The sequence below is a fragment of the Cheilinus undulatus genome, linkage group 6 (genome assembly GCF_018320785.1).
Source record: "Cheilinus undulatus linkage group 6, ASM1832078v1, whole genome shotgun sequence".
Taxonomy (NCBI): domain Eukaryota; kingdom Metazoa; phylum Chordata; class Actinopteri; order Labriformes; family Labridae; genus Cheilinus; species Cheilinus undulatus.
Genome location: NC_054870.1, coordinates 33,613,694 through 33,674,641, shown reverse-complemented (window position 1 = coordinate 33,674,641; position 60,948 = coordinate 33,613,694). Strand labels below are relative to the sequence as shown.

The window sequence follows — 60,948 nt, the reverse complement described above, 5'->3', positions numbered from 1 at the left end:
GGTAGGTCAAAGAGGATTTGGTCCTTTCTGCAATTACTAAAGTAGTACATATTTGGTTTCCAACAATCACATTGATTTCTGCGGAATCTCATCTCAAGGGTCACTGGTAGAAACCAATGTGAGATTCTCAAGGATGCGCTTTAGACAAAACCTAGATAAAATGTTTACATAATGGAGTTAAAGTCCTGCTGTAGAGTACCTGAGCCACACTGCACACAAAAACAATTTCGCTTGTGCTGTGTCTTTCTTTAAAAAGTCCTGAATGGCTTTGAAAACCTCTTGTGCTGATCCTGACAAAGATTTCAGTCCTATGTGCTCCGGTAGGTCTTGATGATGTCTTTGATTGTCCTCCTGCAGATGGGGCAGCAGGCGTTGGCCATCTTCTTTAGCTTGAGTCCACAGGCGTAGCAGAGACACATGTGTCCACAGGCATAGAGGACGGTGTCCACAACATTCTCGTAGCAAATGGTGCATTCGTCACTCCAAGAGCCCGAGCTGGACGGGAAGGTTGGGGAGTTTGGCTGGCTTGAGAATGGAGAGCTTGGGGTTGTACCTGAAATAAAAGTAAAACATATTAAAGATATTAGTTGTTTGTAGTTGTGGATGCCTCTTGTACACTATGAGGTAAGCATTTCTACACCTCAATTCCAAAAATGTTCATTGATTGACAAATATTACAACGTGATCTTTTAGAAGACTTCAGAAAACCATTGTGTGTTAACACAGTGTGAAGCTGCATCTAAAACATATCCAAACATCCAGAGGTGCCACCAACTTCTCTGGGCCTGAGCTCCTTTAATGGATCGTTTCTGTTGAGTGGTCTGGTTCAGTTTGGTATGGCACAGTACCAAACCGCAACAAACTGAAGTTTTGTTTATATGGAACTTAAAATCAGTTGTTTCTTCATATTTCAGTGATTCATTGACTTATTTTTAATGTTAACAGAAATAACTTAAATATCTTACCAAGTGTAAATTTAACTCAGAGCCTGTGAGAATTATAAAACTCAGAAAAAGTGTTAAATTTAACACTATAGGAGTGACACTGATGATTCTGCAGTAAAACAGTACAGGTACTAGACTGGCCCCCTTGCAGTCCAGACCTGTCTCCCAGTGAAAATGTGTAGCCCATTAGGAAGTGTAAAATACAACAACAGAAACTCTGCAGTGCTGAGACCTCCGGCGCTTGCAGAGTGGTATGAGAAGAAAAGGTGATGTAACACAGTGGCAAACATGCAACCGTTCCAACCTTTTTGGGGTGTGTTGCAGGCATCATATTCAAAACGTTCATGTATATTTAAACTTTCAAAAGTACAAAAGTTTATGAGTTTAAAAATTAAATATCTTCCCTTTCAGATTTAAATCCTGAAAACTCTGTTTTTTTTATTCCTTTTTAACAAAGCGCCCTAACTTTTTTGGAGTTGAGTTTTCTAATTTAGTAGTACAACTGTATTAAAAGGAAGGGTTTTCTCTTCTATTTCCTTCTCTTCTATTCTGTTCACGAGCTTCTCTCTCATACAGCCTGCAGCTTTACACAGCAGTGATGTCAGGACCACTGCTTCACATCACCAAGGTAAATATTTGCTTGATGTGCAAACATGCGTATGGAGAGTTGACGTCTCGCTCAGTGTTCAGTCAGTGTTTGTGTGCTCCTGGCTGGTTCAAGTCTGCACTTTAATCAAGTTCTTACACAAACAAATTTGAACAACAACAGAGATGAAAAAAAAAAGAGAAAATATGGAGAGGAAATACATGGCATACGTCAGTGCTTGAATGGAGGCAATGACCTTTCATTACAAGAGAAAACACAAACTCATTTAGGCTTCATAGCTCTTCAGTCACAGAACAATCAGATCAATTAAGTTTTCCTAATTCTCTGAAAAGAAGGACAACACCCCAGAGTTAAAAAAAAGATGGCAAATTGAGATCTTTTGAGATGACAAAGGAGTACATGAGATCGCTTGGACCAACCTGTAGAGGAAGAAAAGACAGCGCTGTAGTTGCTGTTTAGGCTTGAATTGAGGTTGATGTTCATGTTAAGGTTGGAGTCTGAGTTTCCACCACAAAACATTGTGGGGGTGTTGGGTGTGCAGGAGGGGGAGCTGGGGACTGATGGGCCTCGAAGGTCTAGGTGTAAAGATGAGCCTGGAGGTACAGAAGAGAAAACAAAGATTTAGTTAGTTAGGTTACAGCTGCAGTCTAAGTTGACCCACTCCACTTACTATAAGTTGGTAACTCAGGGTACTGGAGTTTCAGAGTCAGAAGTTTAAAGTTTCAGAGTAAGAATTTGGACATCAGAGGTCATTCAGGATGATGTATCTGGCTGGCATCGCTACATATCTATGAGAGCAGGGATGACATCACCAAAGACTGTATAAAATATACATGTATTGGTGATGTCATCCAGTGGTTTCTGATGCAAAGTTTCAAAGCCCATGGATGGAGACTGCCATATTGTGACAATTATTTCTTGCCTGGACTTACTGTCTTAAAAGCTTGTAAATGACAACCCTGTACTACACAGTCAAGCTCCAAACATCCTATTTTTTATATGTGCTTCACCACCTATCACTTGAATTTTAAAAAAAGTTATGGGACTATAAATACAAACTCAAAAGATTTTTATATGTGACACACAGTAAACCAAATGACTGAGACTTTCTTTTAGCACACTTACTCTCTTATCTCTTAGGGACCAAAGTCAGCAAAATATTCACATATAAAAAAAAAAAAATAGTCCTTGCGCTTTTTGTATTTGAGCCATTATTCAAAGCAGTTCCTGTCTGCTGAGAGAAAGAAGGCCACATTATAGGCTCTCTGTCTCTTTTTCTCTCCATTACCTATTCAAGCTGGCTCTTCCAGGATCTAAGTGTAATGACACAGTTTGATGCAGCATGGCACCACAACTAAACAGCCCGCTATTGGTTGTCAGAGCATGTCACAAAACATTGTGGGAGACAATATGGTGGCTAATGCTATGTTAGCGGCAGAAATGATTGGAAAAATGGATGAAAAAAGTTGATAAGAAGACGTTAAATATCAGAGTTACCAGTGTGGATTTAATTTTTAGATGCCCCGGAAAGTCAAGCCAAGTTCCAGACTTGCTTATAAGGCTACCGTATGGACTACGAAGGCATGGATAGCATCAACAGAATGGCACAACAGGCTGTTTAAGGGGAAATGAAGTAAGCGGCCCTGATTGAAAAGTTATTTTACTCTGAATAACCTGTGTCTCTTCATGTCGTACACTGGTCTCAGAGGGTTAAGCTTCTGAGCTAAGAGCTACAACAATATCATCAGAACTGTTGGGTAATAATAAATTCAGCCCGAGTGCAGTTTTTACCAATGAAGACATAAGCTAATCTGACAAAATATGTGCTCAACCAGGCTGTAAACATATGAACTTCTGTGGTAGAAATTGGGCATTTCAGTATGGGAGTTGATGGGACTTCAAAGGACTTTGCAGTCTGCCTCAAGTGGACACTTGAGGAACTACAGTTTCTGCTCGTTCACTGTCTTCATTTTCAAAAACATGAGGTTGCAATTGGTCTGAAACCATTTGTCTCTTTCCAAAACCAACTTTCCTGGACTACAATATTGGACAATACAGAGTACTCTTCCATACTAGAGTGAAAAAACTATTGAAAAACAAGTTCTGTTGATAGATGATGAATTGGGATAATGGACTGTTGCATTATGTGGTACAACTCCCATGGATACCTGGTACCAGAATCTAGGCTGTATAAACTTGAAAGAAAGTTAAAAACAAACTATTCTGCTCAAAGGCTTCAAACGAAAAGCATTACCAGGGGATCCAGTATTTCCATCTTTCACATTGTACATCTTTGAGAAGTTAGCCAGAGCTGATAATTAGTGAGAGGATGTCTTGTTGCATCTCTCTCACTGTCTCAGTCTGTCACTCTCTCTCTATCACATTAAATCTTTTCTATCACCAAGCAGATGACTTGTGCATCCACAGCGTCTGTGTGTGGGTGAGTGTGAGTTGGTAAGTTGGTGGAGACTCATCAGAGATGCCAAACCCCTGCTGCCTGTCCTCCTTTCTGAGCCCATGATCCCTCTGGGAAGGGTACAAAATGCTTCCACGGACTATCTGTTGTCGGTCCCGTGTGATCTGTCCCCATCCACGCCCCGTAACCATCAGCTCTGGCATCGGTTTTCATTTTGGCAGCTCATTGAGAATGCTGACCCCGATTCCACGGACAAATCCTGGTCTAGTCTGCCTGGCAGGCACATGACATTGTTGTTTACACATTGTCCTTCAACTGACCACGGCAAAAATACACTACACCATCAGACTGGCAGCTTACTTGGCCCAAACAAACTACCCCATGTGTCACTACGCTAATAATGGTGGTTTACATCCTAGCCCAAAATTTGATCCTAAGAGCAGAAGATTGAAACTGTTGAAAAACCTTCAGTACTGTTGTCTAAACAGAATGAATCCAATCATCAAAGTGCTGCATTGGGACCAAGTCAAGATAGTAATGCTAAAAACCCACCAGAGATGGAGAGTATACAAGAACAGAGGGCTTGTGCTAGCCTATACAAAAACTTTCCCATAATTAGTTTGCTTTTAGGTTGGCACCGGGATCAATTTGTTTGTCAACTCTGCTGAGACATGCATTTTCAGCGCCATCTATTCATTTATTCTTCGTATTATCATATTTTAGAGAGGATACAGAGCCATGAATGCACAGAGTAGCATTTATTCAACCTTCCATTGCCTACTTAACGTGAGCTATGTGACAGCCCGGCTGTTAGCAAATGTCTTGGTCAACTCTAATAAGGAAGAATGGATAACCTTCATGTCTATTCATGTACCCTTTCATCAAGGGGACCTTTCATCTCTGCTCCTATTATGAATTTACTGCTGGCTGCTCCACCAGGAATGAGGATGTGAATGTCTGTAGACATACAGGCAGTGCAGGAGGCTTATTTGTGGTTCAGCATGTGTACAGTGGCTTTCAACACTGGTTAATCAGATATAGAGATCCCTGCCACGCTGCATCAGGTTATTTATTTTTCTGGTGTGTCTCAAAGAAGTTGGCATGTTTTTTAAAAGGGAGGGGAAGAGCTCAAAAACAACACAAATCATAAAAGCCAAATCCCTCCCCAATACCTTTGAAGCCAGGTTATCACTGTAATGTGTGTTAGCTCAATCTGAATCACTACTGGTAAAAGCGATCCCATCTTACCATCACAAGCTTAGCCTTGCGTGGGTAGTCCATGTTCGATAACAGGAGGCTTTTCAATGTTTATATATGGAGGATGACTTTATCATAAGGTGCAAAAGCATCTACAAGCTTTAAAAAGCAAACTTGTTGGCAAATGGCTTATTTTACCTTCAAACTGTTGTTACATTTATTAGGAGTCAATTATTAATTCTCCTTTAAACGTGGTCTTCTTTTAACTCTGGAAAGAGAAAGTGGCTGTTCACTTGCCTATATCAAGGTTTCTAGGTGACTTACCAGGCGCCTTTCATTGGCCGGGCGTAACGGGCGAGATGGAGTGTAGACCTGGATGAGGGATTCCAGGTAAACAGAGCACTTTCAGGACACAACAAGCGGACTCTGGTCGGCTTGAAAATAAGGGGGTCTCGGTCCGCTTCAAAATGAACCCTGGTGCGGTTCGTTTGAGGTGTGAAAGCAAAACGGACAAACTTGTGAACCAAATGTGGGAAGTGGCATAAAGTGTTATGATTTACAGATTTATATGTGATTTAATATACTCAAATACATGTCGGTACCACGCTTGGCATCTGTGTAGCCATAGCAACACGTCGTAGTCGGAGCTGATGTATTCGTCTCATGTAAAGAACGACATGCATGAAAGCTCACCGCCTCGGTGACTGCTCATAATGCCCTAAAGCAAAAGTAGAAACCCCAAGACAGCAAAAATTCTGTGTTTTTTTTCATTGTCTTTGTGGAGAAAAGACAGTCAGAAAGAGATGAATTTCCAGTTTCGTCTTCCTCTATGCCTTTTTTTCTTCTTGGTCGCCGTTTGTGACGACAGCACCCCTAACGGAGAGAGGTTGTAGGTGTTCAGACGATTTTGTCTGTTTGACCAAGAGCAGAGTGAATGCAAACCAAAGGAAAGTGCAACAGTGTTGCAATTTCTGTTCCAAAACGGGCAGAGTCCCCCAGACTATCAGGAGTGAAAACTACCTTATTAACTGCATTAAAGGCAATGATGAATGAACTGAATAAGAGATGAACCGTGTAGTTTCATGTGCTGTCGGGCTGGTTGAAGACCAGACGTATTGCTGCGTTCTGAATCATCTGCAGAGGTTTGAATGTGCATGCAGGGTGGCCTTACATTAACGAGTTGTAGTAATCAGTTTGTGATGTTACAAGAGTCTGTACCAAGAGCTGTGTTGCATGCTTTGTCAGGTAGGGTCTGATCTTCTTGATGTTATGAAGGGTAAATTGCTGCATGAACTTTGTCTCAGAGTATCTCAGAGTGCCAGAGACCGGGGACCCCTACTGTCCCTTGAGGTGGGCTCACTCACTAAAAAGTCTTCCTTAACACTGACATAACATAGTTTAAAATTAAATATTAAAGATATCCAAGCTGGAAACGGAATACCAACAATCTCCTTGTACAGACTGTTGCACTGAGTGGACATACAACATTTAAAAACCCACGGGTTATGTCTGTGTGTCTTTGAAGAGCAACCAACTACTTCATTATAGCTGTCATATGTAAATTAACATTTAAGGACTTTTTATTGATTACTTTCATTTCACCATAACTTTCCACTAATGACTATGGCTTTATTTTAAATGATTTTTTTAACTAAAATCATTCAATTTCATAATAATGGGTGAAATATATCATTTTTTTGGAAAGGTATCGCCCCTCTAGGTTTCTCACAACCCCCACAGGGTCATTTAAGGAACTTTTTTAAATAATCTTTAACTATGTGTGATTTGTTTAAAAAAGGAGCTTTTCATATTCAGTGAAAGCTCCCTGGCTATTCAAACCTTGAACCTAAATGTATGTATTTTGGGAGACTGCACTCCTATGATCTATTTCAAAACATCATGTATCTGATATTATTAACAAAAAAATGATCTCAGGTGCAAAACTGTCTCTTGCAGCATCTGTCTGCTCCGCAGATCCAAACGGTCAGTATGTGGACATCACTAATTGTGACTGTATTCCCTTTCCCACTGAGTTAAAAGATATAGCTATGCGTAATAATTCTGAAGGGAGCTGCAGTGTCAGCCAATAAGTCTTCACTTAACATACATGCACCATTTATGTGCATGCACCCAGCTGAGTCCATACAGACAGAGCAGGTGTGAACCCACGATAGGACACCTGCATTGAGGAAATTCAGGACTACTATAGGCTGCTTTTGGCTCTGAGTATCTAAAACGAAATAATACAATCTTTGTCTGGTAACGTGGATAAAATGACCATGTGAGAGCAACAGACTCCCATCTGTTCCACTTCACAGCCTCTACAACACCCAGCCATGACAAACTGTCACTTGCCTCACTGGCTAGATGTTTCCATGGCAACTTGTAGCGTGTGGCTGCAGCAAGTGGGTGAGTGGGGACGTCACAAACGCACTCCCCACAGCTGGAGTGGGTAATGACTCGGAGAACGTTCATACCCCAAAGAATCAGTCGTGATGGGAGGGGGGGTTCAATAAGAAAACACGTGGGGAAAGAGGAAAGGATGAAGAACAGAAAATGATTGGAGGGAGCAGTGTTAGGAGAGCAGGCTGTGGGTGGAAACCCAGCATCTCTAACCTCTGTGCAATTACATTTTAATAATGCATACGGAGGGAATCATAGGGAGCTATCACAGCGCCCCCCTCCTCCTGATACATAACGCTGGCTGCTGGGAGCCCACGCAGGACAGAAATAACCTCCTCAGCCTCAGTCTGACTGAACACATGAAAGAGAGAAAAAGAGGAATGGGTATCCATAAATGAATTAGGAGAAAGAATGACAAGAATCGACAACAAACCAGATAACATCAGATTATAACTTGGAAACGTTCTTCAACATAATCGTTATCAATCCAGTCATAAGACCGCTCTTTTGTGAAATATGTTTTCAAAGAATTAAGATGAGTTTCTTCACGCAGTACTGGCAGCACTCTCCAATGCGTCATAACACAATCTAATATATTTTCCAGGAAATGCTACATCTCTATGTTATGAAATATAGAAATTTAAAAACCTTTAAGTGTAGGGCTCTGAAAACAGAACCAGCTATGCTAAATATTTCAAACCAAGGATTGCACAAAATGTGCAGTAGAATATTTATGTCTTTAGCAGAGATGTCTGCTGCCAAATGTCCTGGAAAATAAACTCTTAGCAATATTTTCCACTTCAGCTGTGTCTTTCAAATTCTTAGAAAAAGGTGAAAATGCTACAACACACTGACTGGATGCACAATGAATACTGTATGTTCTTAAAACAACAACTAAGGCTTCTCTGCAACACAGATCTTTGGAAGAAACAGAAGTTTCTTTTATCAAACAGGGACATTTCTCTACTAAACACCAAGAGCATATTTTCAGCCTGTGATCATCACCATACAATTTGCATGCTTGTTAGCATGTTTAGTTTCACTTTCTCTGTCAAATTCTGACAAGAATACTCCCTCAAAGAGGAAAATTACACCAAAACTTCCCCTGCTTGGCATCAAACCTCCTTTTTCCTCAACTCCTGAACCTGTTTGCCATTAAATGTTCTAATTCTGTTCATTCTGACTCAGACTGAGAGCCAGAATCGCAACACCAGGCGTGATTAACTTCAGGGTACCTTCAGGTGAAGCTGCAATATCGTCATGTGAAATCTGCAGGAAAAAAGGGAACAGAAAGAAATTCTGTTCGACTGAAGATACAAAGTTAACATTCATATGCAAACTGTGGGGGCAGAATGTAAATTCCCAAGCGATATATGAGTTGATAAAAAGTCAGAGCGGCCCAGACAGAAAGTATTTCATGACTCGGCTGAGTGGGAATTCAGTCTCCAAAGGTCTTTCAAGGATCACAGGCTGCATTAACTTCTGAATGGAAAGTTCCAGAGCACTTCCTGTTAAGATCCGTCGAGCATGTTTCAGTTTCTTAAACCACGGTTTAATAACATTTTTAAATTTTTGCAGAAATGTTAACGAGAAACTGGTGATATGTGCAGGCTACATTTTCTTTGCTGTTGATGCAGTAACTGCAGTTGATCTCAAACAAAACCAGAGGTGTGACTCAGCAGTTAGACCTCCCAGTGAATTCCCCCCAAACAGGACTTTAGCTGAAAACTTAGCTCTGAAATTTGGATGTTTGGATCAGACTTCAGTTCAGGAACACTTTGATGATATCAGAATTCAAAACTATAGTGCGATACTGGCAATAATCAAATTATACTGATACAGGTTTCAAAACCAAGACACAAAAGCAGACGTCATCAGCACTCACTATTAGGCAGTTTCTTGTTTTTTTGTTGCAAGCAAACTCCTGCGCTCTAGCTTATGAATGTACTAATGACTTGCTTACCCTCCATGTTCCTCTAATTCATTCTGAGCTCGGTATGTCTGTCTTAAGCTGCTTTGCACCGTCTGCTTGGAACTCACTACAAAGCTATTTAAAAATCACTGAACTTGTTTCTCTGGGTCATTTCAGATCTTTAATCTTTAATTTCTTATCCTGTGATTGAACCTGTTTTAATTAGCCTTGGGGTCTTTTTAAGTTATTTCTCTAAGTTCAGGTTGTTAAAACATCTTTGCTATACTTTATAGATTTTTTTCTCTGTCATGCATTTTATTCATTCAGGGTGCGGGGCTCTGTCTCCTATGACGTTTTCAAAATTAGATTGGCAAACAAGAAGTAAAATCATGGTAAAACACTTAATAGTTTAGGAATGCACAGTCTGGCATGAGTATTGGTAAATATCGGTATCAGCAGATATCAAAATTTCTGCCAATACTTGCATCCGATATTTTGCCTGTATATTTCAGCATACATCGACTGTAAATTTTGGAGTGGAGTTTTAGGCTGAACATACAAATCTATGTCCGTTGAGGTCTTTTTCTTTAATTATCCTCATTCTTTAAACTTTAAAGTGTTTTTTTAATGACTGAGGTTGTTTCTTTGGTCATCCTTTAACCTCAAAGAATGTCCAAAAGGATGGAAATTCTTGTCCAAAAAGAATATTTAAATATCTTTTTTTTTTTCATCTCTATGTTCTACTAAGTTTGATATAGATACATGACACAGACACAGTGAGATTAATCGAGGAAAGTTGAGACGCGATAACAAGGAAATAAAGAAAATCATCACTTTGCAAGCTGTCTCTGTGCGAGAATAAGTGTGTACTTATACATTAATGAAACATCTGGGGGTATTGTGTAGCTTAAATGAGCATGTGAGGAGGGGTGAGGGCGGGTCAGTGCTGTATCACAGTATCGACTGTGCTCCATTTCTCTACCACACAAGCTATTTTGAAGTGTCAGGAGCAATAGCAGTGTGCTTTTCATTCAAATAAGACCACTGGTGATGTTTTATGCTAGATCTCGTGGCATGATATTTCATCACATCCCTAATTAAATGTGAAATAAGTGGTCTGTGTATGTCTGAAAAAAATAAAGTCAAAGGTAGAAAAGGTCTATATCCTCTTTGAAATGAAAAAGTTTGTTCTGTTTTAAGCCATGTGGAATGGAAATCTCCCAAAGTATGAAAAATGTTGGCCTTAATTTGGCTCTCAAATAAAAAAAAGCAAAGACAGAAGAGTGAACTGACCTAAGATCCTGAGTTGTGTGATGGTGCCATGCAGACCGTAGAACATCCACAGAGGCCTGGAGTTATCAACACACAGCTGCATCCCTGCACCGATACCGTTATGGCTCATCATAACCTCCCCTTCTGCATTCACCACAAAGCCCAAAATGTCTCCACCATGAAGCTGATATCCCACCCTACACACGGCCCAGAATTCCTTGCGGTCAACCAGGGACTCTGGGTTGGATGGGAGGTCGCTCTGCCTCAGGGTGGCCGGGTCACAAGATGTCACGCCATAAGAGAGGCACCCGGGCCGCGCAGCACCCGCTTTCACCTTCACAAACACTGTCTCTGAACAGCGTATCGGGCGGCTGGTGAACACCAGGGTCCTCTCATCGCCGCGGTGGTCGAGCCGCGCCACCGTGTGCTTATCCAGTGCCGTAACATGGATGCCGTGCACCGAGTGGAAGTGCAAGTCAGTATCCAAATGGCTGGGCAGCAGCGAGCACTGCTGAGAGTTTTGAGAGTTTTGGGGCACATGGCAGGAGTTGGAGCTTAAAGGTTGAAGCCGTTCCTCTTCCTCATCATCTTCCTCCAGATGTGCATCCTGCTGCTGCAGGCTGAGGTCACACAGGCTGATGGAAAGACGAGGGTCATCTGTGTTTTGCTGAATGGAAGCCCTGTGGGCGGCAGCAAAAGAATGAGGACGCAGGCAGTCTAGTGGGACCATCTCACTGTCTGTGGAGAAGAAAACAAAGGAATATTATATAATCACCTGAATGTGGAGCTAGCATTTCAATATGAGTCAAGCTGCACTGTCCTACTGCCTGCTTTTGCTTGGTTTTTATTTAGATCAAGGCTGTCTTGCTACCAGATTTTTTTCTTTTTTACTACTACTAAAAAGCTAAGGGTATTGAGGCCTTGTTAAAACAATGGCAGCATAATACAAATCTTATATGTCCAATATTAGAAAATTTGTTGTTAGTTATTACAAAAAATATATAAAACCAAATATAGTTCCTCCTTTTTCAGGCTAAAATTGCAGTAAATGCAAGGAATCATTAACAAACAAACCGATCATGACATTTAGCACAACTATTCACTTATAATGTGTGAGTTTCATTATCTTTCATCATCAAGAGACATAAAACTGCTTTCAGTTTGGACCCCTGTGTCAAGAAACACACAATCTGTGGTTTATAAACAACCTCTTCATTAGCACTTACTAATTTGCTCTCATGTCTTTTATTTATATTAAAGGATGTGGCTGTTCTTGGATCCTCCCCTTCCACAAGCCTATATGGAAAGCATTAAGCTGGAACAGCACATGACCCTGCTCTTCCTGAGCCTATAAGGAAAGCCTAAGGCAGGGGGAGAAGCAGCAATAAACCCAGAGCAGAGTAGGCACCAATAATAACAGAATGGCATTGATTAAGTCAAGTAAAGCATGAAGGAGGAGCTGGGGTGGAGAAGAGTTGCAAAAAGCAGCTTGCAGAGTTTGAATACAGCAGCATGAGTGCGATTAGCCAATAGCATACTTAGAGCGAATCAGCTGATTTCAAATTCATGGCAGCGCTTGACTCTGTGGCCTGCCTTAACTCACGCTATACACTTGATTTTTGCAAGTTCTGGAGGAAACAGGAAGTTTTAGATGCTCTGAGCTGATGCTTATTGGTCACATGCTGTGATATCACTTTCTGTGAAGTTGACTGATCTCAACTGATTGGCTGAGGAAAATCAGTGTGGTTCTGCTGTAACACAGAGATTTAGGGGAGGCCATGAAGTTGGTCTACCAAGGTGACCATAAAGGGTTGAACCTATGATGCTATCTATTATCAAAACAAGGATTGTATTACTGTAAAACATATTGAAAAGTATCATAATATCAACCATTTTGACGAGCATATTTTTGATAATTTATTAAGTTTAGTTACAATTATTGTTAGCTAATCTAGATCATACACTACTTGGTATTTTGCTATTTCTCCGCACAACACTGGTTTATTTTATATTTACTGTCTGTGCACGTCTCATTCATCATCCCCGTCACTGTAAACCAATGGTAGCTTCCGGCTCCTCTGCTTTATAACTCATTCATCTAATGCACACTCTGTACTGAGGCTTGTAGTCCCACAATATGAACGAATACATCAATGTGTACATGTTTAGAAACCTATCCAAGCTTTAAGTGGGGGAACTGTAGCTGCAGGCCAGTAGAGCAGGAGAAACATAACAGCTTTATGCAACAGTGAAGAGATGCACACGAAGCTGCAAAACAGCAAGCTTAGCTGTGTTTGAGCCTCCCACTCTGTCTTGAGCTCTGTGATAATGATCCACATTTACTTTCTTCTCTTTCTTTATGCTGATTTTTTTACTGTGAAATTGTCTTAGAACGCCACAAGGAGCCAACATGTGAAAATGCGGACTTTATTATAAGCTATTTAGTACAAAGAAAGTTTAAAGGCTTCTCTTTGATGAAGCCAGTTTCTCTTCAGTCTTTGTTAACTTGTATAAAAGTCTCATATAGCAGTAATGAGCTGCCACGAGTCCTTGGTGTTTGCATAACACACTGTCTCAGCAGCAGTGATTTAATGTATTGTATCCTATCTGTGTGCTCTGCTAACATTTTCAGTTATATGCCAGATGCTAAATGGAGCTAATTTCCCAATCAATGAAAGGAAAAGCGTTCTGAAAACTTTATCACGTGTCTCTCCTTGATGTGTAAATAGCCCATCCTATGCTGAGTCTGCTCACTGTAAAAAAGAAGCCTCACGGTAACACCATCGCAAAAAGGTAAACATAGAGCGCGTGTCTTTCCATGCACATGGTCGGTGCAAACAGATCTACATCGTGGCACGCGTAGGGACACACTGCCAAATTTAACATGAGCTAAAATTAGACTGATTGGACATTTGAGCAGAGCAGGAACGAGTGACATGATGGCAGAGTTGTGTGGCTCTTAGCCTCAATCTGCTCTGGGTTTCCCCCCGTGGAAAGTTGATGGTGCAGAGGAGAGTATGACAGAGGAGGAGGGGATGAATTATGAAGGAGGGGTGGACACTTGAGAGAAAGGGCATACCTCACCAGCTCCCCCTTTATCACAGAGACAGCACATCTCCGGTCAGCCACTGATAAACTGCTTGAACTTAATTACTTCCTCAGTCAAGAGTGTCCACAACCAAGTATGAGGCCCTTATTATTAGCCGCCTTATCATCTTCAAGGCAGAGTTAGCCGACTTTGGGATACGAGAGATAATTTCTATTCTTGTGTTTAAGGCTTCCTGCCGTTCTCACTTTCTGTTTTTGAGAGTGGTGCGGCAGTCAAAACAAGTCGTGAGGAGAATGGTAACTTTACGGGACAGTTTCCTCTTAAAAAGATGAAAGAAGAGCAAAAAATAAAAAATCAGAGATAAAGACAGTCGCTATTTTAATATGTAGAGCCTCTCTCTGGGTTTGGTCTCTAAGGATTCTGGGTTAGAATAGCACACATTTAACAACAGAAAAATATGAAAGGAATCCTGTAAAATGGGGAGATTACACAGCTTGAAACACACAATGGCCTATGTTTATCTCCGCTGTTCAATGATGAACATGTGTTTACGTGTGTACAGTGACATTCACTGCATGGTTTCGTGTAGGGAGAAAAGAACGGCTGTTGTAACAACGCACATAGCAGGAGCATGGCTGAAATAGTCTCAGTAAACCTGTCTTCACTCAGTGTTGTACAACAGTGATCCCCAACAGGGGTGCCATGTACATAAGGTTCTTATTGTGAACCAAACTAGAATTCAAAGAATGGAAATCTATAATTAAATTAAACTGAAACATCCTCTTTTTACTTTGAAACACCTGTTATGTGTGAGGCTGTCAGCAAGTATGCACAGAATAAAACAGAGATTGTGACTAATAGTAAAAAATGGCTAAACGTACTAAATGAACAGTGAAATATGTAACAGATTAATAAATAGACTTATCTCAGAGATTAATTTAACTTTCATGCGTCCACCTGCTGACAAGCTTTATGGAGAAACTGATTTCCTTTTCCAGCGGGACTTGGCACCTGCCCACAGTGGAGCTAAAACTACCAGAAACTGGTTTACTGACCGTGGTGTTACTGTGTTTGATTGGCCAGCCAACTGGCCTGACCTGAACCATGTGGAGAGTTTTAGGGGATGCACTGATGCACTGGTATGGCTTAAAGTTAGCAAGATGTAACATTATACTGGTGTGAGTGGCTATATTCAATTCAATTCAACTTTATTTGTATAGCATATTTCATACAAATGTAGACTCATTGTGCTTTATAAAAGATAAAAAAAAAACAGTAAAAAAGTGATTTGGGTGGGGATAGTGTGTTTCAGTGTGTTAAAAGAAATGGCCCACTGGTATAGATAGCTAAAAGAGGAACAGATAAATGGTTGCATGTTACCTAGAAGAACCATTGTGCTGGTTAACCTTAATAGCTAGAAAATTCTCACTTTTTGGCACTGAGATGTTTATCTAACCTACATTTGAAATCCGAAAAAAAAGGGAAATTGCCATAAAATTTCACACATATATATGTTTTTTGTATCCCATTTGATGCATCAGGCATTTCTGGTAATTGATAATCCACTGGAGGGCATTTTTTAAAAATTTATCAGATTGAAATTCATGTATTACATATGATACAATTGGCTTGAAAAGGTTAAAGTTGCTTGAAGTAGCCTAATGGTGAATTTGGGGAAATAAGTTAAACTGGGTCAATATTTTAATTTCTTAAAAGTAGTCCCTTATTGAACAGCTTGAAATTCACACCCTGATATATGGAAATGTATCAGGGTTGGAAATTGGCAACCACCACTGACAAAATGTGAAGCTTTTTGAGCAGTGTCAAGTGAATTTGCGCATCCCACCACCCACTGGGGCAGGTAAATAAAAGTAACTCAACAGAGATTTTGTTAGAGTAAACATCTTGAGCTGAATTTTGGCGTTCTGCTTATTCCTAGTATACTTACTTTATAAGCAGAGCCAAGTAGACCTACATATCATCCACAGAGCCAGGTCTGAAGATAACATTACTGTGATAACGTTATAATTTGTGTTCATTTCGGTGAGCCCTGTAAAGCAAATTGTACACCTTTTCTCTTGCTTGCTTAGTCCCATACATGCCTTAGTTCTAAAAACGTCCTGCTGTCTTGAACCTGGTTTACTACCTTTATTTGAATCACACTTGTATAGGCAAGGGTTTTTAAAGGGCTTTGATGTGCATAAGTAAACAGATGGATAAAATATAAGCTTGTAACAACAAATTGATTATCTTGCCTTTTAGTTGAGGTTTAGTCGCAGTTACAGTAGAACTACATCTGAGGGCATGACTGCAGTAGAAACTCTTACCAACCTCAAACTAGCTTCAAAAAGTCAACTTTTACTCTATTTATGGACAGAACAGAGGGCATGCCAGTATAGTTGAAACATTTCCATCTATTAAACAGCTTTTATACAAACTAGATGGTGAAAAAAGTGAGATTTTTGAATCCACCAGCCACTATGGCAGGTGGCAAAAAAAGTTAATTCCCAACCCAGCTGTGTATCACACTTATTTAACACATCTACAGTTCAGTTATATGAAAGAAACTGAGGTTCTACTTTCACTAGCCTATATGTTCTTTTGCATTCGTTGTTCTTTATATTCAAATGAACACATCTGATTTCAGTACTGCTGACAGGAGCTTAGGCTGGAGGCTGTGTGGGCAGGTCTGCATAAAAACGTTGGAAACACTGACCCAATTTATCCCAACAGCACACATTAGACAGCAAACAAGCCTTTATCTTTTTGTATTTGGGGTGTAAACACTTTTGTTATTACAGTTGATGCAGAGCCAGATCTTTCCTTTAAACTTACTTGCACACAGGCAGGTGCAGTCTTGTTCCGTCTTCTGTTGTGTAATTAAACATGGTACCTTTAAAAATACACGGCATGGAGCCCAACAGAAAACTCGATAAAGATCTGGCGATGCTCAGTGGGAGCTACAAAAGCACACTGTGATTATTATGCATTTAAATCTTTGAAATCTAAGTCGCTGAAGCTTTTGATTAGCAGTCAAACTCTGAGTGACTTTTCCAGCCATGAAAGATGTGATTAAGCGTATGGCTGACATTAAGTGGTCTTTGGACAGCTTCAGCTATTCAATCTCAGGAGAAAAGCCTTCTCTTTAATACAGAAACAAATACCAGGCTGACACTCATCTGAGAGGTCAATGAGAGACCTCTTAGCCTTGGCTTCTTATTAGACACTGTAGATGCAAAATTAAGCCAGATCGGCTTAACTCTTTATGCAGGAATTTCTGGAGTAAGAACACACCCAAACAAACACTTCTGGAAAATCCCCTCACCTGTTTCAGGTTTACCTATTCAAACAAGTTTAGCAACAACTCCAGGGACAGAGAGTCTGAAAGGGAAATCCAGAAAGACCAGTTCTTTTAAAGGTAAACTTGATATTGGCAAAGGAGGATGTCCAAGCTATAACTGAAAAAAAAACTGTCTGGCTGTTTCCCTGTGAGCATTTGCTGTGATGACAGCTAACAGTTAAAAAGCGGTTGAGGATGTAACACTGCCAAAACAAATAGTGCTCCACCTCATCTTTAAATGTGTTTCAGAGAGGCCTGCATGTGTTTCAGTTCACTGTGAAGATTTTGATCTAAGTCATGCATTAAATTGAGGATTTTTATGTATTCTTTGCCTTTTTTAGTCACAGCCAGACAATGGCACAGCGCTGAATAGATGAGGGAGGGTTCACTTTATTCCTTGGCCCGGTGGAATAGGATTAGGAGGCTTTTGGGGGTTTTTAGCAGGGCTACAACCTCTATACAAGGTCGGCGGCACCTATTGTGTGTGTAATGTGTGTGTATGGGGATTTGCCCTGAGCGTGCATGCCTAAGGGGGGCCTATTGAGGGCTGTGTCTAGAATGAGTGAGTGAAGTCATCTGTCATGAGAAAGGAGAGTGGAAAGGAGGGAGGGCAGGAGGTTTGTGTGTCCTAAAAACAGTGAGGAAGTCCCCATAAAAATGAGCTTTTATAAAAAGAAGAGGTACTTTTGTAGAGGTTGTAGCACACGTGTGAAGCAGAAGGGGTTAACAAGCTTAGAGAGCACGTAGATATTGATATGGCCTTGCAGTTTTGAGTATCTGAGATGCCATGTGCAACAGGAGCTCGGCACATATGTGGCGTTTTTTAGAGATCAGGACAAGTCTCTGGTCTTGTGCCAGATGTTTCAGAGTGTTGGATCGTGATCATGGAAAGGAAAAAGCACATGCACAGGTGACAAATGGCAGCTTTGAAAACCAGCTCTTCAGCTCTCTAGGATGTCAAATGGACTCACCCACGGCCATTAAAAGCCACTTCTGTGCTAAGAAAAGAGTGCCTACAGGCTCATAGACAGCATTGTAAGAGGAAGAGGTGTCTTTTTTATTCAAAAGATGACCCTTTTTGAAGTCTGTCTTCTCATTTTTTAATTAATTCTGAGCTTCAAATTAAGGTGCTGCACTTGAGGCACAGAGCACATCTTGTGGGAGCAGGTGGTTTTATTCTGCAGGAGGGTGAACAAAGACAAAACAAGTCAAGTCTGAGATGTTGATAATTTTTCATTTGTCATTACTTTTATAACAAAGTAACTGGAAGGGTCCAAAAGGACCCATCCTTGCCAATCAGATTTTTTAAACTACCAGTACAACTGTAGGAAAACTAGGTAATTGCCTACAGCAGCACAATGTAGACAGGCAAAACGCAACATGAAAACACACATGCGCATTATGGTTGCAGTCAGTTGCCATGCTTGAGTAGGGTTTTTTTTGCCCACATACAGGTGGCATGTCTCCCAGTCTACATTTATTGTAATTTACCAGCGTTTTAGACTTGAAGCAGCTCATCGTCAGTCCATGCAAATGTTTGTGTGCTTGCCATCTTTTATGCTTACACTGTAGTACTCACACTCCGAGGAAGGACGGGTCTCAATGCATACACGTGTTTTTGTTGATAGCAAATTCACACCATTAACTTCTGGTCTGGCATGTATACTACAGCATGTTTGGTGTTTCCTGGGGTCTCGTGTTCATGCTGTTTTCAAAACATGTCTGCATGTGGAGCTATTTGAAAATGAAAACAGAAAACAAAGCAGAACGTTTTCATGTAAACAGGGCCTCAGTCACCACTTAAGCTTAAAGAAAAGCCAGCAAAAAATTGACAAGAATATAATAAATAAGGGCCTACTCAAGGTGAGCTGTTTTACAGGACTGGAAAGTAAATGAAAAAGAAGGACAAGGACAAAAAGTTGTCACGGTTGTTAGTGGGGCTCAATGATTCGTTTAACCGACCGTCTAAAGAGGAGAAAATCCTTAGAAAACTCACAAAATTCCTCACAGGGTCATTGTGCTAGCGAGTGTGATGTTAGCCTGATACACTCTCTACAGCGCTGCTAACATTACAAGCTAGCCCCGCCAGCCTCTGTTCCTCTTTGCGGATTAATATCGTGCTTTCATGTGTGGCCTCTTTTCACTTTGGGTGGAAGTTATACTGAGTTCAACCCTCGACTGCCTACACACCACTTTATTTCACTTCATTACTTTAAAAAACTGTCATACTGTGCTGTACAACACGCTAACCGCTAAGCCACCGCTAAGCTTCTCGTGTTTACATCCATGTAGCACTAGACAGGAAGGCAGCAGCGATTAACTGAAGCTACAGGGGCCTCTAGTGGCTAGAGGTTCATTACAGGTTAAAAGAGCATTACAGACCATTATAAAAAAAATGCTAGGTAATTAGTTTAATCGACTTGTAAATCCTGTGCCGGCTAATTTGATAACCGCATGCATCCCTAGATATACATAGCATAAATGGACAGTCATGGTCAGAAATGTTGGATTAGTTTAGAATTGTTGGCTGTCATTATTTAAAAAGTAACAGATTGCGAACCTTTGGCGCTGAGGGGGGTTCTTTTAAACCCTCAAAACCATCCCAGATACAGCTTGGTCGACCTGCATTCAACAGTCCTTTTAAACCACTTAAGTTCAGAATCCTCAGAGCGTAAAGACTGACCCCTGAAGACAAGATGGCTCTGGTATTTCAATATGATCTCAATTATAAATTCATCTCAGTGTTTTGGACAAAGCGATGTCAAGAGAGCCTCTTTGAAAACAGCCCAGATGGACACATTTCCACACTAAATAGAGAAATTTCAGTACAAATATTCCTCATCTTTGCTGGGACTCGACTCTGGTCATCTGAAAGTGATTAGTTTCCTCTCTGAAGGATTCCCCCCGCGCAGGGCCAGCTCCCAGGATCCAAACCTGACAGGCTCCATTACGATTCCTATTTTGATTTCTCCACAAATCTGTTCGATTCCATCTGCACCGATTAAATCCCAGCTGAGGCACAATAGCCTGGCCAACAGCATTTATTTTGGTTCAACAAATCAAATAAATTCCAGCCGCTGAGATCACTTGAAACAGAGCTCTTATGAATACATAGACTGTAATCCTGATGTGTACATGTTGGCCGATGTTAGGTCCAGGGACACTACTCCAACTTTTCAGTTTATACAAAGTCCTTCACTCCATTGTTACAAACTGCCTGACTATACAGAGGAACTTTGCTCTACTTGTAACTGAGTTAAAAGAGGGAAATCAAGATATATTTCTAATAAGACCAACTCTATCACTGCAGTGGCTAGATTACAGTTAAATAATGACGTTATAACAAGAAGGAATGAGCAGAGTGAGTGGCACTTAAATCATCAATCTATTTTTAAAACACAGTCATTGACCAGTGTTCTTCACATTTTCTCTAACTTAGCTCAATTGCCAAACAAAAATGTCCGGGCAAAGACAGTACCTAATTTATTCAGTGAATCTTTTATTTATGACTTTGTCTTCAAACTCATTTCCTGGCGTCTTGCTCTGTTCTTGACTCACACCAGCCTAAGATGCACTGTTACCATGGTTTCCTCCATCTGATGTTTTTGTCTTGTTGATTACGGCCGGTCTTCTGCAGATTTGAGAGAGGGCTTATAATAATAGGAAAGGTGAGCTGCTATCATCAGCAACTGTGGATGCTTCACCCAAAGAATGAACTTTTTTTTTTTAAAGAGCTTTTGCAGCTCCTGTTTCCACCATATGTTTTCATCCTCAGATAGTTTAAATATTTCTTCAGCTTATAGCTTTGCTTAGCTGAATGGCTCTGCAACAGTGCCTTTATAATGGTGTTGAAGCTATGGGGTTTTCTGCATGCCAGTGTCACACCAGTATTCATTTGACTCATGCACTGTAATAAATAGGGATGTGCACAGTAAGCCTGCTGAACAAATACATTTCATTATCCTTGCTAGTCTGCTCCAAAAATACAAACCAATTAAACCAATTATTGTTATAATTGTTGACTCAGGCTCTAAACGCTGCAATGTCATATGTTGTGACTAAGCTGCAACACAACCACCTGGCAGAAACTGCAGCTGTAGCTCCAGTTCATGGTTTACTTCCATAATAACTACTTGGATGTAAACTAGCACAGAGAACAGATGATATATTTTAGCATGGATTGGTTTGATATTACTCTGCTCTAGAAAATGGAGATAAAGGTCTAGGTTGGCTGAGGCATATAACCTATTTATACCTGCATGGAGGACCAAAGGTTGGTGGTGTTTCACTGCGAATGTTAGCTATGATCTGCAAACCAGTTTGGTATTATTCATCCAAAAATGTGGAGATCCTATGTTTAGCCTTGTTCAATCAATAATGCTTGATTTTGACTGTTTTGAGTGTGCTTAAATTAAAACTAGTCCACAAGTATGATTATGCATTTCAGTTGGAATGGAGATGGAAACCCACTTCTGTTAGGACCTGCTTCTGCATTTTCCAAAGGCCAAAACTCTTTGGCCAAACATTTGAGTTTGTCAACATTGATATCCAGTCTCATTGGTTCTGTGACAAACCGTCATTTTATCATTTAATCACAGGTGCAAAAACATGCAACACAAAGCATCCGGGGACCTGACTATTACCCCAACGGGGACTGTAATGACATTATATTCAGGTACATGTTCTATAACATGCCCCCTAACCCTAACCCTGACCCCTACTCTGTGATTTAACATGGTCTTCTGCTTCACAGCTGAGTTGCTGTTGTTCCTAAATGCTTCCACTAACAGTTGATATGAGTGTGCATATCCAGTAGGAGTGAAATTTCATGAACTGTCAGGCATCTATTACAGTACCACATTTGAAGTAACAGAGCTCTTTAGAATGACCCATTTTGTATCACAAATGTTCGCATTGGGAGACTGTGGCAACGGGTCTGATTAAAACACCTAAATTCAATAATTAACAGGTGTGACTAAATACTTTTGTCCATGTAGTGTATATGTGCAATTTAAACAGCATGCAGGAGTTTCCTTCTTGTCTTGTGAAACTGATGTTTAAATCCTTTTTTGCATTTAAATGTTGCATTGTTTTGAATCACAGTTATCTGATTATAGCTTTAACATTGGTGATTGTGGTTTCTTTATTTTGTCTTTTTTTAAGAATATGAAGGTGATGTAGATGCATCATGGGAGATTCAGCACTCTCAGGCAGCACAGTGATGTTGATGAGGATTATCCTGTTTCTGGGGAACATGGTGAGAGCTGGAGTATCAAACATGGTGAAAAGTGTTCTGACATAGAAATGGACAATGTTGCCACAGCAACGGACCATAATCATCTTTAGCCTTAAAATTTTTAACCAAAAAAGGTATCAATGTCAACCCTAACCTGCCCCTTCAAACTGCAGGCTTCAGTGATTTCCAAAAGAGGGGAAGTTGGTGCAGAGTCTGTCGTCTTTGAGTCTTAAAGCAACTTTAATCAGTTTTAAATGTTCAGTTTCTTAATCAGCATCACGTGCCATGTGATTAATCGACATCATCAGCAGGGACATTATGTGTAAGGAAATAAAGAAAAAAAAGGTAGACATGCTGAAGTATGATCCATTTTAGTCTGATTCTGCCAAAATATTTCTGCTCAAGGAAATGACTAAATGTTTAGAGTATGGAGACATTTAGCATCTCTGTTTGTGTTTCCCCATCACTGTCTGCTGTTTGCCTTTGGCTGAGAGCTGACTTTTGACTAATGACTTTGCATATTTGTTATTACCATGCTGAATTCCCAGTTTATTGTTTTTGGACGATTTGGCCGTAAGCTGCAGACTAGAAATCGGACGCATTAGTACAACATCCATTTGCAGTACTTTGGGGTAATCAGAGCCTTCAGGCCTATCACACGTCTTCATCAATCAAAAGCAACTAAAGGCTTTCCTTCTGCTCCCTTTTGAAGCCGGCTGAAACAAGTGTGACAATGTCTACACGGTGTCTGAAACACGTCATTATTAAAGATGCAGTACAGAAATATATCCAAAGTCTTACTTTGATTTGATGGCTTTTACCCCATCATCCTCTCAGTTGTTTCATTGTTACTCAGTTAACCCTATGCTGAAGAACTGGCCACTCATGACAGGTTGTACCTATCTGACCCCTCTCTATATAAAACCATTTCATCCACAAATCAAACTCCACATAATCCTTGTTGACAAATGAAACAATGAGTGAGATTTGAAGCAAGCGAGCGTGAGCGCTGGGCACACTGAGTGAACACAGACAAAAATAGACACAAAGAAAGGAAAGTACAGCACAATCAGGTTCAGACAGCCCGACATGTTTGTGCAGCTCAGTGCTTTTCAGCGTTTCCTCGCTATCTTTTTATCTTTTGACAGAACAGGTATGACTCAAAGGTACGGCGATCTTTAACTGCTTACAGATGGATTCAGTGCTTGTTTGAATCATTTAAGTTAAAAATTTTCCAGTGAAAATCATTAAAAAAAACCCAAACGTTCTCTAATGAAGTAATGAATCTACAAACAGAATAGCAGCTCTGTCAGGAGAGTGGTGAGAAGGTTTCTGGTCAGGCAGGGTCTTTCTGTGTGGAGTTTAATGTTCAGTTTCTCTCCAGGTACTCCAGCTTTCCACAGTCCAAAAACATGCTAGTTAGAAGAACTTGTGACTCTGAAATGTCTTTAGGGTTGAATGTGAGAATATCGATTGCTTGTCTCTGCCTTGTGATTGGCTGGTGACCAGTCCAGGGTGTACCTCACCTCTCACTCAGTGACAGCTGAGATCGGCTTCGGCCCCTGGTGACCCCAAACAAGACAGGCAGTATAGATAATAGATGAAATTCATGGATTGATGTTTAACAATTCAAATCATTTTATATAACTAGACAGCTAATCTACTGTTCATGTTTTAGAGGCATTAAAATGACGGACCCTGCCATCTCATAATCCTAATTTCAGTAAGCGCTATCAAGAAACATTAGTAAAGAATTTGAAGTAAGAAAATAAATTATGGGGAAAATGTACTAAAATGAAGGAAACTGCTTTTTAATTTTACCAATTGAGTTATTTGTAAAAATAATTTGCAAATAATTTGTTTTTTGCTGGAGTTCAGTAATTCAACAGTGCACAATAAAATACATTCTAAGGAGCATCACACTGAATGTTATTTTCTTTATCATGTTTTCAGTCTTTTTTATTTACCAAGTTTTGGAAGTTTTTTTAAAAACTGATTCTAGTAAATAGAGAATAACAGATTTATGAGCAATAAGCAAGAAATAAGGAACAAAATGGCTCCTTCTACCATTGTGATATTTTTTTTCTTTTTAGAAAATTACTACTATGATAGTTGTTTGTAAATATTTATATACATTAAAATGGAGCTTAATCAAAGAATGAGTAGACTTGGAAGTCTTAAACATACAAATAAGGGTTAGGTTAATGCTAACTTACAACTTTTTTTTTTTTTTACATAAAATGCTTGTAAAAGATTTTTTTTTGTCTTTTCCCACAATATTAAAAACCAAATAAATCCAACTTTTGAAAATTGCACTTTGAATATTACAGTGTGCAAAAGGGTGCTATAGATGTACATTAGGCTTAAAGATATATAGTTATACTTTGGCTAACCTTCTAAAATCTTTGTTATCCACCACATAAAAACAGCTGCAGGTCTTTGGTGATGCATTCACTGATACACCTTGTGTTTTGTTGCCTCTGGGTTGTGGGGAAGCAGGATTGTGAACACTTCCTTAAGGGTCTTTTGGCCTGGATGGAGAGCGCCACTGCAGTCTATTGTGCATCTGTGTCATGAGATGCAAACTTTAAAATGATAATGTTAAGTGTAATGTTTCAAATGTCTTCTGTGTTATTTAAGCCAGTCAGGTTAAACAGTACTTAACATTAATTACAGCAGAGGATGATGGGAAATTGCACATTATTTTTGCTGATATTTGGGCATAAAACAAAATAAAAGATGGACTTAAATGAAGGTGAATGTTATTGCTAACATGCAAATGGTTCTATTTTTATAACTAATCCATCAAATATTCTGTATTTGTTTTTGATAGCTTATTGTTTATATTATTCAAGGTCAAATATCCTCATATTTCCAGGTTCAAGCTTTTAAATTGTGCCATTTTTCTGCTTCTTCATTTAAAAATATACACTTGAGGGTTTTGGAAACAGAAAATATTTCATGTTAAGATCATGATAAAACAAAAGACAGTTAATCTGATTATGTAATTAGACAAAAGATCTATTAAACATACAGTAGTTGTTTTGTATATTGTACGTGTAAGGTGTGATGTTTGCCTAAGGTGTAGCAACAGGTGTGACAGGGTTTGCCGGTGCCACAGTGGCAGCTGGCACAGCGAAAAATCCAATAGACTTTTTTTTACAGTCTTATTTAACATTTTGCTCTAAACTTTGGCTGTTATTGTACAACTGTAACTTAATCTTGAATCATTTTAAATGATCTTCCTTAAAAACAATATCGGCAGCCATGCAACGCATGCCAACCATTCTGCAAAAAGCCACAGTGACCCCAGCATCATTAGCTGCTTCCTAACTAATGCATCACTTACTAGTTCACAAAGATTAAACATAACTCCCTGCTTACAAGAAACCTTAAATGAACGGCCGGCAACTGGACAAAAAATTGAGACATTAAGTAACTTTATGAAGAGCATGTCTGATTAACATTATTTCCTTCTATTTCAACCTGCGAACACAGACTGTAACCATCAACGGGTGATTCAGGATCACACTGTTTAAAAAGATTAGACTGTTAATCCCTAAATTAAACATGGAGCTTTATCCTAGATTAAGTGTTCTTGAAGTGCCTTGAACACTGTCTTTTGTGATAGTAATGGGATGATGACAGCTTGTATGTTGTATTTTGTCTATTATTTAGTCTTTTGTTTTATGGTGTTGTAAATAGATAAAAGATAGGGACAAGATGGACTTTGTAAAACCCCATTTCCTAAAATGTTGTATTTTGAATAAAGAAACATTAAAATTTTCTAATTTTTCCAGCATGTGACTCCCTCCTCATCCTTACTTTGGATATAGTCCAACCTGTCAGCCATGAACCTCAGCTAGAGTGAGCAGGGCTTTCAACAAGCATCAGCTGTCTGCCAAACATCCCTTAATCTTAAGCTCGCTACTTTTTTCTAGCATTGACAACAGAGTTTGATTATGCAGTCATAACCTGCTTTTGCTGTACATTAAGGAAAAGCTCAGCTGTCTGTGCCTTTCTGTCAACCATGTCCCCTGAGAGTGTGAATGTGAGTACAAAGGAGCGCTCATGCCTCCAGGCCCCCTAGCCGGCTACTTTTCCCCACTGGCTGACTACTCCATATGTATGTGGAAAGACCTGGTGTGAGATGTTTCATCAGGTGTTTTCTTTTAGCATTTCAAGACTTTGGCAGAGTCTGAAAATGCCTCACTACATACATACTCGAAAATTCTGCATGGAGAGTAAAACTGCATACTAAGCTGTTAGTATGCAGTTCCACCATGCTTAAAAGCCCATTTACGCGAATTTATCCTCTATATATTTCAAGTCCGTACTTTGTTTCTAGGCTGGCAACAAGCTACTGTGACTGTTAGTCTATGAACAGAATCAACAACAGCAAATATAAGGCCCTTCCACGGACAGGCACTGGAAATTTAACCTTGCAAAGCATATGGATTTGCCAGATTCCATGTCTGTCATCAAACAAATCCATCTTGCAAAGCTCCAATCTGAAACGATTGAGCCAGATATGAAAACAGACCTGACCAATCAGCATTTGAGGAGAGCAAAGTGGGTGGGGTTCAGCTGTATTTGAAGGAAGAAGCTACAAGCAAATAGCTAGTAAGTAGCTACAAGTTAGGATGTAGCGACAAGCCAAGCAGCTACAAGCAATTAGCTTAGATGAAGCTATAGTACAGGAGCAGATTTATCAGAACAGTTTTTTGCTTCCAACTCCAATTGGAAAGCTCTAATTTAGAGATGTTTATTATCCTCAAAGGATGAAGAAATGTGAATGAAGACCTCTGTGGCTTTGGGCTGAAACTAAGGAGGAGTAAAGTGGTCAAATGTAGGACCAGTGTTATGCTACTACTGACTTTGAGCAAAACAGTTGAGGAATGTGATGTCAGTTTATGACAACAGACATTCATATTCATATTCTTTACCATTTACCACCATTCATTTTGATAGAATGGTTTCACCCAGAGCCATACTACCTAGAAGCTGCCATTAGCCTTCTGGTTGCTGGCATCAAATCTGATGCTGACAGTTTTCCAAAAGAATGAAATTTCTCAGTTTAACATCTTAAAGTTTGCTCAGTGTTGTGTTTTTATTGACATTTCACATAGTCCCAACTTTTTAGGAACTGGAGTCATGATATCTGTAAAAATGGGAATTCTTCCAAAGCTTACTGAGATTTTTGCCATCCATAGAGCCATGCTGTTCAGTGTCTAAAAACTTATAAGTGCAAGTGCATTATAAAACTTCAGGTCCTGCAGCTGCTGTCAGCGTTGTCTCCTCTGTCTTCAGACGTGAAATGTTACTTAGGAAGAACGCTACAGCAGGAGGTTTTCCCCCACTATGATGCACTACAGGTCTGATGCATCGCAATGCCGTGTACTGAGATGATTGATGTCAACACCCTTCCCTTAATCACCTGAGAGCTATTCAGCCTCCTGACAGTCTGGCAGCCATCTTGGATTCTCCTCTAATGACTGGAGAGACAGGTTGCAGATGATGTTAGCCGACGCCGGTCTCACGGATCACTAGCACCATGTCAGTGATTAAGTGACTCATCTACCTCTAGTAAACAAACCCCCAGTAGAGCATCTTGCATCCATCAAACCCTGCCTTTGACTCGCTCCGCTTATCAGACTTGGACAGAATCCATCATACCTGTACTGAATGCCGGATGCTGTGTGGTCTCTCGGGATCGGTCCCCATAAACAAACAGGCTCTGTTCAGACTGCAGCCATACATGTGTAAAGAGAACACCGTTACTTTTTATGACTACAGAAAGGTTTGGCATTCCCATATGTGTTACACTTCAGGGAAATGAAACTGAAAACACTTAAAAGTTTTTTGTGACCTCATTTCTGGAGCTTCCACAACAAACTTGATAAAACTTAAATCCTGGAAAGTTGACTATTGAAAAAAAAAAAAAAAAAAAAAAAAACAACCTCTCAAACTTTCCCTTTTTAATCCTTTTCAGGGCACTCATTTAGGTATTTGGAAATTCCAATTTTAAGCACTAGAACATTATTGGTGGGAATCCCAAGACTTTTTAACTTTGGTCACTTATATATATAAATATATATTTAATTGTTCTGGTGAAATCAAGGTCAACAAAGTGTTTCTTGCCTGTTTGTGATTAAAAAAATGATTACATGTATGTATGTTAAGATGTAATGGAAAAAAACACATATAGAGTCTAATGAGCATTCACTTGCACTTTCACATTTAATTAAAAAATATTCAATAAATGAATGAAAAATAATTTTAGCAGTGATGTGGCTTATAGTAAAAATGTTTTCATGTCATTTAAGTATAATAAAATTATTGTTCTGTTGAAAAACTTACTAAAATAACAAGTTTCAGTAGTCATACCATTTTTCTTTTTCTTTTTTTTTTGCAATTTGATTAGAAAGCCCCCAAAAAACAAATATTCAATGTCTAAATCTAGCTAAAGTGATTCCAGTTAAGGGCTGCAATATAACCGAGATCAGTTGCATGCAAGCCCTCATCAGCTGACGGCAAGCTAATGTGCTCTAAGCAATCTATTGGCTAATCGCACTTTTGCTGCTCTATTTAAACTGCTTTAGCCAGGCTATGCTTTGCTGCTCCCTCTGCAAGCTGGGTTTTGCAACCCTCCTCCACCCCAGCTCCTCATTTATGCAATATCTGACTTAATCACTGCCATTCTGTTTTCGGTTTTATGTGGCCTGTCTCCCAGCCTCAGGCTTTCCTCGTAGGCACAGGAAGAGCATGAATGTGTGCTGTTCTTGCGTGATGCTTAACACACAGGCTTGTGGAAAGGCAAGGGGATCCACACTGCCAATTAAAAAAATAACAGCATTAAGTGCAAACTAATGAATGCTAATAAAGAAATGTATAATGCAAATTGTGCATTTCAAACAAAGTGGTCCTGACTGCAATGAATATCAGCAGAATAAATCTTACTTTGCTCTAAGCACACTTTGGACTATATTTAAACTGCTCTGACGTCATTTTACTCCCCAAATAAGCATATGTCCAAATATGGTTATTCCATTATTCACGCCACCTTTAGCACCACTATTCACCTTAATAATGTGAGAGTTTGATCATTTTGTTAGGATGTTAGGGCCACTGGTGTGGGATCAAAGGAAATGTAAAACTGCATTTTGCAAGTTCTGGAGGAAACAGGAAGTTTGAGACATGCTGGGCCACAGCTGATTGGTCAGATACTGTGATGTCACCTTCTGTGACATTGACTGAGAAAATTCATTCTGGCTGTACTGTATCATAGGGAGTTGGGGCTCCACAGAAAGCCAACCAAAGTGACCATATGTGGCTCCTTGCCCCACAAAGGGTTAAATTAACAGATCATTTTTATTTGTAGGGATCAAAATTCTTTTGGAACTGCCCAGAAAATGTAATGAAAAAAGATATTTTGGAAAAGAAAAAGCAGAAAAATATTGCTTATTTTGCTTCAGACATATTAGAAGGTCTTTTATAAGAAGCCCCTCTAATGGCCAATATTTCCCTATGTAGCTCAGCACATCCAAAGCAGCACAGTCTGTCCTGTACAAAAAAACCCAACCAAGGCACTGTGGTCTTTATTGATAGCTGCGTGAGGACAAGTTTGGTGATGTAACAGATCTTTCTTAAATTGCATGGGCTGCATTGTTGGTTCGGACAAACCCTCAGGCTCAGTTTGATTTCAGCAGATTAATTTAGCTTCCTCTCTTACGCAACACCATCTCAGCTTTCAAGCAGTCTCACTGATCTCAGGCTCACCTTTGACTCCTTGCATGGGTGGCTAGCTGCTGCACTGCACTCCCTTGATAACAGCTTAGAGAGGAAACAACACGGCTCTTGAAAAGATCCTTAAACATCAGAATAAGACCTGATAGCAGGAATAGCGTTTGAAAGTAGGCTGTATAGAGACACAGTGTAAGTAAAAAGGCAGCAATGTATAGCAGCTTTGATACACTTCTAAAGGCAGCATGTAAGGTAGTAAAAGATCAAAGAGATACAGTGCTATGAGAATCCTGCAGAGCATGTGTTTGATGCGGATTATCACGGCTAAAAAAAAACCCTTGACTGCTAAAGCAGATCTGTGTCATAGTAGGACACTGCTACTGAATGGAAAAAAATCAACCTAGATTTTGAAAAAACTTAATCACAAGTTCAGAATGTTCCATCATTAGTTAATGCAAAATAATTAAGCCACCTAAAGGCTTGGTTGAACAGCAAGTACTCTTAGTTATTATAATGCCGTATATCAAAAGGTAGGAGGCCTGTAGTCTGAGTCACTGTTACAATTACTGTATACACTGATGTGTGCAGTGACATCTTCATAATTAATCCATGAATATTAAACACAGAGACGCCACTAAAAGGAAGGGTGCAATCAGATATAGTTACCATCACTGCTCAGGTCTTGCATTAAGAATCATTACACTACAGCTAGTTCTGACTGTGTAGTTGGAGGAAGCATTTAATAAGAGACGATACATAGAACACATTACTTGGGTTTTTCCACGGCATGTAGGGTGTTCATTAATTCACATCAGTCCTGGCTATGAGTGGAAATATGGGATGAGAGCCTCCAAACAACAGACACAAATATGAAAAGTTGCAGCTTTGGAGTAGGCGTGTAAGGATGTCTGATCAAAGACCCACTAATTGGGACACTTTTAAGTGCCATTCCTGTACCAGAGAGCTGAAATTTGTGTTTTATGAAAATAAGCTGTCATTCATTTTTCAAAATAAGCAGGATTAGAAGGTAACTAATTACATTTACTCAAATTACTGTAATTTTTTTCAAGTACTTGTATTTTTTGAGTGCATTTTGAAATCAGTACTACCTATGTGAGTTTTAACCAGAGTAACTACTTTTATTTGAGTACTATACTCTTGTACTTTTTCCGCCTCTGTTGAATACACAGTTACACATAGCAGCAGAATGACTCCACAGCACATCCCAAAACAGAGTGTTGATATCACACTGTTAAACATTTAATGGTTGATTTAACTCCCAATGTGTAATTTTAACTCCATTCTGTGTGAAAGGTTGTTTTTTACAGTGTTAATCCACCAGTGACAGTTTAGCTCTGTAAAGAGTCGACTGCTCTAAGCACCGCCCACTGCAATGTTGTTGTGTGATGTACTTTATATGTTGTGTTAGTTCAGTTGTGTTTGGATGTTGCCTGATGTATAATGATCTCTGCTGCGTAAGTGAAGCTGTCAGCTGAGCTAGAATTACCACTAGGCCTGTGCTCAAAAACTTGATGTAGCATAGGCCTGGTCGATATGGCCTAAAAATCATATCACAGTATTTTTCTTATTTTGACGGTAACGGTATTATATTGTGGTATTACAAAATTAAAAAGAGATAATGCTCCTCAATCCAAATTCAAATGTTATACACTCCCACTAATTAACACTTTAAAAATTGCAGTTTGACTAAATGTAGCGTGGAGCAATATAGTGCTGGCATCGGGCCACAACCTCATATCTCTTTATTTTTCATGATTTTATTTTATTTTTTCACATTTCAGTGCTATTGGTCAGCCTTTACAGCCCTTTCGATATATGGTGTAAACCAAAACTACAAAAATATTGTCTTATAAAGAGTAATAGTGTGGAGTCTTTTGTTGAATGTAATTTAACTAGCAGACAAAGATCGTTTAGTGCAGTTACACTCAGGAACTTTACCTTTAGCTTGACAGACTGAGAGGTTTAATGTCACTGACAGAATGTACCATTTATTACTGAGCTGGAAAAAGATCATGCAACTCTAATTGCTTGTATGAATTTATTTTTTAGAACACTGCAATTGTATTTCTGGTGTCTTGCAAACCCATTATTTGTGCAGAACACATGAGACAGTTTAAGGGCGTTTTCACCTAGGCATACTTGTTTTGTACCGTGTCTGCCAACTGCTGACAAATACTTTCTTGGTAATAGTGCTAATCCTTATGTGAAAAGGCTTTTGTTGTTTCAGAGGAGTATGCATTGTGTTTAGCATAATGCCTCAAGTAATGTCACTTGAGTCAGCACTAGTTCTGGCTAAATACTAAGATTTATACAAATCTGGAGTGTGGAGTAAGAGAACAGGGCTTCACAGACTTCTTTTGCTTGCTAGCACACATTAGCTTCAACATAGAGGGCTAGTACCAAACTGTAAGTGGCATTTTGGGTAATGCAGAAGCCAGGGTGTAACATGAGAGAAGAATATGTGAAATATCAATCAACCAATCAATCAAGAATTTTATTTGTCCCCAGTAGGGACGATTCGGTGTGCAAAAATATGGGGAGCATAAGAAACATACAAGCCACATAAAACACGTAAGAATGCATAAAAACATGTAAAAGCACAACTGACCCATTAAAGCACAAAGTAACATAAAACAAGAGACAAATTTAAAACCCAACAAGGAAATTGATCAATTAATTTATCATACTGAGTGTCACACGGTGCAATAGTGCAAAGACTGTCTCCTACTGGAGTTAAGAAGGGAGATGGCAGTAGGAATAAAGGAGTGTTTGTATCTGTTGGTTTTGATTGGTGGAAGTCTGAGAAGGGAACCTGATGGGAGAAGCTCAAATTGTAGATGTAATGGATGCGAGCTATCTGACAAGATAGACTTGGCCATGTTGTACACCCTTTTGTTGTACAAATCCGGAAGAGGTTCCTGAGTTACACCGATCATTTTACTGCAGACTCTAACTTCTCTCGAATATATATATTTAAATATAAAAAAGATTAGAGCTGTGTCTCAAATAAGGGGTAGCATCCTACATACAATGGAGCCTTTATCAACTGCATAGACCTCTCAGGCTGATCTGAAATGAGACGGTCCAGTCTACCAATAATTTCCTGTTTGCATCACCAGCTGTCTTTGCCCTGTTCCTGTTGCCTAGCAACCTCAACAGCTGGTCCTGGAAGTAGTAAACATAACCAGTGCCATGCAACATGAACTGTTCAAGTTTTTTTTTTTTTTAAATATTAGTACTCGTAGCAATTCAGTTTCTTTGAAACCAGTTACCTACATTCAAAACTATATTACTGAGCTGAGAGTCCAACAGTTCATTTGTAAAAATGAAAAAGGTGACACATTTGTTGGTGGCATTGCAAGGAGCACCATGAAATGGGACATCTTTTGATGCATCACTGTGATGTAATGGGTCTTTAAATTTACCCTCTGAGGGTTGTAGCTCCTGAATTGAGACATGCCTACCATCTCTGGTTATAATGTTTTAAATATGATCTGTTAAAAAACTGCCCAATTGTTGTTGACAAGGTCAGAGTTTATTATATGATTTTTTTAGTAGTACTGCTAATTGGGAGATGAGAAATAGTGGAGTGAACCTTTAAAAACATGTTATTTAACTGAGTCAGCGGGTTTCTGGCAAGTTACTTTCCATTAGACTTGTGCTGTTTTGCACATAAATCTAAAAAGTCAAATCAAGGTCAGGAAACTGCTCCACAGCTTATTCAACTTATTCACAGCTCCATGCTCCATTTATCAACTGTAACAAAAAACAAAAGAAACAGCTGTAATTCCCACCTGGACTGATTGAACGATTACAAACCCACAACAGGTGAAATTTGACTCCATTTATCAGCTGGTGCAGCATTAATTCCAGACCACAGTGTAAGCATCATTAGGGATCAAATTGAACCCTTTTGTTGAAGGAAAATATGAACATGTGCCAGTTCACAGCACCAGACTTTGATGTGCCCGCCCATATTTCAGAGCCTAAGTGTTTGCTGAACTGCAGCCAAAACAACACTGGGAGCTTTGAGATATACCATGCTCTCGAGTAGTGACGCTTTGGAGGAGAGCTGATAGCCAAGTGATCCTTCAGCTGACTGAGGGCCGAGGATTTTCGGTTTAAGACGTCAATGTGAGGATGAGGTTGATCGATGTGGGAAAACCCAGAGAAGAATAAGGAGGATTTAGGGCCTCTGGCCTTCTTCAAAGGCAAATGTTGCACTGTTTATAGCCTGATAAAGTTGGAAATCCTTAATTAACAGTAAAATTTGAGAAATCCTTTCACCTTTTCACAGGAGTGGGATTGTATCATAGCCAGCTTTATGTTACAATATGATGTTTGTTTATAATTGCCTTCGCAATACAATTTACGACAATAACAATTTCATGAATCAGGTTCTGTGATGACCAATACTTCATGATGGTATATCAGGGTATAAGATTAACTTAAAAACACCCTTTTTTTAGTCAATTAGCTCCTATTCATGTAACCTTCAGTAAAGTGAGCCCCACTGTGGGAACATTAGGGCCCTGAAACGTTGAAATCATGTCTGTATGTAGTAGTCAAAAAATGTTATACTCAAGTACTAGGTGTCTAAAACAGATAAAATCTTCATTCTTTTGATGAGCAGTGGTATCAAAATTGTCAAGAAATGTAATGATCAAAGAAATACTATTAAACAAAAGACAGAGAGTACTAAAAAATTGCACAATTACATAGGCAATGTGAAAATTTTTTTGCTAATTAAAACAAAAATTACACATTTGGTGTTCAGGTCTTCTACTTTTTTGGTGTCAAACAGGTATCACTATCATTTAGTTTTTACTAATGATACAAATGCTCTTAAGTAAAATTAAATACCATTAATAAAATGATGATTCCCCATTTAAGACATACTTGCTAGAGGTCTATAAGCACTACTGTTAGTGGTTCCTACAGTAAACAGTCATTCAACTCTCCGTAACACCGTAGAACCAGAATGATTTTTTTTTCGGCGATCAGTGGACATCAGTCAACTTCATGGACTGTGATATCTGACCAATCTGTAAAGGGGCCCAGAGCATCTCAAACTTCCTGTTTCCTCCAGAGCATGTCAAATGCAGTTTTACACCTCTTTTGGTCCCACATAAATGGCCTTAACATTAAGACTGACCATGATAAGATGATGAAACTCACATCATAAAGGTGAAAAGTAGTGCTAAAGGTCATAGTAGTTTTTGTTCCCGAAGGCCTTCAAGCAATTGCTGTAATTTTGGGGTAAAAAAAATGGAGGCCCAATATTTCATCATATGCCTGTTTAGGGGTATAAAATGTTCATTTAGCCAGCCAGATTAGGTTTTTTTTCTTGCAAACAACTCATTATGGTGAGGAATAATTGTACATGGTGGTGTTGTATGATGTTGCCACAAATTTGTTAAAAAATAATGAGTGCTCCAGTTGTGACTTTGACTCATTTATAGAAATTTTCAAGGTAAAAATAGTAAAATGGGTGTTATTTTTGGTCAGTTTCATAACTTTATAACAGTTTTATTATACTTGTATTGTTTGTATCAGTTTGTGTTTTTACTGTGAGCCTTTAATTTTTCCTTAAATTAATTTGTGATTTTTTTATTTTAGGTTTCCTGCATAAAAAATGAAATATACCCGATTTACTCCGTTTTACAATAGTAAAGCATTTTTATTCTACCTAAATTGCATAAATCAAAATTCACTTAGTAGACTTTTTTTGGTTTGCAAGTAAATACCATTTCACTTTTATGTCTTTATTTTCCCACTACTAAAATTTTGATATGCAAACGCTATGAATTTATTTATATATTTATTTATTTTTACAATAAATAGGTAGGAAACCATATATGGTAAGGGAAGCTGAGCCACACCCCCCCACAAGACCCACAAGCCAAAATCAACATCCATTTAATTTTTCCACTTATAGAACCTGAAGAAAGTTGCCCCATACATGCTCTTCTTTAACCAAAAGACCGTTGCATAAACTGTTCATTCGGTGTCTTGTCATTATTCTGCTTGATATGTGCACATCTAATTTTAAAAATCTTAGAGTAGACCAAGCCTTCTGCTCCCCCCTGAGAACTTTGACACCTCTCAAGGGGCGCCAGGTTGGGCACCACTGCTATAAAGGGTTAAAATCTCAATAAATTTCCCAGCCCTTGTTTTGACCTGCTTGTCTTTGTCAGTCAGGCCTCCTATAAAACATACATGTGTGAGCAGGATGATCGTACTCTAATTGTAGGTCTCAGACTTGGATCCAAAGAGACATTCCTGTGGCTTGATTGCAGTTGGAAAAAAAACCCTGAGACATGTGAATGACTGACATCATCCCTCCTCTTCTCTGACCAACACACTCCTCTTGTTCTTCGACGAGAGCTGTGTGCTGGTCAGCACCGCGGGGCCACTGAACCCCAGATAGCTGCACTCTGGTGCTGGATGCCGAGCAGCCCATCACGAGATAGCACGCTTCTCACTGTCAGCCACACCGCAAGAAATGAGGTTAAATGGCACTATCTACACATTGTGGGAGCCTCTTCTATTTTTATTAAGGGTGATGACAGCCTCTATTCTTTGGAGAGGGGCTCTGCGATTCTTGGAAATGGTTATAAATACGTCCTGAATTGTGCACTAGGATTTATGTTTATCTGTTTGCATAGTTTTGCATTGTTTGTAAAATTGGTCACAGCTGTTAAAAACACGTGATGTGTTTCCTGAATGCATCTCGATCTGCAATCCAAACATACTTCACACGTCTTAGTGCAGAGAAACCACAGCTAAAGACCGGAGGGGACATGCTTACTCTTAATTTCTTTCATGTAATGGCCCTTTAAACACCGCAGAGAACTTGTTGGAATAAATTTCAGACATTTTGAAATCTCCCCTTTAGGGATTTTTTTTCTTATACTAATGACCGTGGTAACTATACAATCTTCCTAATCTTCCCCACAATCTTTTTCCACTGAGCTATTTGGAGGGTGTAGGAAAAGTTGAGCAGCTGTATGTAACATCACCTTTTAACCACTCAGACTGAACTAAACAGCAACACATGCAGAATGGTTTCCAGCTATTGTGAGGCTTTGTGTCGAGAGGTATAGGTCTGTGTTTGCTAGTTTTCACAGTAGGGATTTTAGGTGTAATTTTCCCCTTCCTGATACTATCTCTGATATGTAGATTTGAGTATTGGCTGACACAGAGTACCCTTTAGATCAGTGGTTCTCAACTGGGCTGGACTCCTTCGTAAAAAACCAAGATGAAAGACCGTAATTTCTAAAAGATTTAAACCATTCATTTATTGAAAACTGTTGCTGTTTTGCCCTTAGATCGAACATAACACAACTGAGCAAAGAAAAATGACAAACCAAGCATGTTCAAAAAGCACATATGTACATCAAAATCCCAAGCTGGCTGTACTGGAATATATTACAGTTGAAACAAAAATAATAAATTAAGAATAGAATATGGATAAAATCCTGAGGGGAATAAAGGTAAAGTTGTGTTTATGTTTGAAAGCGGTTAAAGTACTTAGCAACGGGCTATTAGAGTAATTGTTTACTTTGATTACTGTGTTAGCCTAGCATGCTATACATTTACAGTATTTATATTTACCATTCATATTTAGGAAATGGGCAATACTTTGTGCCTTTTACATACTAAGATAATGACAAAAAAAAACAAACAAAAAAAAAACAGTGGGATATTGGCATGAAAATGCTAATTGGTAACACTGACTAGCTTCGGCCAACATTAAGCTCTTTGCTAGCCTCATACTGTTGCTGATTGTTTATGTGAAACTGGTTGATATAGGCAGGACTTTATGGTCATGTTATTAGTTAAGTTAATTTAACGGGCTTTACCATATCAGATGCACAGATGAGCAACTCCAGTATGAAGTTTCAGTATGAAGTATGAAGATTCAAATAAAATGTAATCCTTGGTTCTTAAAGCATGACTCACCGAGCAGCTGGACCCCCCTGGTGAGGCCGTAAACATCTATGAGAGCCCACAGAGGTTCAGAGACATGCACCCCATTGAAGAATAGCATTGGGCTCGAGTCGTTGATTCTGTAAAACACCCGACCCTTCTTGTCCACCCAGAAGGAGATGATGTTTCCCTCATTGGAGAGCTCCTCTGGCAGCGCTTTGGCCCAGAAACCGCTCTGGGAGACGAGGTCGGGGCAGGCGTACTTCGGTAGGCTGTCTGGGTTGATCCTCGATGGATCTTTGGTTGTAAAACCAAGACGCAGAGCACCACTCCAGCAGCACTGCTTCTTAGTGATCTGGAGAGAAAACATTTTGAATTAATCCCAGTCCTTTTTATTTTGATCATTACTTTTCTTTGTAATGTATGAACCACAAGTTTGTTAAGGCCTAGAGTACTGCTATGCTAGCTGCTTTTTGAGGCTTTACAAAACATGTTATCATGCTAACTTGCTTATAACAATAGTGCTTACACAAAGATTTCTCATTAATAACCACAATGTTGGCTACCAGTTTTCTGTTAAAGATAAATATGGGCCTTTTTTTTTGAAAGGACAGCTGAAGAGAGAAATGTGAGGGAGACAGGATAGCAGAAGACACGTAGCCTACTAACCAAGGATCAGGATTCAGACCTGCAACGAGTGCATCAAGGACTGTAGCCTCTGTATATGGGTGACTAGTCTACTGACTGAGTTAAACCAGGGATACATGTGACAAGCTGGCTAAATGGTTAAAGTCAGATCCTTCTGTAGTCCGTACCAAAATTAGTTGGTCAAACTAATTATTAGCATTTTAAAAATCAGTTAAGGCCCACAATCCTAGTCAAATGCTCCATCTAAACTGTAAAGAGCCACCTGCCACTTATAGACACAGTAGTTGTTCTTAATGAATACTGATTTGCTGCCACAATGCTTTTGCATCCTATATAAACAACAGCTAACTGATAGCACTGATAGCATCTTGTTGGAACACCCCATTTTATCACTATTTTGTGCTAGAAGATGGGGATAAAGTTATGCAGAGGCTGTACCAAATTAAACTCATATATAACCAAGCATTGAGTGACTATATTCAGCACAGGAATGTGGAGAAGTTGTTTCCAAGTTCCATTGTGATGTAGGTTTACAATTATTAAATTTGCAATTAATGGGAAATTGTTCACTTAGGAACATACCTAGCTAGCACTGCTTCGTTTACCATTTGGTAAGCAGAGCAAAGAGCAGACCCTTCATCTCTGATGGCCACTCTCAAAGACTGTTTATCCACGAACCCGTATATCTGAGAACGGAATACATGCTGAAACTTTTGAAATAAAATAGTATTAAACTTCTTTTTGGGGTTATGGTAAGGATTAAGGTAACAGTTATGATACCAAAAGTTAAAAGTCTGACCTGCAAAACCTGATTGCAAAACATTAAACAGCTGGGTAAACTACATAGATTACAGAGCTACATAGCTAACGTAGCTAAAGCTAAGCTCACAAAACAGCTATGTAAGCTATGCAGCTAAATTAGCTAGGTTAGCTTTAGGTATTTTTGCTAAAGCACACATTGCTAAAGCTAACTTAGCCATAGATAATGGAGCTACGTAGTTAATGTAGCTAAAGCTAAGTGACAAAGCAGCTATGTAAGCTATTTAGATACGTCATCTACAAAGCTATTTTAGCTTCAGGTAGGTTTGCTAAAGCTGTCGTTGAAGCTACACTGGCCTGGGTAGTAATTAAATAGCTAGTGTAGCTATATTAGCTTTGGTTAAACTTATGAAGCCATCTTTCATGTAACTACTTCAAAAACGGGTCTGTACATAATTTAATGCCCATTTGGACCTCTGATCTTTTCCCCTGTTATTTATGAAATGCTTCTTAGTCTGTAATATTTGCAATGTAGTTATGAATGTAGTTCATGAATGTAACTGCCACACTTTGTTTTTAAATAAAACTGAATTCAAAAAATACCTAAAACTAGAAATATGTTGTAAGAGCAAATAATGGCATTTCTTTTCTGAGATATATTTCTCAGCTCACATGAATAGTCTGTGAGAGTGGCCATCAGAGATGAATGGTCTGCAACCAGAGCCCTCTCAAGGCTGGAGGAAATGTTGATGGTATTTACAGGTACTGTGAAATTCAAGTGATAGCTCTGCTATGTATGATGCAGTCTTTTTCTTTCTGTGCAGCTCTTATGATAATAATAATAATAATTCATCAGACTTAAATAGTGCTTTTCTAAAAGCCGCTTTTCTGATAGGTAAGTTCTAAGGTTACAATGATAGTTGTGAAGTGCAGGCCCACAGTAGCTCTGCTAACCTCCACTGGTCACTTGTCTTTAAATGAGGAGCCTTTTCAATCAAATCAGCCCTGAACGTAGTTCAGTTACTTAGAAGTATGCCACTGTTTTCGATGAATTCAGGGACAACACCACATCAGGAAGCAAAGCTGAGCGGGAAAAGCACTTCAAAATGGCACAACCGTTGCACCTGTACGAGGATGCAGACCATTTTTCAATAGAAAAACTAAATCATATAAGTGTGTTTTTAGTTTTTGTGTAGTAATTGGTCAGAAAGTCAAACTGGCTGACATGTTTTTAACTAATGATTTCATGATGTATCTTTTTGGATAACTTAAGTCATTATGATTTATCTTGGAGAAACTGCAGTGTCCGTAACAAATTTCCTTGCAATTCAACCCACTCTTGGCATTCAGATCAACAATGCCTAGTTATTAAGATGGAAGCATGGCTAAATATCTGTTTTCAAGCAAACAAGACTAATAACCTTGGTATTTTTTTATCACCTGCAAACCATTTTGTCTTATTTCGAACCTGTATTTACTCCGTATTTAACCATGCCAGATAAAAGTACTCCTCACATGGCAATGCTTGCCCTGCTCGCTCACTATCGGGACATAGATGGCCTGATAGGTGAAGTGGAAACTTGTTCTAAACTGCTGCCGCTTTGGCCCACACAAGAGCAAAGAGAAAAAATCAAAACAGGAGAGTAAAGGCGAGGGATGAGGAGAGAGAAAGGCAGGGAAGGAGAAGAAAAATAAAAAACAACCAGAGACGAATCAGTGTTGCATCAGTGCGGTATTGACCCAAACCCAGTCAATTTTAACCCAGTGTTTTTTGTATTGTATGTTGGGACTTCAAATCAACTTCCCATTCTTTCCTTGTTTATCTCTCCACTGTTTAGAGATAACATTTCAAAAACATGGTCTAAATGCTGTAAACTGGGACATGTCTGACATATTTTCTTTTACCTTTAGTCGAACCTGCTCATACACAGCAATTGGCCTGTTACTGAAGGTGATGGCGTTACAGAAGCTGGCCTGTCTCTTGACGGTCCTCTGAGACATGTCCATGACGATCTGTGAGCCCTTGGTGCTGGGATGGAAGAGCAGGGGGAAGGCGGACAAATTCCCGCAGGGCTGGATGGGCAGGCAGCGCTTTGGTTTGTGGTGACATCGGTGGGATGTGACGGGAAATGGGCCATTTAGAGAATCTATGTGGAAAAAAAAAGAAGGCTGCTTATCTTGAACCACAGGTGGGGAAAAGAAAACACATTACTGACAATTTACTGTGAAAAATCCCCCAAATTTAAGATCAGATTAGAATATTAGATTAGCCTCTCTGCAGCACTGCAGGCTTCACTTTGAATGATCTACTTAAATCATGAGGTGAACTCCAGGTTGTGACCTGCTGTCAGCTCCTGTAACATTCAATTAAGTAAAAATGCATTGAAATAATTTAATCCTTCGGTTGTGTTTCCAGCTTCTCAGGGAAGCACAATGCAACCACACACCTACTGTTGACATGCAAGAACAATGTGAAAAGTAAATTACATGTGTAAATGTCCTTGGATTGATGAAAGCACTGGACAAGGACAAGCTGCTTCCTTGTTACGTAATTATGGAGAGTAATGCCGCTGTGAGAAGGCCATATGAAGTCTAATTTCAGTAAAAGGTCATTTTCATTGACTTCTCTTCTACATCCTGCTAAAGTTTAAAAACGGGTTTCCAGTTTTCCTACAGTAATAAAGAAAGAAGGAAAGAAACAAACCAGAAAAGAGAGAATGTGAAAGAAGTCAAAAATCACACCGTAAAACAAGCATCATAGCAAATTATAATTCACTAGCTAGATGTTAATGTCAGTGTTTTGATAACTAAACATTTTGTGTTTATGTCAACACAACTAATGTAGTTTTTCATCTTACATGAATAAATAATATAAAGATCCATCTCATATCAAATATGCAGGGTACGGTGTATATTTTAGGACATCCTCAGGTCTCAGAGACAGGTATCAGGTGTTATATGAAAAAGCATCAGGTCCCCAGAAAAGACACGTTAGGAAAAAAAGGTGTCAGGTCTCAGGAAAAAAGGCGTTTCCTTTTTTCAGACACCTTTTTTCCCCAAATCCTGATATCCTTTTTCCCAAGACCTGATGCCTATATTCCTGATGCGTTTTTTTCCTGAAGCCTTTTTTCTTGAGACCTGATACCTTTTTTCCTGAGAGCTGATACCTTTTTTCCTGAGACCTGTCGCCTTTTTCTTGTCGCCTTTTTTTTCCTGAGACCGGACACCTTTATTCCTCGAGTCCTGATGTCCTTTTTCCCAAGACCCAATGCCTGTATTCCTGATGCCTTTTTTCCTGATGCCTTTTTTCTTGAGACCTGATACCTTTTTTCCTAATGCCTCTTTTCTCTAACGCCTTGTTTCCTGATGCCTTTTTTCCTGAGACTTTATGCTTTTTCATATGACCCTTGACACCTCACTTCAAGACCTGAGGATGTCCAAAAATGTACACCATGGCAGGTTCATTTCATAGACTGATGTAAATAAAAACCCAGGCTATATATTGGATTTTTAAGGTGATTAATATGACATGATGCAAAGAGGCAACATAAAGCATTATCCACAAAAAGAGGGACATAAGTAGGTAAATAAGGCTGTCAGAAAGAATCTAAAAGGCATCTCAGAGGGGTTATATATGGTCTGCTGCCTTATATAAAGAATATTTAAAGCAACTCTTCTGATACCAGCATGGCTGCTTTATGTTATTCCCAGTTGTGGCCTATATTTTTATGGATGCACATCAATCAATAATTGCTGTTTATGTCTGCAAGTAACCAAAGAACTGTTGCTTTGCCAAAATGAAACAGAAAATAAATTAAAAAAAATCTGTCCTGTTTCTTAATGAGATTTAAAGACATTAATCTTTCTAAGTCAGTCAGAGGAAGCTGCAAAATAGGAGCAGACCCAAAGGAGAACATCTGACTCACAATATGCAGGAGGGTTTTTAATTTATTTCCCATGTGAACATTCCTGAATCATGACTGCTCCCACCTACAGTAACTGATAATACAGCTTTTTTGTTCAGCACATCTGTCTTTTTGGTTTTTGGCCTGATAAACCGTTGCCTTAAGTTGACATAATTTCCCACACTCCCTTTCATTAGGGCTATCTATGTTTGGATTTCCAAACATCAAGGTCACTGTGCTGATTTGGGAAGGAAATGTTTCGAGTCCTTCTCAACCGAATTCTTATTGGTTAGTTGATAAAATGTTAAAGTATTGTCTGATCAAGTACTAAATGTCCTCTCTACAATGACATTTAAAGGCCTCAAAGTGTGATGAAATCCAGCTAGTGTGCCAAGACTGGAAGCAAAATAAATAATTTTGGCCTAATTAACACTTCATCGTCCTTGAGAACTGCTTGTTTTTTCACACCTCTTACTGAAGACGGTGTCAGAGCTGCTTGTGTTTATCTCTGAGAGGTACTGACATTTGAGCCATAGCCATAGTGATGGTTCTTCATGCTTCCCTCTCAGTGACCTTGCAGGGTTGAAGGGATTTAAAATATACACTGGAGACACATCAGTTAAGACTGACAATGCTTCATCACGTGGCTTCTGACACTAGGCCACTACTGTTGTGATTTCCAGAGCAGAGATGAAGGTTTGAAGACACAATTTCCATCCCTGGATGTGGAAACGCATCATGTGTAGAAAGCAGAAACAGTCTCTCCCTTCGGTTCACAATCAGAGGGGGCTCTGCCAAGTTTCTGGGCTCAGAACAGTGTATTTGTTAAGCTCTTTGCATGCTCTTGTCCCTGAAGGACAATGTAGAATTGTGTTCTTTGCACAACAGTGAACTTATATGAAGTCATAACAAACCCTTCAACCATATTGCAAACATGATGTCATGTCAGACGTGATGTCTTTAGGAAAACAAAGCAGGGCTGTATTGTACTCCATCAAAACCAGGCCTGACAATGAATGGAGTATTTCCTTTACAATTTGAAAACAGAAGCAACAGCTCACAGGCCTCAGTTTAACATGTGACGTCAACCAACAATTCAAAAAACAATATACATTTTCTTATTTTGTAATTTCTAAAACTTCAATTCAAATCCTTATTTTCTTTGTTATATCATTTCAGGAGCTCCTCTGCCAAAAAAAAAAACCCTTCTCCAGTGTATCTGAGTTAATGCAAATGACATTTTACTGCTGAAGTGGCTGTTTAAGAGTGTTTAAGGGTGTTTTAACATCAGCCATGATTGTTTCCAAGCCAGAGCATTGATAAATTCATTTCATTTAAAAAATGTTGTATGTTTCCAGAAAATTCAAGGCTCTTGAAGCAGCAGCATTTGAAATATAAATATAAAGAAAAGAGAAGTTTTGAAAAGGTTTGTACAGTATATATACAGATGTCTGATATAAACAAATAAACACAATAAACAGGTGATCATAAATTGGAAATATATCAGCCAGCAGTTAAATATATGCCTGGGCTCTATAAATGTGTGTGTGTGGATATATATCCACACACACCCACACACACAGTCATTGAAATGGAGAGGTAGTGAATAAACAAAGTGTATGAAGTGATATAAAACAAAATCTAAAAATATCATTACAAATATAGACAAAGGTAAATTAAATGGACAAGGTAAAAAAAGTGTATCATTACAAAAAATGAATAAATAATAAAAGTAACTGTTGAGTGGTCATCAGAGTAAGTCTGTTATTGTTGATTGGTCATCAAATTAACTGTGACTGTTGAATGCTCATCAGAGTCTCTGTGACTCTTGATTGTCATCAGAGTAACTCTGTGACTGTTGATTGGTCATCAAAATAACTCAGTAACTGTTTACTGTCATCAGAGTAACCCTGTGACTGTTGATTGGTCATCAGAGTAACTCTTTGACTGTTGATTGGTCATCAGATTAGCTCTTTGACTGTTGATTGGTCATCACAGTAACTCAGTGACTGTTGATTGGTCATCACAGTAACTCTTTGACTGTTGATTGGTCATCATATTAAATCTTTGACTATTGAGTGGTCATCACAGTAACTCAGTGACTGTTGATTGGTCATCAGATTAACTCTTTGACTGTTGATTGGTCATCACAGTAACTAAGTGACTGTTAATTGATCATCATATTAACTATTTGACTGTTGATTGGTCATCACAGTAACTCAGTGACTGTTGATTGGTCATCACAGTAACTCTTTGACTGTTGATTGGTCATCATATTAAATCTTTGACTGTTGAGTGGTCATCATAGTAACTCAGTGACTGTTGATTGGTCATCAGATTAACTCTTTGACTGTTGATTGGTCATCACAGTAACTCAGTGACTGTTAATTGATCATCATATTAACTATTTGACTGTTGATTGGTCATCAGATTAGCTCTTTGACTGTTGATTGGTCATCACAGTAACTCAGTGACTGTTGATTGGTCATCACAGTAACTCTTTGACTGTTGATTGGTCATCATATTAAATCTTTGACTGTTGAGTGGTCATCACAGTAACTCAGTGACTGTTGATTGGTCATCAGATTAACTCTTTGACTGTTGATTGGTCATCACAGTAACTCAGTGACTGTTAATTGATCATCAGATTAACTATTTGACTGTTGATTGGTCATCACAGTAACTCAGTGACTGTTGATTGGTCATCACAGTAACTCAGTGACTGTTGATTGGACATCACAGTAACTCTTTGACTGTTGATTGATCATCATATTAACTCTTTGACTGTTGATTGGTCATCAGATTAACTCTTTGACTGTTGAGTGGTCATCAGATTAACTCTTTGACTGTTGAGTGGTCATCACAGTAACTCAGTGACTGTTGATTGGTCATCACAGTAACTCTTTGACTGTTGATTGGTCATCATATTAACTCTTTGACTGTTGAGTGGTCATCACAGTAACTCAGTGACTGTTGACTGGTCATCAGATTAACTCTTTGACTGTTGATTGGTCATCACAGTAACTCAGTGACTGTTGATTGGTCATCACAGTAAATCTTTGACTGTTGATTGGTCATCACAGTAACTCAGTGACTGTTGATTGGTCATCACAGTAACTCAGTGACTGTTGATTGGTCATCACAGTAACTCTTTGACTGTTGATTGATCATCATATTAACTCTTTGACTGTTGATTGGTCATCAGATTAACTCTTTGACTGTTGAGTGGTCATCAGATTAACTCTTTGACTGTTGAGTGGTCATCACAGTAACTCATGACTGTTGATTGATCATCATATTAACTCTTTGACTGTTGATTGGTCATCATATTAACTCTTTGACTGTTGATTGGTCATCACAGTAACTCAGTGACTGTTGATTGTTCATCATATTAACTCTGACTGTTGATTGGTCATCATATTAACTCTTTGACTGTTGATTGGTCATCACAGTAACTCAGTGACTGTTGATTGGTCATCAGATTAACTCTTTGACTGTTGATTGGTCATCACAGTAACTCTGTCACTTTTGAGTGATCCATATGAAATTGTCTTATATGAGCGGGATATGACGATCACCTGATGATTGCACCCCACTGCCAGTGTGCTTTCACATTAGTATCATTACTCCAAGCCTGTGCACACTCACTTATTAACACAGTCTGATGCAGACAAAGGCAGTTTGAATGTAACCGCTTTGCTAGTCTGCCAAGAAGTAAGACGCAACCATGGCAACAACTCATGCCAGTGACTGAGCAACACCGGCATATGTTCCTTGCAGACAAAGAAGTCCATCCTTTAGGCTACTATGGATGTTTTTGTTCTCTCAGACACCAGCAATACCCTCTTTCTACCTCCACATCCATGTAACTTGCAGCTCTGAAAATGAAATGGGCTCATTCTGCATGGCTACAACTGTTTTTGAAAAAAAAAAAAAAACAGGAGATTTTTAGAATTGTCTTTACAACTTCACTCATTGAGGAGCACCAGGTATACAAGCACAGTTGTGTTTATATCTTCCAAAGACGGTGCTCAAGTACACATGAATCTTACATGAATTTTATCGTTATAATCTAACAGTGGCAGCAGCTGACTTCATCAGTGTATAGTGTCTGAAGAGAATAGACTGATGGCTGTTTGCTGGTATTTTGTCTGGAGGATGTTATTTAGTTGTATGGTAGTGACTAATTTGCTAATGGCAAAATGAGAGAAAAAGTGAAGTTGTTTAAATGTTAAATGAATGTTTACATTATGTTTGTTTAAATAGCTTACATACAGATATATTTAAAAGATATATTAAATTCATATCTGACATCACTCCTCTTGATTTTTTTTGGCCTTGAGAAAGCAAACAGTTCAACTCTATAGTCTAAGCCTTTGGAGTATCAGGTGTCAGATTTGTAGGTTCTGTAAGCCCACCGTTAGAGGCTAGTGCGCCAAACTTGCTTGACAAGCCTCGTGTACATAGTTACTTTTGCTAACGTAGGATTGGAAAGTGGCTGTATTAGCTAGAGACATAGTGAAGGGTCAATTGTGGGCGTAATCAAGCAAACTGACAGGTGCCTGTCACTGTTATCCACTGTCACTGGATTGATCAAAACATCCAAAACCAACATGTTTGATAGCCCTGCAGTAATAACAGGAGGGTGCATGTTGTGTAGTTGGAGCTTCAGGTTATGACCACCATGACTTTTGAGTGAGCCTTTGTCATTTACTTGTTAAAGTTAATAAATAATAATGAAGTCCATAACTTACTTCCTGGGATTTCAAAATAATCACATTCCAAAAAGCACTTCCTTTCCACCATATAATCAGAATAATTACCTTTAGCAGGTAATCCGACACAAAGTGCTTTAAATAACCTAAAAAGTGAATTGTAAACTCTTATTATGAACTTATTTAACATAGTGCCACATGTACAGTAACAATTTTTTTTTAATCCGAATAAAACAAAGAAATAAATAAAATACAACAATGCCTGTTAAGTATGAAAACTTATGTAAGAAACTCAGTTTTTATTTTGGCAACCCCAAAGTAGTGTCTCTTATTTTGGCTTATCATGTTCTTTTAGTTCAGATGAGAATCTCCAATGAAAACTCTTATTCAACCTTGATTTATCCAGATAAAACGATCAAAGGCTTTCTTAGTCTGCATGATGTACATGGCCTGTAGCAGTAGTTAGGAGTGTTGAGAATAACTGTGCAAAAATTTTATCTTTTCTTGATGATCTCATTATCTTTTGCCAGTCACATGAAGGCATCTGTGTTTTCATTCCTTGTGTCATAACCTCTAAAAAATGCTTGTCACCCTGAGTACAAAAGAGAACACTTACAGCACCCCAGCACACAGTGGGACTGTGTTACTGGCATTTGTTGGAAACAACAAACAGTGCAGAGATAAAATGGCAGCCCTGGCCGGTGTTACTGGCCCTCACTAATAATGAGGTGGCTTATGTCACTGCTGAGCTTTGGTGGCCCTCGCAGGCAGCATCCTGAGGAGCCACAAGTACGTCACTGCTTGTGTTGTTTCAATAAATGGTCACCTTAAGTGACTTAAACATCTTCTGCAGCGTCACTGTGTATCTGTCCTGTTACACTATTCTGCTGTTTGTTTAAACTCACTGACACTTTATGAATCATAAGATGAACACTGAATAGAAGATACACACAAGCTTCAGCCAGGCCTGATAATATAACAGTTAGGTGGCTCCTAGTTTCACCATCAGTGAGCTTTCTTACTGATAGAATTAGATGGTAAAAGAGGGTAATGTCTGAGACATGAAAGGAATGTTATAAGTAAATTGGTGTAGTTTTGGAGGTTGAACGTTCAATAAAAATCGTTCAAAGAGATTTTATGAGGTTTCACCGTAAAGATGACGCCCAGTTTCTGGGTTGCAAGAGACCACAGCATGTATGTATATATATATATATATATATATATATATATATATATATATATATATATATATATATATATACACAATGCCCAGAGATGGGGACTCGAGTCCGCGACTTGGACTCGAGTTGCACTTAAGTTGCACATATCAAAGACTCAAGACCCGACTCGGACTCATTATTTGGGACTCGTGAACAATCTTCGGTTTGTAATTTTTCCATCATGATCTCTTGTCCCCCTGTCACTCTTTTGACGGCTTCGTTTGACGGTTCATGCGTCTTTTACGCATCACCAATGGCTGCTCTCCTCTCCTCCTCATCTTCTTTCATGTTGCATAACAATGACACACAAACACAACGCTCATGCACACACCTACTATGAAACGCACGCTAAAACGTTGGTAGTGCAGACTGCAGACTTCTGGCTTCAGTCTGTTAAGGGCAAAAGTTTCAGAATACCTAAACTCTTTTCTCCTGCATTAAAGCTCCTCTCTGACCGTGGAGGATCAGCGTCAGTGCTGTTAGTGTGTGCGCTCCAGCTGTGTGTGTCTCTGCGTTGCCCGTGTGAGCCATGGCGCAGTGTTAAAATATTATTTGGTTAATAATCCCTTAATATCATATGTTTATGAGGAACAAATTAATGTTAGAATCTCTGCATTGTTGCTTATTGATAATGAACGGACATAAAATACGATAGGAACATTAAAACTTTAAATATGGTTTATGGAGGCAGCGAGAAACAGACACAGATAGATACGAGGCTGTAACTGATAAATCATAACTAAGGGAGTCCAAGAGATTTCAGCTGAATAAAGTAAAGTTTAGTTTGATTTTACCCATATAAAGAAATTAATGAAAGAAGTTTATTTAGGAGAATGGAGGGAGAAATACTCAGCACTCTGTTGAAGATCTGAGTGAGAATTAGAAATGTTTTTTAAGTTTTTATTTTATTTCAGAATAAACCATTCATTAACAGTTAGTGTTTTTGTGTTAGTATAAAATTACTACCATTAAAGAAATATATCTGACAAATAACAAGAACATTTAATCTCCAGTGCCTCAGTGTCTGTCTCTATCAGTGAAGTATGAATCATGTCTCTGTAGTGTTTCATATGTACACAGAGAGGAGCTTTATTAAGAGGAGAGCTGATATTGATCATGTTGATGAGGGATCTTATACCAGAGGATATGATATATAGCAAATACATTCCCAACAACAGAACTGTGGCTAATGGAAACACTGAGTGGCTAGTAGCCATGAGTCACAGTGGCTGGTGTGAAAAAAAGTTAATGTAATGTCAAGCCCTGTTCATATGTAGGTGTACACATGCGCATACCACAGCGAGCCAGCCACAGACAATACCCCACCCTACTGATGGTGTACAGGATTTACATTCCTTAGATGGAACAATGCAGTGGTCTAAGCAGACTGGACGTCAGAGGCAGATCATAGAATGCTCATTACAACCATCTGAGACTTGAGACTTGACTTGGACTCGTGACCAGAGACTTGAGACATGACTTGGACTCGTGACCAAAGACTTGAGACTTGACTTGGACTTGTAAAAAAATGGCTTGTGTGCATCTCGGACAGTGCCTATAAAAAGTTTTCACCCCCTTATGTATTTTACCATTTTACTGATTTTATAAATCAATCATGGTCAATATAATTTGGCTTTTTACAAAAAAAACTCTTTAATGTCAAAGTGAAAACAGATTTCCAGAAAGTAATGCCAATTACATAAAAACATAAAATAAAAAATAAGTGACTCCATAAATATTCACCCACCTCAAGTCAGTATTTATGCATCTTTGACTGCAATCACAGCACTGAGTCTGTGTGGATAGGTCTCTATCAGGCCTGCATATCTGGACACTGCAAATTTACTCCATTCTTTGCAAAACTCTTCAAGCTCTGTCAGGTTGAATGAGGATCTGGCATGAACAGTTCTTTTCAAATTCAGACAAAAATTCTCTATTGGATCGAGGTCTGGGCTTTGACTCAGCCACTCCAGAACATTCACCATGTTTTTTCCAGTTGCTTTCATTTTACCCTCTACCTTTACAAGACTTACAGGGCCAGCTGCCGAGAAGCATCCCTCACAACATGATGCTGCCACCACCATGCTTTGCAGTGGGGATGGTGTGTTTGTGCTGATGTACAGTATTTGGTGTACCCCAACCATAGCCTCTTGTCTGATGGCCAAAAGCACAGTTTTGGTCTTATCAGACCAAAGAACTTTCTCCCACTTGACCATGAAGTCTCCCACATGCCTTTAGGTGAACTCCAGTCAAGATTTAATATGAGTTTCCTCCAACAATGGCTTTCTCTTTGCTACTCACCCATAAAAGTTTGACTGGTAAAGAACCTGGGCAATGGTTGTTGTTTGCAGAGTCTCTCCCATCTCAGCTGCTGAAGCTTGTAACTCCCTTAGAGTAGTCATAGGTGTCATAGTGGCTCTCTCACTAGTCTCCTTCTTGCACGGTTGCTTGGAGTGTTCTTTTGTCTTCATGGTGTAATGGTAGCCTGGAATACTGATTAAAAAGTGACTGGATCTTCTAGACACATGTGTCTTTATACTACAATCACTTGAGATTCACTGCTCTCAGGTGATCCCAATTTCACTAATTGTTAGACCACTAGCAAAAGTTGGGGGAGCTCTGTTGTATTAAGTCAGTCATTTTGAAGGGGGTGAATATTAATAACATCACTTATTTTACATTATATGTTTTTATCTAACTGATAGCCCAAAGGTTTCAGTTCACTTATCTTTGAAGACTGAGTAAAGCTGGAAAAATATTGTAAGCAGCTGAAACCGGAAGATTTTGGCTTGCTTTCATTCTTCGACAATAATCAATTCACTGTCAAATAGTTGCTCATTTTTGATACGATTTACTAAATTATAAACCATCCACTTCAAGCTCCAACTATGAAAAGCAGTGCTGTCTTGGTGGAAATATCTCACTTCTTTGTTTTACACAAGCTAAACTTTGAATAAGAAAAACAAGAGCATGACAACTGACCAATCAGTACATGGGGCGGGACTAGTTTTTGTCAAAGTATGTGCTTTAATCAGGCTCTAGAATAAACATCAGATATAGCACTTTGCCTTCACTTAGCTCCATTCTACTCCGCTAAACCAGGATGCTGGCATGACTGCAAGAACATGAAGGAGTTTTAGTCAATGTAGCTCCCTTGATTGATCGACCAAGACAGTGGGTAGGTATGACTTGGAAGTGCACTTGACTGGTTCTCCAGTTACCTTTCAGAAAGGTCTTTTTCGGTGTCAGTTGGCCCTTACCCTTCTGAATCTTGTAGTCTGTCCTATGGTGTGCCTCAAGGTTCTGTCATGGGCCCCATTTTATTTTCTATGTATATGCTACCACTAGGTCATGTAATTAGCAGATTTCAGGTAATATCTTATCATCTTTATGCTGATGACATTCAGTTGCGAATTTCTTTTAAGCCTGATGACATATGTAAGGTTAATGAACAGCTCAACTGTCTGCTATTGAGGACTGGATGGATAATAATTTCCTTCAGATTAACACAGACAAAACAGAGATCCTTATCACTGTCCCAGACAGCATTGCGTCCAAGGTTGTTCAGTGTATTTGGCCCCTTTCTTCCTCAGACAAAACAAATCTGAAAAATCTTGGAGTAATTTTTGACCAATTTTTTTGATCAGCATATCAAATTACTGACCCGTTCATGTTTCTTTCATTTAAGAAACATAGCTAAATTAAAACATGTTGTCTAACACACCGAGTTAGAAATGTTAATTCATGCTTTCATTTCTTCACGTCTGGACTACTGTAATTCCCTCTTTACCCGTCTCAGTAAATCCTCTCTTGACAGCCTACAGTTGATACAGAATGCCGCTGCTAGACTATTAACCAGGTCCAGCAGATCAACCCACATGACACCCATTTTATAGTCTCCACACAGGCCTCCAGTGAAATTCAGAATTCACTTTAAGACCCTTGTTTGTGTTTATAAAGCCCTTCATAATCAAGCACCTGAATATATAGCTGACCTGCTCCATTCCTACATTCCCAGCAGAACCTTCAGGTCCTCAGATCGGGGTCTACTTGTTGTCCCTTGGGTCCAACTTAAAACCAAAGGGGATCGAGCCTTTGAGGTTGTGGCCCCGACTCTTTGGAACTCTCTCCCTTTTAGCTTGCACTCTGCTGCTCCAATGAGGTTTTTGAAGAGCAGCTGAAAAGGCATCTTCTTAAACTGGCTTTTGATCACTTGATGTAATTTTGTATACTTGAACTAATTTTGTCTTTTATTCTTGCTCTTTGTATGTATTTTTGGCTGTTTTATTATTTTTGTTTTGTAAAGCACTTTGTGACTTGCTCTGTGAAAGGTGCTATATCAAATTAATTTTACTTACTTACTTGGGTTACAGAAAATTGAATAGCCCCTTCAACTGAAATCAACTCTTGTATAACCATGTACAAACCTTAAAATAACGCTTAACAAATAACCTTTGTCTGAAAGTTGTGTAACCTCTGTGCTAACGTCAGAGTGTGACACCGAAAGGCGTAAGACAGTCATAAGGTCGGTAAATGAAAAGAGGTGAGAGCAGCACATGACAAGGTTGACATAGATAACATCTTCAAGGTCCTCACTGAGCTCTTGTCAGGGGTCCAAGAAGCACCTAGCCTTCACCCGCATTGTTACTTACACCTCTGTACGTGGTTATTGAAACTCAAATTAAAGGCAATATTGGAACAGGCCAATATGCATCTGAGCATGCCACACAATAACATGTGTAATATTAAGACTTGTAACCTACAGCTGTGGTTCTCAACTGGTCTACCCTCACAGAATTTTGTTTTAAGTTTGGAATTATTTTGGGGGGTTTTTAAAAACTGTATTTAGATAGGATAGCTGGAGAGAGAGTGAGGGGAAGACTTGGACCAAACAGCGCAGAGGAGTTGATCCCACGACCAGTGCATTGAGGACTATGGCCTCAGCATATGGGCGTCTGCTCTACCCACTGAGCTAAACTGGTGCCCCCTTATGAGAAACTGTGACCCACATTGCTGAAAAATTTCAACCATTCAAATTGACTGAAAGAAAACTGTTGAAGCTTGGCCTGAAAATGGGAGAAAACATGGGACTGAATAAAGAGATGGGACAAACAGTAACTTTTTAAAAAGCATCATCACAGAAGCCCTGGGAGGACATGCATAAATAAAATTTTGTTCACTCCATTTCCCATGATAACATAAATTTTGGTTGTTTTTGGGGATCTTGAATACACAAGATAACAAGATGATAAAGTAGAAATCTTGGGGCACAAATGCCCAAGCTGTTTGTTCATGTACCATAAGTAAAGAGGCTGCTGTCCCTCAAGTGAGTGGACCTGCTCTTCCCTGGCCACAGGTCACTCCCTAGCAGTGTTGGATTTAACTTTTTCATCTACCTGCCACTTTATAACCTTATAGGCTATATAATAAGAGGGAGTTGTTGCATAAATAATCCAAACTGTCAGTTATTTTAAACTTTTTTTTACCAGTTGGCCCTGTACTCAACCATGCAAATGTTTACTGAGCTTCCTACAGGGGCAATGTCATTTATAGGAATTTTCCTGCATTATATGTTTAAGACTTGCTAGAATTTATTAATTTTTTCAGCAGTCTCAGGCCAAGTGGTGCAGGAATGAGTCCTAGCATGAGTCCTAGGAATGAGTCCAGTGAGCTAGCATTTTACCACTTCCAGTTCCCTCGTCTGGTTGTTTATGGGACAAGAAAGACATTGGTTCAAACACACTTTATGCAGAAATACCGCGCAAGGTCTTTGAGTGTGTGGGGCAGGCTAATTTTAAGTTCCTGCCCCAGTGGCTGGTGAGTTGAGCAAATTCACCAGACACTGCTAAAAAAAAAACAAAAACAAACAAAAAACACTTGCATTTGGTTGTTGGTGGTTGCTAATTTCCCCCAATGCTCCCTAGTCTCTCTTACCCATTCTATCTTTCAAATAAAGTCACAAAAAGCCCAAAAATAAATGTTCAAAAGTAGACAAGATCTTGAGAAAACACTCAAAATGTATTCATGGCCACAGCAAATTAAACGCTATGATGCATATCTGTTTAGGGTTTCCATGCATTGTAGACTTTAAGGCCTTTTTTTCCAGGCAGACGTGTGACCCTCTGAAAGCAACCCTGTGACCTACTTTTGGATCCCGACCCACCAGTTGAGAACCACAGATGCACAGTTAAACTTCAACAATTTAGAGTCAGTGAGGCCATTCTCCAGTCCTTCATGCAGAATAGCATTAGGAATAACAAACATTCTTCAAATGGGGCTAAAACTAACAATCATTTTGTTGTAGATACTCTGATGAATGTATTCTCCAGCTGACTGACAAACTGCTTGGTCTTTTGAGTGTCTAAAGTGTTGATAGCTGCTCAACACAGCAAAAACAGCCATGGGCAACAGTCCAAAACTCAGTTTATATTCATATAAACAACAGGGAGGAAGTGAATCCTCACAGTTATGGAGCATTACTGCCCTAAAAAACATTTTTACCTTGTGTCAAATTTAAATGCACTTACGGTTATTTTGCCGTCGACTTCAAGTTATCTTAAGTGTAAACTTGGGTAAAACGCTTTATAAGTTAACCTGGACTGCGAATTATCCTATCAAAATGAACTGAAATTCATTTTTTAAACGTTTATTTGTACAGGGATAATTTAAAGGTAAATCAATGCAATACTGCTGAGCTAAATTGCATTGCCTGTCCCTAGATAGGCCTTTAAAATACATTAAATACACACAAAACAAGACCAAACAAGCTCAAAAAGACAAAACAATACACATAGGCTTATGTATTATATCAAACAGTTAGACAAAGTTATAAAGGAATTATTCCCTGGAGTCACTCATATGAGTATGTAGGTTATAAACTGCAAATAGAACAATTTAAAATATTTTATAACATGTATTGTGACTTCAGGGGAATTGCATTGTGTTTTAAATGAAAATAGTAACTTAAAATTATTGTATTAGCGTAAAAAAGTGCACTTGTTAACTTTGATTAGGACTGTTTGATATATATGAAGCTGTTAGGCACGAGCAGTTAAAAAGAGGCTTATAAAGTTGTGACACTATGTCTTTGTGCTAAAAAAGACCAAAAAAGTTATATTCCAACTTAGTCCAGGGCGCTCTGTAAGATTTGATTTAATCATGACTGTTAATTTAATCTTTTATTATATTTTTATTTGATCTGATGCTATTTTTGTCGGGGGTTTCTTTATTTTCATGTAAATTTACTTTTGACTCACAGAAAGTGATGAAAACTTGGCTGCAGCCGCGTTCACGTCTTATTTATTTCCAGGCTGCCATGCAGGACGCCTACTACTACATTTCCATGCACACAGGCTTAAAGCTGCACGCTCACTCCTACATGACATATTTTCTTTGAACGACCTCTAATTATCATTAATATTAAAGAATCCCGCCTCATGCTGTCCTGATGCCCTTACCGTAGAAGGTGTTCCTGGTGATCTGACCTCCCATGGCTGGATGCAAGGTGCTTTCACCTTTCTGATAACACACCGGCTGGATCCACGAGATTCACGTTCAGCTGCGCGTCCTCAGCGGCAGAGGTAGCGACATTATACCGACACGCGCACAGAAGCTGAAGTCCCGAGCAGACAGGTTATGAGTCCAAAAGCCTCCTCGACATGAAGCAGCAGTCATGTAGGCTGCAGCGCGCAGACACACAGTTCAGCTGCTCCCTCCTGTCCGAGCACACATCACGCTGAAATTAGCATAAAAGGTGGTGGTGGAGGTGGAGCTTCCCTCCACTATTAACGCTGTAGCTACCACAGAGAGGATCTCATCACTGTCTACATGTAATAAATCACCATTATATTTACACAGAAACCCCCGAGGACACTCGTGTTCCTGCTGCATACATTAAGCATATCTTCGATCATTTAACAGCATTAAATAAAGCACAATGCTAACATGTTCTCGCTTTTTATTCACACAGCTATATGCCTACGTCATAATTTCTTCCTCTAACTTTCCCGTAATAGTACTTAGTATTTACTGAACATGCACGCTTCTTATCAAACAGGTTGTGGTGGTTTTCTAGCCTCCCCACCTGTTGGGAAGAATAACCTGCCTGTTTACTGCCCCTGTGAGCCCTTCTTTCACTTTCAAATAAGTGTTTGTTTTTATATGAAGGGGGTTTCACTAGGCCTGTCCCTGGAATCCCCTTGAATCCTGGGAGTGGAAACATAAAAGTGTTGGGAGAAGAATAGCTCTGCAGCAGGATCTTATTTATTTATTTATTTTGTGTGGAACCTACTGTAAAGTACTTACCTAAAGAAAAAACCCTCTTTGTCACACTGTTTTGATTAATCATATATAGGTTATATTAATGAAAGGCATCTTGTGATACAGAGATAAAATAGATTCATTGTTAAGTAGGGGTGTAGCCATTAAGATTATTTTTTACAGGTTTAATAAAAGACAACAATAATCTATGGGTCTGGTAAAAAAGGACTAAACTAAAGTTCACCTTTACCAGGGCTTAGGTTGAATGTCTAACCCGTTTTGCTGGGCTAAATGCACAGTTTGTAAATTCTACTGCCAGAGGTCTCATAATCAAAACCATAACTAAAGAGTCAAAACAGTCTGGCTGCAGTCCGTTTATCTCTGATGTCTACTCTCACACCAGTCATCTGTGACCCTGTATATATCATAGAAGAAATACATGCTAAAACTTTCTCAGTAAGATTAGGTAAAACTTCAGTTTAGGGTTAAGGTAAGGCTTGGCATACCAAAGTTGAAAGTTAAAAACCTGACCTGCAAATATAGAATGTTAAATGAAGCCAAGTAAACAGTCTTCTAACAGGGAAAAAGCTTGTCCTCAGTGAAGATCAGTGTAGCTTACGTAGCTCCAATAGCTGTCTAAGCTAAGTAGATATATAAATAATGTAGCTACATAGCTAAAGCTAAGCCAACAAAGGAGTGTTATTTTTGACTGCTTTTAAAAATTTTAGTCTCAGTCTTTAGATTAAATGCATTTTAGTTTTCACCCAGTTTTAGCCTCTATAGTTCGAACGTTTTTAGTCATAGTTTCATTTGATGAAATCAACACTGCCACAAAGCAGCTACTTAAGCTAGGTATTTACGATGTCTACATAGCTAAAGGCCGGCTCAGACTACACGAATTCAGCCAGATTTTAGCCCGACTGCAACGTCGCAGATCATCGTCAAAACTCATACCCGATTTAGAGCGTCAGGAACGACAAACGGTCTTGTAGTGTGATATAATCAACGACACGTCCAAGATTCAACAAGACTAGTATGTCAGTATTTTCTTACATAGTCATCTAGTTTGACACCTAAGCTGACATGAACAACATGAATGCTGACATCTACCAACTGGAGAGCATTTGGTCCTTATCTTTGCATCATCATTTACAAGAGTGACCACTTTATTCCCTGAAACTAATGTGTAAATTTGATTTGATTTTATTTACGTTGTTACATGCATACCTTAAGTGCTATCTGAAGGAGAGCCAGTCCATATTGTCCTCCTCTTGATACACCCATACTTATTATCCATAATCAAATCCATAATTGTTTCTTATTTTCCTTTTTACCAGCAAAAGACCACTAAAATCACATAGATCGCTTCTGTTGTAGAGTGACTGACAATCTTTGACCCCGCCCCCCTGTCAACCTGTGGACTCGCACTTAGTCACAGAGACAGTGGTGACATCAGCATACGGTGAGCGGTCAGGATCACTCTTGTAGTGTGGCCAGGCTGTCGGCCAAGACGGGACAAGATTTTTGTCGCATAGTCTGACATGGTGCTGTCGTGAATGACCAAAAAAAAAACATGTAGTCTGAGCCTTAAGTTGGCTTTAGCTAAGAGCTTAGCCAAGGTAGCTAAAGCTAAGCTCACAAAGCAGCTATTTAAGCTACATAGCTATGTTTTCTATGTAACTCATTTAGCTTTAGCTTTGTATGCTAAAACTCAAGTTGCTAAAACTAATTTAGCTGCTTTGGCTTTGATGTTAATTACATAGCTTGGATATGTTAGCATTACGGCCTTTGGGGTCCATGCCAGGTCGAAGAGGAGGGGGCATTTTGGCAATAAAGTGTTTTTTTATGTTCTTGCCTTAATTCTGAGTGTTTGGAGAATATCATGCCCCCCTCGAGTGTGGTCGTAGTGTTGCTCTTTGTGCAGAGACAGCCCTCTTATGGTAATATGTTCCAAAACAAAAAGGTGTCCTATTTACAGTCATTTAAACAACTGTACATGTGCAGAATTAAAAAAGAGAAAATGATAAAATAAAAAGGGAAGATTGTTCGTTTTTGCCTGAATTATAATAAACCAAATACCCAAATAAGTGGCAAATTTGTAATCAATCATTTTTGGTTTTGCCTCTTCACTTCAAAGCTTTTCATTTAAACCACAAAAGGCAGAACATCTCCAAACCAAACCACTTTTAAAAATCATAAATCAAACAGTTGATCAGAGATTTTCTGACAATTTTCATAGCAGTTTGTTGATCTTGTTAGCTTCTTCTTACCTTCAATAGCTCCTCTCATTTTTGAATTGCATGCTTGTTTCTGATTTTACATTCCTGTGAGGAGGCTCAGATATTTCTAGATCTGGAGAAAATGAAAGTGCAGGCCGTTGAGGAATGCTACAGCAGGGCTTTGCAGTCATAGCAGTCTTGAATTTCCTTTGGTATCAATATAGTACGTAACCTAATCTTATCTAATCAGCCATCTGTTGTAAACCACGTTAAAATCTAAAAAAAACCCTGTTCATTTACAGTCATTTAGATCACAGTAAAACAGACCGTCTCAACACCAAAATTAATTTTGATTTTCCTTTGTAATGACAAAATGATTACCTTGATAGTCATCAAATAATTTTCAATAAAATTTCTATTTAGCTTGTTGTTCCATCCTCTTTATACAAACCCCACCTTTCATTTTCAGCGACACAGCTGCTGAGTTTCTGCATCTACAGTATTTCTGCTTTTAGGCTAAAATATTTCAACTGTTTTTAAACAGAAAACGAAAGAGCTGCGAGAAAAATATTCCAAAGACAAGGTCCTACTTCTTTAGTTATTATGGTGGAAACCTGCTGAAAGTAGAATAAAAAAGTCTCTCTTTTTAAAGTTTTATAGTCATTTAAACCACAGCAAAGCTGCGCATTTAACCTCAAACAGGCTTGAACCCATTAAAAGGTTTACTGCCTAAAACACTGACATGATAATGCCAGTATTTACCAAATGATTTTCTGTCACTTTACTTATCTGTTTTTTAGTCTTCTTTGCCCATCCCTATCCTGTGTTAACTCCCCTTTCACTTTTAAAATGCAACACATTCAACACATGGGCCTTTTTTGGCAGGAACTTGCTGCAGCCTGCTGAAAATGCAATATAAACTCAAAGATTTTTGATTTACAGACTTTTAAACTTTAAAAAACAGCTCATCTCATCACTGAAAATACCTGAACAGTGATGATGAGGAATAGAGATGCTGATGGTGCTGCAGGACTCTGTAAAATTAAACTAGAATTCACCATGAGGCATGTGGGAGACTCCATGGTCAAGTGGAAGAATGTTCTTTGGTCTGGTGAGACCAAAGATGTGCTTTTTGCCATCAGACAAGACTC

The 60,948-nt window shown here is 39.0% G+C and overlaps 1 protein-coding gene across 1 annotated transcript; it reads right to left on the bottom strand.

Moving 5' to 3' along the window:
• Positions 1-297: 297 nt before the first annotated feature.
• On the bottom strand, positions 298-56,984 carry LOC121510712 (E3 ubiquitin-protein ligase NEURL1-like). Its single transcript, XM_041788897.1, has 6 exons — positions 56,777-56,984; positions 41,385-41,626; positions 38,106-38,427; positions 10,773-11,489; positions 1,971-2,144; positions 298-553 (listed from the first exon to the last, which is right to left on the bottom strand). Exons 1-6 carry the CDS (start codon positions 56,808-56,810, stop codon positions 309-311), a joined length of 1,734 nt encoding a protein of 577 aa, XP_041644831.1. The 5' UTR covers positions 56,811-56,984; the 3' UTR covers positions 298-308.
• Between the last annotated feature and the right edge of the window lie 3,964 nt (positions 56,985-60,948).

What these genes read in the sequence shown, in the direction of transcription:
- LOC121510712 (XM_041788897.1), bottom strand. Translation starts at nt 56,810, where the DNA reads ATGGGAGGTCAGATCACCAGGAACACCTTCTACG. An exon ending in CAGGGGGGTCCAGCTGCTCG is followed by an intron (nt 11,490 to 38,105) that starts GTGAGTCATGCT and finishes TCTTCTCCACAG; the next exon opens with ACAGTGAGATGGTCCCACTA. An exon ending in CACACAACTCAGGATCTTAG is followed by an intron (nt 2,145 to 10,772) that starts GTCAGTTCACTC and finishes CTGTACCTCCAG; the next exon opens with GCTCATCTTTACACCTAGAC.